We start from the raw sequence: 72,089 nt of genomic DNA, 5'->3' as shown, positions 1-72,089 counted from the left end.
ATCATAGAAATGAGATTTATACGGTACTGCCATACATATAAGACATACTGTACAGCAGGGACTAAATTTGGATTTCAGAACTGGATTCGTGTACAGGGGATATGGTTTGAACGGATTGAATGCATGTTTTAGAGTAATATGAATGGGAGACAATGTGTTTCACAATTTACTGTTTGTATGAAATAATAACATTAACAGAATTAAATCAATACATTTACTTAGCTTTTTCAAGTTTAGATTATCATTTCTTTTAATGTTTACCTTGTATATCCTGGCTGGGAACAGAGCCATGTCGTCTGCAACAAAATACTGACACTTAAAGTGGCAGTTTTTAACATTTAAACAGATGCACAAGTTTCCAATCGTCAGAGGTATTTGTTGTTGAACCCCAAGATACAGAGATGGAGGCAGGCACGTCCCTTCCACCACCCGAGAGGATCGAGGGCGGTCCTGTTTACAAGGTGAAGAAATTGTTAGCAGTTCGCAGCAGGGGCCGGTGCAGACAGTACCTGGTGGACTGGGAAGGGTACGGACAGGAGGAGAGACAGCGGGTACCTTCTCGGCATATCATGGACTCCCCCCTCATTTAGGACTTCAATAGAGAAACCCGGACAATCTGGGCCGTCAGGAGTCGGCCCTAAAGGGAGGGGTACTGTCACACCGCGATAAGGGATCTCTTGTCTTGGTTTTTCTGTCTTGTGATTTACATGTTTTATTTTGAAAAGCAATTCCTCTTTTTTCAGCTCACGGGCCCTTCCTCTTGTGTCACCAGTCTGACGTCATCCCTGACCCTTGATTGTTTCCACCTGTTTCCCATTACCCTCATGTTCCACTTAAATGGTTGGGGGTGTGGTTAAGAGGGGAGGAGTATATAGCTAGAATTCACCAAGTCAAGTGTTTCATATATATATATATATATATATATATATATATATATATATATATATATATATATATATATATATATATATATATATATATATATATATATATATATATATATATATATATATACATACATATATATATATATATATACTATATATATATATATATAATATATATATGTATATGTGTATATATATGTATATATATAAGAAATACTTGACTTTCAGTGAATTCTAGATGTATACATATATATATGTATATATATATATATATATATAATTATATATATAATTATATATATATACATATATATATATATATATATATATATAAAGAGAGAGAGAGAGAGAGAGAGAGAGAGAGAGAGAGAGAGAGAGAGAGAAAGAGAGAGAGAGAGAGAGAGAGAGAAGAGAAATACTTGAATTTCAGTGTTCATTTATTTACACATATACACACACTTATAACACTCATCTACTCATTGTTGAGTTAAGGAATTATCCATCCTTTTTGTATTCTTTGATGATGCATTGCTCTGTGGCATGCACAAAAGTGCTTTCATCAAATGCACTAGAGTCTGGAATCTTCCATCTCTCCCTAGCATGGCCCAAAACCGGTCAATCTTTGCTTCCTGAGGAAGATCTTCACTGCCAGGCAATTGGTAGTCCACTACTTCTTTCCGAAGGCTATCCAGGTCCAATCGCAGCTGCGGCTTTGAACTTACAAGCGTATTTCTTCATCTTACTTGTCGTCTGCGTCGCCATGGCTGTATCTTCCTCGTTCTTCTGCACTCTCTAAAAGTCGTAGATTTTATTGTCACATATGCATGTACAGTAGATGGCAGTATTGTGCTGTTTAAGAGTGTCACAACACTGCTGTTTACGGCAGAAAAACTGTTTTACTGTAGAGGAAAATGTGACTGCTGTTGTTGTGTGTTGTTACCGCGCTGGGAGGACGTTAATGAAACTGCCTAACAATAAACCCACATAAGAAACCAAGGACTCGCCCTCAATTATTCTACAGTGATACCGTCATTGGGCAGGCTCGCTGTTTATATTGTGTGAAAGCGGACGTGAAAACAGGCTGTCGACACGTCACTAAGGCCACGCCCCCTCCAGCGCTGCCTGAATTTCGGGAGATTTTCGGAAGAAAATTTGTCCTGATATGTTTTCGGGAGAGACGCTGAATTTCGTGAGTCTCCCGGAAAATCCGGGAGGGTTTGCAAGTATGATTTTGCTCCGTGTTTGCAGATATTGCGTTCATTTTCTTTGAGTGCGAAGCCAAAATGCGTCCAAACATCCGATTTAAACTGTGCAAAAGAATCCACTGGGTAGACTTTCCACTTTGCTCCTCTTGTGTTTTCTGCTGTCTTTTACTGGGCAGGGGATTATGGGAGATGTGGTTTGTTTCTCAGACGGCCTCAATCAGGAGTACCAGGAAAAAACTACAATGGCAAGTGTACTCTCAGTTCTCATTTACCGTCACACATCACGGCCTTATTGTAAGATTTTGTAATAGTAATACTGCCATATTTACAATATAGTTACATGCTAACTTGTTTGTGATTCATATTGCATTGTGGAGGCCAACTCATTCTTCTTTGACCGCTGATTGGTCAGTCCTGTGGAATCATTGACACGTTGTCAAAAAGGCAGCCACAGAAAGCCAATCAATGAGCTTTTGAGCAGACCAAAGAAACATCTTTCAGCAGCTTTTGTGTGTGTGTGTGCGTGCGTGCGTGCGTACGTGTGTGCGTGCATGTGTGTGTGTGGGTGTGTGAGTGTGTGTGTGCGCGCAATGAGAGAGATGTTTAATGCTGCATGGTCACATTCCTTTCCCTGTAAAATAAAATAAAAGATTATAGGATTTTAACAGTTTATAAAATGTGTTATTTTTTTAACTTCAATCCATCTTTTTTTAGTGTAAGAGTATGCAAAATGGCTATTTTGATATTAAAGTAGTTCCTTTCTCTGTCAAGGCCGCAAATGATAATGGCTAAAAAAAATTTGCTTTGCAACAAAAAAAAACTGAAAAACAATCGTAATTGAAGCGAGCTAAGAAAGTTTGTGTTTTTGTACTGTATTCTTACAAAGATCCTGTTGAATAGTAGGTTTCCTGATTGCACCCTGTCAGCGTTTGTCAACCCCAATCAATATTTTAGACACCTGATCAATCACTGTGTTGATAAGTGACCTCCGAAGGTACAGTAGCCACAGTCCTGTTGTGGATAAGACCACTCACCTGATTGAATGGTCCTTAGATTCCTGTTCCTGGGTCCACTTACTGTAAGTCGGTCAGGAATGTGGACTGTGGAGGGTAATGGACGTCAGCTGATGAAATCCAAGCGCCAACTTTTAAGGAGGTTTAATAAATCTGGGCTCTTAACAATGCAGAGAAGGGATATTTGTAGTTAATCTATGATTGTGTCATCAAAATCCAACAGGTCAAACAAGGCCTTCTTTTCAAATATTGTTTTATATGTATTTTACAGTAAACGGTCATACCCCTTTGGTTGTCATAGTTACAATCCTGGCCATGTGCTTAAGATTAGACAAGGTGCTACATGTGAATCACATTCATGCTATACAAACTGTCCATTTGGATTCATCGCCGCATTAAGGTCATCAGATGTCTTTCGACCTGCAGATAAGGACGACAGTCCCGAGATAACATTCCACACCAAAAGACAGTCTACATCATGGGTGTCAAACTCTGGCCCGCGGGCCAAATTTGGCCCGCCGTGTAATTGAATTTGGCCCTTGAGGCAATATCAAATTAACATTACAGCTGGCCCGCCGTTATTACACAGCCCCCCTTTTCGGCGCCCCGGGCTGTAACACCGCAATTTCTCACACTTGCCAATCCTCCCGAAGTTCAGTGCCCCTCCCGAAAATCTCCCGGGGCAAGCAAGCATTCTCCCGATTTTCACCCGGACAACAATATTGAGGGCGTCCCTTAAAGGCACTGCCTTTAGCATTCTCTACAACCTGTCGTCACGTCTGCATTTCCTCCATACAAACAGTGTGCAGGCCCACTCGCATAATATATACGGCTATTACACACACATAAGTGAATGCGAGGCATACTTGGTCAACAGCCATACAGGTCACACTGAGGGTGGCCGTATAAACAACTTTAACACTGTTACAAATATGCGCCACACTGTGAACTCACACCAAACAAGAATGACAAACACATTTCGGGAGAACATCTGCACTGTAACATAAGATAAACAAATACCCAGAATCCCTTGCAGCACTAACTCTTTTGGGACGCTACAATATATTTTGATATTTACCTCAGAAGGCTGCGAATAGAAAAGAGGCATTAAATTTGTATTTAAATTGTATTTGATATTCCATTGATATTTTATTATTATTATTATTATTATTATTTGAAACTCGATTTTGCATGTCACTATAAAGTTACTGTATATAAGCCTTGCTTGTTCAATGTTCAATGCAAAACTTGTCTGGGTCCCTATTAAAAGGTTAATTTGTTCAACCTTGGCCCGCGGCTTTGTTCAGTTTTAAATATCGGCCCACTCTGTATTTGAGTTTGACACTCCTGGTCTACATTGTTTGAAACTGAAAGTAAAAAAAAAAGAAATGTCTTTTACTATGAAGCCACTCTGTTGTAACACGTGGCTTGACATTGTCTTGCTGAAATAAGCAGGGGCATCCATGATAACGTTGCTTGGATGGCAAAACCTGTATGCTTGGATGGCAAAACCTGTATGCACCTTTCAGCATTAATGGTGTCTTCCCAGATGTGTATGTTACCCATGCCTTGGGAACTAATACACCCCCATACCATCACAGATGCCGGCTGTGGAGATTCCCCCCCAGTGGGTTCTCCAGACCACCAATCATGAGAGCCTGGTTCAGGTTCACAATTAAGTTTTATTTTTCCAAATAAAGTCTTTCTGTTGCTATTCAGCAATAGTAGGTTTGTCTCTGTCACACTCGCTCTCACTCCAACTCCCCTCCAGCTCCAACTCCCACTCCTCCACGTCTCTTCTTCTCAGGGGCGCCGAAAAGGGGGGGTAAAGGAGACGGATTCTAGGGGCCCATGATGGAGGGGGGCCCAGAGATGCCCCTAATGATGATGAAATTAAATGAAATTATGTGTTGGGGGCCCTGTAAAGATTATTTTCATGGGGCCCAAAATCCCTAGCGGCGCCCTTGCTTCTTCTTCTTCTTCTTCTTCTTCTTTTGTTTAATGGCGGTTGGCAAGCAACCTTTTGGTGTGCATTACAGCCACCTACTGAAATGGAGTGTGGAACTAGGTGGATTCCTACTCTATATTCATTTATTCAGCCCAGTGTTTTGTAAATATGTGTATAATGCTTTGTAACCTATGTGTTCTGAGTGCAAACCTAAAACATTTTCCACTGCTAACCTAATCTTCTCTTTTGCTAACTTACTTTCCAGTATTTCCCTTTCTCTATTGTATTTCCTACAATGTATTAAAATATGTCCCACACTTTTTATCTGATGACAATAGTCACACAGCCCTGTATTATGTTTCCCTATCAATTTCAATTAACTATTTAGATATGTATGTCATAATCTCATTCTAGTAATAATGTCTTCTTCCTTCCCTTCCTCTCATTACACCTACTCTTCTCTGGTCTTTGTAATACTCTCTACCTTTTCTTTCTTTATTCCAATCATCTTGCCACTTTTTATTGTGTTCTGTCATAATTATGTTCTTCACTTCTTCTTTACTGTGCTTAATCTCCATGTATACTTCTGTTTTAGTGGTTGCTTGTTTTGCGTATCTGTCTGCTAACTCGTTGCCCACAACTCCTACATGAGCAGGAACCCAGAGAAATGTTACCACACCTCCCGCAATTTTTATTCTGCATATTCCCTGAACTATTTCATACACTACATCTTGTCTTGTTTTTGATGCTATGTTTCTTATGCTAATCAATGCACTGCTGGAGTCCGAGCACACAACTGCTTTCCTTGCTTTATTTTCCTCTATCCAATTTACTGCCATATAAATTGCAACCAATTCCCCCGTAATAACAGATAATTTATCACTGATTCTTTTATTCAACACTATGTTTCCTTGTGGGATAACTGCTGTAGCTCCTACTTTATTATTTATAGTTTTTGATGCATCTGTATATACCATGATGTTGTCTAAAAATGTTTCCTCAATCCATTGTTCTACCTAGTAACTATTTAAATTTCTATTCTTTAATAATTGCATGTCTATCTTTGGGTTGTCATACATCCACGGTGGTATTGCATGGATTGGTACTGTAGGGTTAACTTTAACATTGTCAATTTGAGCTTTTTCACATATATCTCCTATTATCTACCCAAAACTATTTTTTTCTTCTCTTTTTGTTGGCAGTTTAGTAACACCTGGTGAGTTGGATATCCTTGCTTTGACCCTTTTAAATTTGCCCAATAAACAGCTGACAGTGGATCTCTTCTCATGTCTAAAGGGTTTTCATTCATTTCTACTTGTAATGCTGCAACTGGGGTTGATGTTGTAGCTCCACAACATAACCTAAAAGCCTGTGATTGGATCCTGTCTATTTTCCCAAGTAATGTTTTTGAAGCAGATTGGTAAATGATGCATCCATAATCAATAACAGATCAGATTAAAGTGATATATATTGGTTTCGATGTCTGCCTATTAGCCTCCCCAATCTTTACCCCTCAAAGCCCTCATTATATTTAACACATTTTTACTTTTCTCCACTATTTTGCTGATGTGGGTTGAGCAGTTATTATATTTGTCAAACCATAATCCCAAATATTTAAATACTTATACCTCTTCTATATATTCTCCATAGAGTTTAATTTGGAGCTTGTTTTGGACTTTCCTCTTTGCAAAATGTATGACTTTAGTCTTTCCAACAGAGAATCTTAATCCCGAAGCCGTTCCCCATTCTTGAACATTATTTACCACTTTTTGAATCTTCTTTTCTACATGGTTAGTGTTTCTACTTCTCTTCCACATCACTCCATCATCAGCAAACAGTGCCACTTCCACTAACCACTCCACTTCACTAAAAACTTAATTTATCATTATCGAAACTTATTATACTCCCTTGCGCGGTCCCATTGTCCACTACATATTCTCTACTATACTCATTCTCTATTTTTACTAATATTGTTCTACTTGTTAAGAAGTCTTTTATCCATCTATACATTTTCCCTCTAATCCCAGTTTAGTTTTATCAGTAACCCCTATTTCCACAACATATCATAAGCTTTCTCTATGTCAAAAAATACTGCAATTATACTTTCTTTATTTATTTGTCCTTTTCAAATTTCCTCTTCCAGCTGCACTGTTGTGTTGTTTGTGTTTCTTGCTTTTCCAAAATCCACTTTGGTAGTTTTTTATTATTTCTTTTGACTCTAAATATTATACTAGTCTTTCATTAATCATTTTTTCCATTACTTTGCCCAAATTTAAGGTCAATGCTATTGACCTAAAATTACCTGCCTCTTCCAGGTCTTTCCCTGTTTGCATATTGGAATTATTACAGCCTCTTTCCACTCAGCTGGTAATTTTTCTTCTTCATATATCCTATTATATAATTTCAAGACCATTTATTTGCCAATGCTACCTAATTTTTGATCATCTAAAACTCACCTGGTCTTTTCCTAGTGTCGTATTTTTAACCTTTTTCAATATTCGAACCATTTAATTAAAAGACAAATGTCATATCTATAGTGTTGCTAAATCCATTATCATTATCTTCCATCATTTCCCCAATATTTAAACTCATTGTTTCTTCTCTCTTTTGTTTTCCTACATTTGTCAAAATATCATTACTGTGCACTTTAACAATTTTTTTTGCTAAAAGTTCTTATCTTCTTTATTTTCTACCACACACCGTGTCCCATCTTTCATCACATGATTTTTATGTTCACTTCTGGTCCCTGACATTTTCTTGATCATTACCCACACTTGGCCTAAAGGAGTAGTTCTATTTAGTGATTCCCAAAATCCTCTCCAATAGTGTTTCTTCCTTGCCTTAATAACAAATACCTTACTGGTGCCTTTTATACTGGATCATATCTTGAAAATTATGTGTTCTTCTCAATATAATATATCTTGATTTATATCCACTTCCTTTAAGGTCTTGTCTGTAATGTCCCTGAATTGTCCCCAGTCATCATAACTATACTTCCATCTTCCCTTTTTAGTGCTTTATGTCCTATGCTCATGGCCCTGCGATGAGGTGGCGACTTTTCCAGGGTGTACCCCGCCTTCCGCCCGATTGTAGCTGAGATAGGCACCAGCGCCCCCTGCGACCCCAAAGGGAATGGATGGATGGAGGGGTTTATGTGAATGAAGATTGGGTAGTGATCACTTCCTATAGTGCTGTCTTTATTTACTTCCCACTCCACCTTTCCTGCTAACCCTTGTGACACTAGTATTAAATCTATTGATTTTTCTTTACCTGTAACTACAGCTAACCTTGTTCCCGACCCATCATTCACACACACCAGTTCTTTTTCCTCCAGAAATGCTTCCAATGTTTCCCCATTCAAGTCATCCCTTTTACCCCACATTGTGCTACGTGCATTAAAGTCACCACACCAAATGATATTGCCACTCCAGTGCTCGACTATTGTTTTTCTAGTTGATGTATATTAGTGTAATTTCTTGCATGGATTATAGAAGTTTAGCACTTTGTACCTTTCTGTATTATTCCATACTATTATACCCCTACTATTTCTAGTTCTTGTGTTAGTTTTGATATTGTATAATGCATGTCTTCTTAAAAAAAATATGGCACATCCTCCTCCTTGCCCATCATCCCTATTTTTACGTGTTGTTATATATCCTTTTATTTTAAAGTTAAATTTTGACTTCAACCATGTTTCTTGAATACATATTATATGTGGTTTACTTCTCATATTATTAATAAATGCCTTTAATTCCTGTCCGTTTGCTAATAAACTTCTGGCATTCCACTGAACAATTAACATGGCGTTGGATTGTGGTAATATGACATCCGTTTCATCTACTCTGTAGTTCACCTTGCACCTAGATAGTTATTTTACGTTTAAAAACTTTGCTGCTGCGTTGACGATTATTTTGATCTTCTCAGTCGCATTTCTTGCCTGTTCTGCACAGTTGATTACATATGCCAGGAACACAACTAGTTTGTACTTGGAAATTCCTGTATTTGTTGCCTCTTGTTTCTTATTACTTGAACTATTGTCACTTTTGTCTTGTTCTACACTTTCTTGATGTCTTACTTTATTTGCCTCTGCGTATGTGATATTTCTTTCTACTCTGATTTCCTGTACTTCTGTTGCCTGTTTCCTTATGACACAGCCCCCATACGCTGCTTTGTGATTCCCGCCACAGTTACAACTCTTGACCTGTTCATTGTCTCCACATTGTCCATATTCATGCTCCCCTCCACACCTTCCACATCTCATCTTAGCATGGCACACACTAGCTGTGTGCCCATAGCGTTGGCACTTGAAACAGCATACTGGGGGTGGAACGTAAGCTCTACGTAGGAGCTTAGAAACCCCATCATGATTCTTTCCGGGAGGACTTCCTCGACAAACTGCACCAGCACAGATTCGCTCTCCGACTTTTCTCCGTTTCAAAATGCCATCATTGTCTTCATCATCATTGTGACAGTTCCCCCTTTTATTTCTCTTTTCAAATCATCTGACTATTAGCCTCTTGGGATTCCTGTCACAACTCCTCTTGCCCCCTTTTATTCTCCCACTTTGATTTTTTTCCTATATTATCTCATTGCACAGCTTTTGCAACCGCATTGGTTTGTTGTTTTGTTCTCCATTTTTACACCTGATCAAAAGCCATCCGCCCCTGAGCACCTTCGCCATCTCCATCTCTCCAATGTCCTTTTTTAATCCCTTAGCCAGTGTCATCAAGCTAATATTGTTCATGTCTTGAGCTGCTCTAAATTTATATATGATATTGCAACTATCTTCCATAATCTTTTTCCTCTTTTTTATTCTTTCATCATCTTTGTGTACTATTTTTGAACTTGACTTTCCTTCATGCCCTCCTCTCCTTTCTTCCCTCTCTCCCCTCTAGTCCTATCCATATCCATACCTTCCTCACACATCCCGTCACTGTCCCCTTCCATCTCGATCCAGTCACAAATCGGTTTATGCTCAACCGCCAAAATGATTCAGACACTCTCACTGTCAGCCACCGCTCCTTGGTACATTTCCGCTTCCGATCCTCCAACCAACCACGTCTCTCCTCCTGGCTGCTACTTATAACCGAGCGACAGGTGATTAGATATCCAGGGCCAGGTGGGCCATCTACGCACCTGTCGCTGATTTCGAGGCCAGCCCTGGCACACCCCGCTTTGCTGCAGGCCCACAGGCCACACCCCCATCCACACCGGCTTTTAAACTTTGCGCCTATAACAATCTGGATGGTTCTTTTTCTCTCTGGTCCGGAGGACACGACGTCTTCAGTTTTCAAAACCAATTTGAAACTTGGAGTCGTCAGACCACTGAACACTTTTCCACTTTGCATCACTCCATCTTAGATGAGCTCGGGCCCAGCGATGCTGGCAGCATTTCTGGGTGTTGTTTAGTAATGGCTTTTGCTTTGCTTAGTGGAGTTCCTCTCTGCACTACAGATGTAGCGACAAACTGTAGTTACTGACAGTGGTTTTCTGAATGTTCCTGAACCTATGTGGTGATATCTCTTACACACTGATGTCGCTTTTTGATGCTCTACCGCCTGAGGGATCAAAGGTCCGTAATATCATCCCTTACGTGCAGTGATTTCTCCAGATGTTCTGAACTTTTTGATGATATTACAGACCGTAGATGGTGAAATTTGTAAATTCCTTTCAATAGCTCGTTGAGAAATGTTGTTCTTAAACTGTTCGACAATTTGCTCACACATTTGTTCACAAAGTGGTGACACTCACCCCATCGGTGTTTGTTAATGACTGAGCATTTCATGGAAGCGGCTTTTATATCCAATCATGGCACCCAACTGTTCCCAATTAGCCTGTTGACATGTGGGATGTTCCAAATATGTGTTTGGTGAGCAGTCCTCAACTTTCTCAGTATTTTTTGCCACTTGTGCCAGCTTTTTTGAAACATGTTGCAGGCATCAAATTCCAAATGAGCTAATATTTGCAAAAAACAACAAAGATTTACAGTTTTAACGTAAGTATCTTGTCTTTGCAGTCTATTCAAATCCCTTTCAATATAGGTTGAAAGGAATTTGCAAATCATTTTATTTTGTTTTTATTTACGATTTACACAATGTGCCGACTTCACTGGTTTTGGGGTTTGTAGTTTTACCTCAGTTTGTATGGTTTGTGGAGTTAGTATAGGATTAATGTGTGGAAATGACAATGAGGTGGTTGATACATATAATATTTTCTTATGTACGCTTTATTTTGTGTTTGGTTCAATCCGAGATGAGCTTTGACTTAAAGTTTAATTGTGTTTTAGATACACTAATAATAAAGCTAACATGTTCTTCATGGTGTTTTTGAAACTGCATTTTTTCCGCATACATTTCAATTAACTTGAAGTGTTTTGTCAGGACAATTATTTTGGATATGTACATTTTTAGATTGTGGTTGTTCCATTGTGGGCCAAAGTAAGTCTGTTTATAGTTATTATGTTGTATTTTTAAGTTATCACGCCATGAGTTCCTCCATGCAACCCCTGAGCTAAAATTAGTTCGACACCTCAACTTAAGAGTGTCACAACTTAAGAGTGCTTTGCGCTAAGAGCTGTCTCTTAGCTGATTTTTACACTTTATTTCGCAAAACAAATTTTGAGTTACAAGCATTAGTTGGCACTGCATATGTCACAGTGAATCGCACCTGGTCGTACTCGCTAGCTTCTAGCTACAGATACACATAACTTTGTTTTCAAACCATGTGAAGGAAGGAAGTGAGTGTGAAGGACAGTGTTGAGAAGAAGTGGATTATATTCATTGAATTAACAAAATAAATCATCAAAAATATGACATAGCGTGTGGCAGACTTGGTGAAGCAATTTGAGCATTGCACTGCTAGTCTGCACCATAATGAAGCTAAATATGGTTGCCATTGTTGTGTTATTCATGTTTCAATAGTCCTGCATATATTACCGTATTTCCTTGAATTGCCGCCGGGGCGCTAATTAATTTAAAATCTCTTCTCACCCCTGCGTTTACCAAAGGCATCCGGTAAAAGTAAGCATGCGCTAATTATTTTAAAACCTCTTCTCACTCCGACACTTAACAAAGGTATGCAGTAAAAATTTGAGTGTGATGTAAGCTTGGACCTTAAATCCTACTGAATAGCTCTTAATCTTCTTCCCTTAATGCTATTTCAAATTACCGGTATTGAAATCAGCTTCCTCCATTTTGAAAATGATGACAGGGGATGTCACTCGTGACGTCACAAGTTTGACCAGGCAGTAATACAAAGCATGCGCTAACTATTTTGGGAAGCGAGTTTAACCCGGCAGTAATTCAAAGCATGCGCATACTATATGCCCTGCGGCAATTCAAGGAAATACGGTAAGTTAAATTAATTATGTGTTGCTTGATGAATACTTGGGTCTACTGCACTACTGTGCGGTGGTTTTGGTCATGGTGATGGTTTTTGATGGATACTTGGGCCTACTGTACTGCTGCACATTGGTATTGGTCATTGTGGTGGTTTTTGATGAGTACTTGGGCCTACTGTGCTACTGCACTTTGTTGTTGGTCCTTATGGTTTTGGTAGCCACTTTTGTGTCATTTTTATTTCTCTGGTACTGCACATATTAAGTTAAGTTATTTATTTTTTTAATTATAAAGTCATTTACATTGTGTGTAATTTACAGCACCCGTGACGAAAGCATATAGGAGCTGAAAACTGCTTGGACAAATGTGGGGTTGAGAGACTGGCGGTGAAAATATTTTTTGAGCACTTCTCACGCAACACATGAGCCTTAGTTTTGTGTATAGCTTTGTATGTAGTTAAAGTTGTGTTGTTAACCTTGAAAGGAATGTTGGGAAAAAAAACGTTTGCAAATAAAGCAATTTTTGGAGAGACTCAAGTTGTAGACAAATGATGCGGATCAAAGCTTGACAAGACAGATTTAATGTTTAACTATGTTCCAAGGGAAACTCTTGCAAATGGTCCACAGAGACATTCTGCTGTACTTCAAGCTGAGTTGAATTATTGTATGCATTCAGTCATTATTTTGTATTTATTGATTTAACAATATGTGTGTCATTGTGACTACATTTTGCAGCGGTGTCCAATTCAAAACCCCAAAATACAAATAACAACGAATACGACAGCGCGTGCGTGTCCGACTGCTTTGTGTTTAGCACTGAAGAGGCCAAAAATACATCTTGATCCCTTACACACGAGAGTTTTGTTTAAGGAGCTCAGGGCAAGCTGAGCTCTTCCTGTTTTAGGAGGAAGCGTTTAAAAAGGGGAGCAAGAATGTGTCGAGTCACTGAAGACAAACACATGCAAGGAAGGACAGGAACCATTTCACTTCACCTGCGCAACAGAGAAGAAAGTAGAGTGTTAATATTGTACAGTATAGATAAGACAACAAAGGTCTTCCCTTTAAATAAGAATAAAGTTTTTTTATGTAACTGGTATTGTTATGGGGTATTTTTAATGGTGGTGATGGTGATAAAAATAAGTGATAGTAAAAATAATATGAATAATAATAATAAGGCTACATATTGTTTCTGTTATTTTGATTGATTTGTATTTTTGTTTATTGTTTTAAATCACTAACATTGATTTTTGTTGTTATTGTTGTTATTGAAGCTGTTGTTGATATTATTCATTGTTATGTCTTCCCAAATGCTTTGTAAATGTATATCATAAGTATTGCAAAACTGAGATTGGGTTGAAGTTGGGGTTGTTGATTATCATTCTGTGTGGGTTTTGTTAATACTATAAATGGTGAATAAATGAACAAAAAATTAAGACAAAATTACTATTTCAAAAAATGCTATAACTGTATAGAAGAGATGCTTGATAACTTGTTGATGACTCAATTTGATCATCATTATCTTAAAATTGGCTTCATAACTTTTATTTTTTCTACTAAATTGGGACAGCGTGGCGCAGTGGGAGAGAGTGGGAGTGGGAGAGTGGGAGAGTGGCCGTGCGCAACCCGAAGGTCCCTGGTTCAAATCCCACCTAGTACCAACCTCGTTACGTCCGTTGTGTCCTGAGCAAGACACTTCACCCTTGCTCCTGATGGGTGCTGGTTGGCGCCTTGCAAGGCAGCTCTCTCCATCAGTGTGTGAATGTGTGTGTGAATGGGTAAATGTGTAAGTAGTGTCAAAGCGCTTTGAGTACCTTGAAGGTAGAAAAGCGCTATACAAGTACAACCCATTTATCATTTATTTAACAATCTTTGTTGTTTAGTCACTCAGGAGTGTGTTTGTGTGTGTATGCGTGTGGGTGAATGTGTGTGTGTGCCTGTGTGTGTGTGAGTGACATGGAGAAAGACTTCGACTAGCTGGGGGGATAAGTCCTATGTATCAAAGTCAAGGCCCACGGGCCAGATCCGGCCTTCGAATTAATTATCTATGATATTTGATTAGTATTAGAACCAGCCCGCAGGCCACAGCCACCTGCAGCTGTTTTGCGCGCACATATACTCCATCAGTGTTGGCGGTAGTTATTTTCAAAATGGAGTCCCAGGGGTACACCCTGGACAAATCGCCACCTCATCGCAGGGCCAACACAGATAGACAGACAACATTCACACTCACATTCACACACTAGGGCCAATTTAGTGTTGCCAATCAACCTATCCCCAGGTGCATGTCTTTGGAGGTGGGAGGAAGCCGGAGTACCCGGAGGGAACCCACGCATTCACGGGGAGAACCCGCCTTCCGCCCGATTGTAGCTGAGATAGGCGCCAGCGCCCCCCGCGACCCCAAAAGGGAATAAGCGGTAGAAAATGGATGGATGGATGGAGTCCCAGGAACCCCATCAAGTCATAAAAATCGGCTCCCATAGTACATTTTTGGGTCCGACTTTTTTCTAACCGTTTTGAAAACAAATGATAAATGTATGCATTATCCTGTTATATCTTGCCGCCACCGTGACCACCGCTTCCCGAAGACAGTTGGCACTCCATTCGGCGACAGAAAGTTCTGTGAGTATGGCTTCCTGCGCTTCGTGCACTTTACTCATGGATAGGTTGGCTCTGCTAGAGAGCCGTGTCCGCCAGTTAGAGCAGTGTAAATTCGTAACTTTAGATGTAGCGGACACATCTGCTAGCTTTAGCTGTAGCAAGCTAACTAGCCCAGCTTTTAGCAGCCCTAAGTGGCCTACAAGCTACGGTGTACCGGTTGAGACGCATAATAGATTTAGCCCTTTAGTTAGTCCTGCACCTCAGTCTACCGGGCACCACACTTTAGTCATAGGGGACTCCATCACCCGAAACATAAAACTTAACAAACCAGCCACAATTAAGTGTATTCCCGGGGCCAGAGCACCTGACATTGAAGCTAATCTCAGGGAGCTAACTCGCAACAGGCCTAGTAAACACGTACAACAGGCTAACCGCACCATTAGTTATGCGAACCTAGTTGTACACATTGGCTCCAGTGACGTTAGGAGTAGACAATCAGAGATTAAAAAGAGAAACATAGCCAGGACTTGTGATCCCACTAGAAAGATGTCCAGGCATCGAGTAATTGTCCCTGACCCCTTGCCTGGGAGAGGCAATGATGAGAGATATAGCAGATTAGTCTCGCTTAGCAAGTGGCTGGCTAGCTTCTGTAGACAACAGGGACTAACGTTTATTGATAATTGGCCCTCTTTCTGGGGCAAACCTGGCTTGCTGATGAGAGACGGCCTTCACCCTAATCGGGAAGGCGCTATCATCTTGTCTCGGAACATAGATTTCTCGTTGAGCCACATTTTACTAACTGCACTAGAGCAAGCCCGATCACAGGCAATTATAGAGCCTGCTAGCCTGGGTGAGGAGTCAGTTAAGTTAGAACTAGCCAGCGCCAGGCTGGATTGTCCCTGTACACATACCAGTTTTCTTAGAATAATACACAACTCACATAATGTTTTTTCTGTTATGACTATGTCAGAGTTAGACTGAGGTGGCAAATTATGATGCGTTCAGTTTATCGCAGCACCAAGTAGACAATCTGAAAATTCCCGTCATATCAATTCCTAGATATGGTCGTAATTATTTTAAGTGCACTGCGCATAATAAACGGAATATTATAAATATTGCTACTATGGATAATTTGATCAAAAACTCCTTAAAACAGCCCACTACCTATAATATGGGCTTTCTAAACATAAGATCATTGTCTCCAAAAACGTTATTAGTTAATGAGGTCATTAGAGACAACAATCTTAACGTCATCGGTCTCAGCGAAACCTGGCTTAAACCAGACAACTTTTTTGCGCTAAATGAGGCATCGCCTCCTAACTATATGAATGCGCATATTGCCCGTCCCCTTAAAGGGGGGGGGAGGGGGTGTCTGACTAATATACAACGAAAACTTTAACCTTAGTCCTAACTTAAATAATAAATATAAATCGTTTGAGGTGCTTTCTATGAGGTCTGTCACACCGCTGCCTCTATGCCTGGCTGTTATCTATCGTTGCCCGTTGCCTTTCATTGCTTTTCAAAGCCAGAGTGGAAAAGAGTCCAGCCCCTCTCGAGAGAACTGGTTCCAGAGCCCTTGCTCTGCATCGAAGTGAGTCCGACTACATCCAGCTGGAACTTCTCCACCTCGCACACCAGCTCAGGCTCCTTCCCTCCCAGCGAGGTGATGTTCCACATCCCAAGAGCTAGCTTGTGTAGCTGAGGATCGGACCGCCAAGTGCCCTAACTTCGGCTTCCGTCCAGCTCACACTGCACCCGACTTCTATGACACCTCCCATGAGTGGTGAGTCCATTGGAGTGGGGACCCACGTTGCCTCTTCGGGTTGAGCCCGGCCGGTTCCCATGGGGACAGGCATGGCCAACAGGCGCTCGCCATCATGCCCCACCTCTGGGCCTTGCTCCAGAGGGGAGCCCCAGTGACCAGCGTACACGCAAGTGAAATCTAGGTCCTCGATTTGTACTTTTCATAAAGGTCTTTGAGCTGCTCATTGTCCAGCTCTTCACCTGTTTGTCTTGGGAGACTACCACGGGGCATAGAAGCCCCCGGACAACATAGCTCCTAGGATCATTGGGACACGCAAACTCCTCTACCACGATAAGGAGGCAGCTCAGAAAGGAGTAATCAATTATTTGTATATTTGTTCCCACCAAAAATTCCATTTAAAAAAGAAAAAAGTATCAAAAAGTGTAAAAATCATTTTGGCGTGAAGTGTAAGGGTGTTCAAAATATAATTAGTGCCCCAATTCAGCCAGAGGCGCCAAGACATTATGTCTTTTCTATGCAGATAGATACTTAAAGATATAGATGATGCCTAAAGCTGCTGTATTAGGTTTTCATTTCACATTCATAAAACATTTTACGACTGACCCCTCCACTTTTAGAGACCTTGTGGACATGTCCTCGCTCCTTCTCACCAGTCTCTTTGCTCCGTGCAGACATTTGTCTCTTTGTTGTCAACCCGCAAGTGACGGTAACAAAAACCATCTCCCGAAACACACACAATGGGCCCCTGTGAGCGTGCGAGACCCTGATGTCATGTTCCCCCCAGAGGCTGCATGGAACCTGATAAATATATATTTTGAAAAAAGGGGTGTGCTGAAAACACTATCACGGCATTTGGGTCGCCAATTTTATTTTTCCTTTTTTTCATGCAGTCCATGTTAAGCTGTTAGGATTTGGAAGTGTTCCCAAGCAGCTTAGATTCATATCTGGGTCAGCGCCGAGACATAACGAACAAACACCTGACAGGCAACGGGGTGATCTTATGAACTTGGACATAGTTTAGAGTAGTCAGTGTACAGCTTGTCTGAAAAGATGACCACACAAGACTTGTTTCCCCCTAATGAACCTCAGTTCCTCAGTGTCGGCAGCACTTGTGCAGCCACAGAAAATGACATGCCTGAAGCAGTAATGGCTGTGTGCAGAGTCTTTCTACAAAACCCAAAACCAGTGAAGTTGGCATGTTTTTTAATTCCTTTTCAACTTATAATCAATTGAATAGACTGAAAAGACAAGATATTTAATGTTTGAACTGAGAAACTAGCAAATAATCATGAACTTAGAATTTTGTGTCAGCAACACATTACAAAAAACTTGGCATAGAGGCATTTTTACCACTGGGTTACATGGCCTTTCCTTTTAACAACATTCAGTAAAATTTTGGGAACTGAGGAGACCAATTTTTGAAGCTTTTCAGGTGGAATTCCTTCCCATTCTTGCTTGATGTACAGCTTAAAATTTTCAACAGTCCGGGGTTTCCGTTGTGGTATTTTAGGCTTCATATTGCGCCACACATTTTCAAATGGGAGACAGGTCTGGACTACAGGCAGGCCAGTCTACTACCCGCACTCTTTTACTGTGAAGCCATGCTGTTGTATCATATGGCTTGGCATTGTTTTGCTGAAATAAGCAGGTCCATGATAACGTTGCTTGCATGACAACATACGTTGTTCCAAAACCTGTATTTACCTTTCAGCATTAATGGTGCCTTGACAGATGTGTAAGTTACCCATCCCTTGGGCACTAATACACCCCCATAATATCAGAGATGGGCTTCACAGTGGCAGAGGGGTTAGTGCGTCTGCCTCACAATACGAAGGTCCTGAGTAGTCTGGGGTTCAATCCCGGGCTCGGGATCTTTCTGTGTAGAGTTTACATATTCTCCTTGTGAATGCGTGGGTTCTCTCCGGGGCATGCACCTGGGGATAGGTTGATTGGCAACACTAAATTTCCCCTAGTGTGTGAATGTGAGTGTGAATGTTGTCTGTCTATCTGTGTTGGATCTGTGATGAGGTGGGGACTTGTCCAGGGTGTACACCGCCTTCCGCCCGATTGTAGCTGAGATAGGCACCAACGCCCTCCGCGACCCCAAAGGGAATAAGCTGTAGAAAATGGATGGATGGAATATCAGAGATTCAGGCTTTTGAACTTTACGCCGAGAACGATCCAGATGGTTCTTTTCCTCTTTGTCCCAGAGGACACAAAGTCCACAGTTTCCCAAAACAATTTGAAATGTGGACTCATCAGACCACAGAACACTTTTCCACTTAGCATCAGTCATTCTTGGCTTCACGGTGGCAGAGGGGTTAGTGCATCTGCCTCACAATACGAAGGTCCTGCAGTCCTGGGTTTAAATCCAGGCTCGGGATCTTTCTGTGTGGAGTTTGCATGTTCTCCCCGTGAATGCGTGGGTTCCCTCCGGGTACTCCGGCTTCCTCCCACCTCCAAAGACATGCACCTGGGGATAGATTGATTGGCAACACTAAATCGTCCCTAGTGTGTGAATGTGAGTGTGAATGTTGTCCGTCTATCTGTATTGGCCCTGCGATGAGGTGGCGACTTCTCCAGGGTGTACCCCGCCTTCCGCCCGAGATAGGCGCCAGCGCCCCCCGTGACCTCAAAAAGGGAATAAGCGGTAGAAAATGGATGAATGGATCAGTCCATCTTAGGTGAGCTCGGGCCTAACGAAGCCCGCTGAGTTTCTGGGTGTGATAATTGACTTTCGCTTTGCATAGTAGAGTTTTAACTTGAACTTATAGCTTTTTGATGCAGTACCGCCTGAGGGATCAAAGGTCCGTAATATCATTGCTTACGTGCGGTGGTTTCTCCAAATTCTCTGAACCTTTTGATGATATTACGGACCGCAAAAGGGGAAATCCTTAAATTCCTTGCTCATTGAGAAATGTTGTTCTTAAACTGTTCGACAATTTGCTCACGCATTTGTTCACAAAGTGGTGACCCTAGTCCCATCCTTGTTTGTGGATGACTGAGCTTTTCATGGAAGCTGCTTTTATACCCAATCATGGCACCCATCTGTTCCTAATTAGCCTGATCACCTGTGGGAAGTTCCCAATAAGTGTTTGATGAGCATTCCCTAACTTTCTCTGTCTTTTTGCCACTTGTTGTAACGATCTGTCACTTACTTTCTGATAGTTTTTCGTGTTTTGTACTTTATTTCCTGTTCAGTGCTCTTATTTTGTCATACTTCCTGTTTACTCCGCTGAGCACTGTTTTTGTCACACTCGCCGTTGATTGGCAGCGGTCCTCAGCTGCTGTCAATCAACATAGGTCTATTTATGTTTCACTCGAGCACTCCTCAGTGCTCGAAGTTAAAACTATGTTGGGAACATCTCCATGCAAGACTGCTTTCTGTTTATATCTTTTACTTTGATGAAATTAAAATCATCTTACCTGCTTTCTGCTCTCCTGGACTCTTGCATACTTGAGGTCACACAACTGCAGCCATGCGACATCCCAACAGTAACTTCGAGCCAGAAAATTGTGACCTCGCGAGAATCCCTGTCGGCAATCCTCAGCCGACGTTCTGGACCGCACAATTCCTGGAGGACTTGAAGGCCAGGTTTGTGCGGTCCCAGCCTACAGACGCGGACCCTCTCCCCGCGGCAACGCCACCGGCTTCGGCTCTCCGACCGGCGCGTCCCCCGCCGCCATCTTTCCTCTCGGCTCAACGGCTGGCTACGGCTCTCCGACCAGCACGTCCGCCACTTCCTGCATGCCTCGCGGCTCCCGCGGCAACGCTACCGGCTACGGCTCTCCGACCGGCGCGTCCTCCGCCGCCATCCTTCCTCTCGGCAACGCTGCCGGCTACGGCTCACCGACCGGCGCGCCCGCCTCCTCCTTCACGTCTCGCGGCTCCTGCGGCTCCGTCGCCGACTGCGGCTCTCCGACCGGCACGTCCGCCGCCGCCATCCTTCCCGTCGTCTGCTGAGCTGCTTCTCCCTGCTCCTACGCAGCTTCCAGCGGCTGCTCCCCGGCTGCTCTGTTTGCCAGCTCCCGCTCTCATTTTTGGTTCGCCGAGAGCTCCAGTGGAGCCCACAGTGAGGTCGCTTTTGTCCTCCTGCTGGGACTCGGCACGGGACGTGTCTTCGTCCCTCCTCCTGGTCCCCTCCCGCCCGTCCCTGGTTTTCGCACCGGGGGACTCCGACGAGCAGGCACGTTTTCCCGCATGTGTGAACGGTGTCTGGCAGCCACCTAGTGGAGGGGGGCCCACTATACACTGCGGTGCAGCCAGGCACACACCGCTGTCATCCCCGCCAGCGTCTCCTTCCACGGAGACATCTACGTCCCTGGCGGGCTTTCGCACAGCTCCAACGCCGGCTCCACGGCTAGCCCCAACGCCGGCTCCACGCCTAGCCCCAACGCCGGCTCCACGCCGAGCTCCAACGCCGGCTCCACGTCGAGCTCCAACGCCGGCTCCACGCCGAGCTCCAACGCCGGCGCCACGCCGAGCTCCAACGCCGGCACTACGCACGGTTCCAACGCCGCCAAGAGCAGCACCACGCCGGGCTTCGTCACCGCCGGCATCCGCTATTCCTCGGCCGGCATTTGCTGCTCCTCGCCCGGCGTCATCTGCCGCTTTCACGCCGCCGATCACATCTGCAACAATCACGCCTCCGATGACGCCTGCCGCTTCAACACCGCCGATGACGTCTGCCGCTTTCACGCCGCCGATGACGTCTGCCGCTTCCACGCCATTGATGACGTCTGCCGCTTCCACGCCGGCACCAACATCGGCTCCTCAGCCGCCTCCTGCAGAGGTATCTGTTTTGGCTGCAGTCCCCGCCACTTTGTCTGCTGTCTCCGGGCCTGCTTCAGCGCGCCCGCCTCCACGTCAGCCGCGGATGTGGCCGTGCCCTGGGCGTCCTCCTCGCGGGATGCACTCATCTCTTTTTCGGCCAATGATGTGGCTGTTCCGTGGCCGCCCGCCCCGCCAGTTCCAGCGGCGCTCTACGCGCCATCGCCACCTGACTTTCCCTCGCTGGCTGCGGGGACACGAGGTTTGGCGACCTTCCACCAAATCCTCCCTCCATCCTCCCTTACTTTGTGGACATTTTTTTCCATTTTTCTTTTCCAGGGAACATCTGGTATCTGTTCCTTGAGGGGGAGGTCCTGTAACGATCTGTCACTTACTTTCTGATAGTTTTTCGTGTTTTGTACTTTATTTCCTGTTCAGTGCTCTTATTTTGTCATACTTCCTGTTTACTCCGCTGAGCACTGTTTTTGTCACACTCGCCGTTGATTGGCAACGGTCCTCAGCTGCTGTCAATCAACATAGGTCTATTTATGTTTCACTCGAGCACTCCTCAGTGCTCGAAGTTAAAACTATGTTGGGAACATCTCCATGCAAGACTGCTTTCTGTTTATATCTTTTACTTTGATGAAATTAAAATCATCTTACCTGCTTTCTGCTCTCCTGGATTCTTGCATACTTGAGGTCACACAACTGCAGCCATGCGACATCCCAACACTTGTGCCAACATTTAAAACATGTTGCAGGCATAAAATTACAAATGAGCTAATATTTGCAAAGAATGTAGTTTTTGTTATGATCCGCTGCCCGGATCATACCATATTCTACAAACCCCGTTTCCATATGAGTTGGGAAATTGTGTTAGATGTAAATATTAACGGAATACAATGATTTGCAAATAATTTTCAACCCAAATTAAGTTGAATGCACTACAAAGACAAGATATTTGATGTTCAAACTTATAAACTTTTTTTTTTTCTGCAAATAATGATTAACTTAGAATTTCATGGCTGCAACAAATGGCAAAGTAGTTGGGAAAGGCCATATTCACCACTGTGTTTCATCACCTTTTCTTTTAACAACACTCATTAAACCTTTGGGAACTAAGGAGACACATTTTTGAAGCTTTTCAGGTGGAATTATTTCCCATTCTTGTTTGATGTACAGCTTAAGTTGTTCAACACTCCGGGGTCTCTGTTGTGGTATTTTAGGCTTCATAATGCGCCACACATTTTCAATGGGAGACAGGTCTGGACTACAGGCAAGCCAGTTTAGTACCCGCACTCTTTTACTATGAAGCCACACTGTTGTAACACGTGGCTTGTCGTTGTTTTGCTGAAATAAACAGGGGCGTCCATGATAACGCTGCTTGGACGACAACATATGTTGCTCCAAAACCTGTGAGGACCATTCAGCATCAATGGTGCCTTCACAGATGTGTAAGTTACCCATGCCTTGGGCACTAAAACACTCCCATACCATCACAGATGCTGGCTTTTCAACTTTGCACCTAGAACAGTTCTGATGGCTCTTTTCGTCTTTGTTCCAGAGGACACAACGTTCACCGTTCCCAAAAAACTATTTGAAATGTGGACTCGTCAGACCACAGAACACTTTTCCACTTTGCATCAGTCCATCTTACCTGAGCTTGGACCTTTCTGGGTGTCGTCGAGAAATGGCTTTGGCTTTGCATACTAGTTTTAACTTGCACTTACAGATGTAGCAACAAACTGTAATTACTGACTGTGGTTTTCTGAAGTGTTCCTGAGCCAATGTGGTGATATCCTTTACACAGAGATGTCGCTTTTTGATGCAGTACCGCCTGTTATATCATCGCTTACGTGCAGTGATTTCTCCAGATTCTCTGAACCTTTTGATGATATTATGGACCGTAGATGGTGAAATTCCTACATTTCTTGCAATAGCTCATTGAGAAATGTTGTTCTTAAACTGTTTGACAATTTGCTCACGCATTTGTTCACAAAGTGGTGACCGTTTCCCAATCCTTTTTTGTGAATGACTGAGCATTTCACACAAGCTGGTTTTATACCCAATCATGACACCCACCTGCTCCTAATTAGCGTGCACATCTGTGGGATGTTCCAAAAGAGTGTTTGATGAGAATTCCTCAACTTTATCAGTATATATTGCCACATTTCCGAACTTCTTTGTCATGTGTTGCTGGCATCAAATTCTAAAGTTTATGATTATCTGCGGAAAAAAAGAGAAGTGTTTATCAGTTTGAACATCAAATATGTTGTCTTTGTTGCATATTCAACTAAACATGGGTTGAAAATTATTTGCAAATCATTGTATTCCGTTTATATTTACATCCAACACAATTTCCCAACTCATATGGAAAAGGGGTTTGTAGTTTTGTTCCGTTTTTGTGTCATATTCTGTTTATGTTTGACTTCCTTAGTTCCTGTTTGTTCTGTCACCATGGTTTCATATTAGTTCCCCCTGCTACTCGCAGTTTACGCACACCTGCTACTCTTGATTACTGCCTTATTTAAGCCTGCCCCTTTTGTTCATTCCTCCTCGCATCTTAATTTTTTTACACGCAACAAGTGACAACTGCAATTCTATGTTTCTACTCGCTAGCTTTCTGGCTCTCATGCTAGTAGTTTTTGTTTTGCCTTTTGTGCACTTTTGCCAGTTTTTTCTGTTTCTTAGCCTGTTAGTTTAAATTAATCTTCATTTGTTACCTACATGCTGTGTCCATTGCCCGACTGCATCCACGGAAGAATGAATCCGGCATCAACATGCCCAGCAAGCGTTACAGTTTTCTCGTCTTTGCAGTCTATTTAATTGAGTATAGGTTGAAAAGGATTTGCAAATCATCGTATTCTGTTTTTATTTACCATTTACACATCGTGCCAAATTTACTGGTTTTAGTTTTTGTAAATAGCTACACAAGATGTACGCTGACTACTCTTTTTTTCCCTCTATTGCCTTAGAAAATTTCCCATGTTTTTCTGAGTAGATAAGGCGATGATACCAAAAAAGAGACCATGAATAAATAACATAAAACCTGCTTTTTAATGAAAAGTGTCACTTCACCCAATACCATAACTTACAGTCATGACTAAAGGAGCAAAGCGAATGCATTACTTCATAAGTCATGCGCTCCACAAATCATGTGATAGCATGACGCATGATGTGTTCATGTTTGTACTAGTTGGTGTGACTTCCTCCTGTAGATGTTTTTTTATTGTAGATTTTGGTGCAACACGAAGGTAAAAAAAAAAAAGAGAGAGAAAGTTTGTAATTGCCAAGTTTATGACTTTATTACTTGAAATACATCTTCATTGTATTTTGCTGTGAATTTACAGTTACATTCCGCCATTTTTTGTATGCATCTTTCTTTTTTTTCCAAATTTAAATTCTCAATCTGTATTGTACTGAACAGCAACAACATTTCATACTCATTTTCCCCTGCAAATATGCTTCTCCATACAGAACAGAGTGAAGAATTTCACATTTCTTATCGGCTTTGAAACATTCAATGTGTTCAAACAGTCACACATGCACGACTTATAAACAGTACAGTACAATCATATCACACAATACCACATGGAACATTTTTGCCTCAGCTGGTTTCAAATCCTGACAACATAAACACACAGCAGACTAGTTCAAATATGCACATTTCAATTCACGCTGTTACAATCTGCCACAATTTTAAAGTCAACAACACAAACAAGCCATGAGAATATAGTAGGATGTTTTCTGAAAGGTTACGCAATCACAATTTTTATAATACAATTTTGTATTTTTGTTGCACAATTTCAATGCTCAGGTTAGGCATATACGTTTACCAGAATGTTTTGATAATACAATACAGTAAAATATGTGTGAAGCAGAGGCCCACCAGATTCACAGGATGGTGCTGTTGCAAAAAAAGACTTGTTATAAACATTTCCTTTTGTCCTTCTTTCTTTGAAAGACTAGTTAAAAAGCATCCGAGGCTTTTCAAGTCAGCTCTGAAATATGCTAAATGTCCTCCCCCCAAAAAGGATTACTTTTAAGAAAACTCATTAGAATGTATTGGGAGTGCAGCCAACACTCGTTTATTGCGATTAAATAGGTTTAAACATTTCCGTGAAGTAGGAATCATTGATTATAAATCAAATATTTTAATAGGTAGGGCATAAAAAATTCAAAAACATTTTTTTAACATTATAAGAGTGATAACTGGATATAAATCACAACCTTTAGTCACTTTTACACTCTTTTAATCCAATACAGTAATGCTGCCTGAGGTTGAGATAATCAGAGACCACGATACTAAACAGCACACTCTTGGTTTGGTCTCTTTTAGTACTATTAATATTCTTAGTTCATTTAGCAATTGTTATACTTTCAAATGCTTAATTTAGGCCAAAAATATTGTTAAGCGCAAATTCATTGAGGTTATAGCTGCCCTCAGATGTCGGCTTGTCACAGTGAATAATACAGTATATGGATATTAATGTATAAAGATTCACCTCATGATATTATTACAGAATTGGCTATGCATTTGATTATTATATTGTATTTGATTATATGATACAGTATATTATATTTATTCGCACCGTATGAAAAAGTAAAAAAAGATTGCAGCTCATTAGTATAAATGACAAAAATAACATTTTTTTTAAGGTAAGATTCTAGCAACTGAGCTGTCGTTTTTTTGTACCCTCACATCTATTGTAATTTTTATGGTGCACAATTTGATGGACATCTTGCTCTGAAATCATTGGTTAAGCAGATGTTCTGGTACAAATTTTATTTAGACAAGAAAAATGATTGATAATATTTGTTTCAGATTAAAAGTTTAAAAGATACATGCATTTTTTTCTGCCAACAGGAGATAGATCAAAATATATAGACAATTGCCACATAATATTTCCAGCCTTTTCTGACACTGGTGTTGTAGAATATATGCTTTACAAAAAAAAATCGCCCAAAAATATGCGATATTGGAGGTGTGATGTGGCGATGGATGGCTGTGTATGAGAGTTAGTTTGACATTGTTGTTGTTCAGTTAAATGTTGAATGCCCTGCATAAAATAACCATTGGCTTTTTTCAGTTGTTTCTGATAGAGTTCACCAAATTCCCAGTTATTCTCATTAAATGTATACAAAATCCTACTAAATTCTCCCAAGAAAAAAAAAACAGTGATTACACAAAACAAAGATAATCTAAAACACGACTTTTTGCTGCGTCACAAGCAGCTCTCTTCTCCATTTCAAGGTCAGTAACCCTTAGCATATGTTATCTGCTCTAAAAAGATGTTTCCTAATAGGATCTATGGTATCACTTCGCTCGCACTGACCTCCTTCTGTGCTAATCTCTCGCTTGCGCACTCAAACTGTGGTTTTGATAGAGCCAGGAGGCTGTGTCGCCATCTTTTACAGCTAATTCACATTCTCTGATACATTCATATGCTGTGAAAGTTGCACAAGGCCTCTGAGAGGACACGGCACAGGACAAACTGTTTCTACTGACTATACGTTCACCTCATGTGACACCGGTCTTCAACCAGGCGAGATCCATTCTGTTGTCACGTTCTACTAATCTCATTCAGCTTCAAAGTGATATTCAGAACATCATGTGCAGGTTCTGTACATAAATAAAGTGCAAAGTGACTCAAGGAGCAGTTTTGCATTTGAGAGTCAATTGTGTAGTGCCACTGCAAATCCAGCAGATGCCGCTCTGGATGAAAAATTAAATTGTGAAATTAAAAACATTGTGACTCTTATAGTATGATTTGCTACACTGTAAAAAAAAACAAACAAACAGGATTTCACAGCATTTGACAGTTATTTTTCAAAATGTACTGCAACAGTTCAACAAATTACTGTAAAAGTTATATTTCACAGCAATTAACTGCTATTGTAAAGTAAAATACTGCAATCACAGAATTATTGTAAAGTCAAACTGATTTCACCCCTAAGGTGTTTTGCAGGCTGTTAAAATGTGAGAATGTTTAACAATAAAATTACAATTGTGACATTAGAGCAGGGGTCAGGGGCCTTTTTGGCTGAGCGAGCCATGAAAGCCAACTATTGTAAAATGTATTTCCGTGAGAGCCATATAATATTGAATACAACTAAATGCGTGCATTTTTAAGTAAGACCAACATTTTTAGAGTATAATAAGTCTCTTATTCTTTTTTGATAACATTGCTATTCTGAAGCTAACCAATTATAAATAAAGTACTTCTTACCATTAATGCGACCCTCCTGTACTCCGAAGGGATTAAAATGCAAAAGAATGTTTTATATTTTTAACGTTATTTTTAACACTATAATTTCCAACAAATTTATTAATTACTTATCGTGTTAAGAAATGTCTGCTTGGATTTATCTGAGAGCCAGATGCAGTCATCAAAAGAGCCGCATTGGGCTCGGAAGCCATAGATTCCCTTCCCCTGCATTAGACCATTTAGTGGTAATTTTGCTGTAGTTAACTGAAAATAATATCAGCGCTTTTCTGAAAATTCTTACAATGTAAGTTAATAGCTGTCTGGCAGCTCTCTTTGTCTTTCCTCTCCTGAATGAGGCAGCAATGCATTGTTTTTAATTTGTCTTTCCACAAATACTGCCTACAGCAACACGTGAGGTGAAGTAGATATCAAGCAAGTACCACCAATAAAGGTGTACATGTTAGGCAAATTTAATTAGAATTTTAATATAATTACGGCAAATTTTGGTAAATGAAATGGCATTTGTATGATTATTTTGTGACTTTGTTTTGAATATAATTGTATCTTTATTCAATCAAAAAAAAATCCCATGATCAGGTGTATCTCCAATCATCAAATGATTCCCGAGCGTGCCGCACGCTGCTGCTCACTGCTCCCCTCACCTTCCAGGGGGTGAACATGGGGATGGGTCAAATGCGGAGGGCAGATTTCACCACACCTAGTATTTGTGACCATCAGTGGAACTTAAACTTTGTCGCATTTTGAGATTCATTAAATTGGACGTTGAAAAAAGATTATTAAGCACAACACATCACGCCACTGACCTAAAGGTGACAACGTTCACTCAAAAATCACCAAAACACGAGGAAATGACTGCCATCATGCGCGTGTCCGAGGTCGTCCATCTTATCTGAAGAGGCGACTAGCCGGCTTGTAATGCAGCGTCAGTTGGCGGGAGCTGTACCCAGACACTCCCACCCCCATGAATCCCAGCAGGAACGCCAGGCGAGGCATTACAGGGCCCTCCCGGCTCTGCAGCACCGTCTGCGCCGCCTGAGTCTGGGGGAAAAAAGGGCACGGGTCACAACTCGACAATGCCACGACAACCGCCTCCAGCCGCCATCATCACCATCGATGAAGATGGCGACAAAGCCATGCTTCTCCTCCTGGTTCTGGCCACTGTAGTGTCTTTGAGGAAGTGCGTGTTGTCAAATATCGCTTTCATCCCAGCGATGGTCTTCCCATATGGGAAGATCCTCACTAGAATCTCCATTTGTTTTTATTTCTTTCGAATGAGTCATTGTGTGCGCACATTTCAGTCCTGGGCAGCTTTGTGGAGAATTCAGAACTCTCAGTCAATCCAAGATGCTCCCTAAAGTAAGATATAAATTCAAAGTCAAATTGTGGTATTTATGATAACAGGGGTGTCAAACCTTTTTCATTGTGGGCCACATGGCAGATATCGCTGCCTTCAGAGGGCCACTACATCATGTATCAATATGTATAAACGTATAATCGCCTCATAATAGAATTGCACAAAGGCCCATGTGTATTTTGGTCATTTTAACTGGTTGAAATCTTAAATAGAGGTGACAAGTAAATATTTAGGGTGTTGATTTTTTATGTTTTTTTATTATTTTTTTAACATAATTTATTTCTAAGTTTAGCACATATGCAATTGCACGCACTACATTATTAGATATCGAATAAAGATTAGCTGCTTTGTCAATGCACAATAATTATGGACCTAAAATGATGTGGCCCCTGGGCCTTGAATTTGATGCACCAGCTTGATAAAAAATAATCACATTTCGCAAATCAACCAATGATTTAGAAAAAAAGTTGCCTCCAAAATATAAAATGTGGCATTATAGAGTCAGTGAAGTTTTTTCAATTATTATTATTTTTTTTTTTATTTTGGCTTTGTTTGGCTTTGAAACAAAAAGTGATAATCACCATTGAACAGGAAATCATGCTTATATTACAAGAATAGTCTGTCTGCTAAATACAATATGAGCAATATGAATACATTCTAAGGCAAATACAGAAACCATACAATATTTATAAATATCTGTAAAACATCACCTGGTAAAAAAATGCACTATCAGCATATTAGTAAAATTAAGAATGTTTTTTTGCACACCATTGTTGTGTCATGTTTGAACAATTTGGAGCAAAATTTTAAATAGAGAATTGGGTGTTTGAGGTCAGCTATGTAAACTGCTACACTACACTATAAAAATATATATATATATATATATATATATATATATATATATATATATATATATATACATTATAGCTGCTTTTATTTATTCATTAAATACCAAAACTGTCTTGGTTTGTTTTATGTGCTGTATGTGATTGTATATCTACTTGGACGTTGGAGTCTGCACTGAAGCTTGATTATCCAAGGCACAGCGAGGCTTTCCTTTTTTTTTTTTTACTGGCTTTTGACAATTTTGGGGTACAAATTTAAAAGCATAATGTATGCCAAAATGCAATCAATCATTGTTACGCACCTGGAGGTATCTAATGTATCCAGGGGTCAGGCGAGGGATGCGGAAAAACATCCTGGTTGTTTTCTTCTCGCCCGCTGGACTCCGCCAGGCAACACCAAGAGTCTCTGGTGCAGCTCCCTTGGTGGTTTTCCAGTTTTCCGGTGTCCGAATGGCACGTTTTCCTTGCTCCTTTCTTGGAGATACACCTGCCACCGAATGAGGCCGCTCCCTATATATAGACCCTCGTCAACCATTGCATAAGCCTTTCACATGCGTGGCACTGATCGACCGTTCGTGTGGGTGTGCACTGGTGTCAGCGGAGGATTAGCCTCTGGAGATGTGCTGGATTAATGCACCTGTAAGGAGTTGGTGCAAAAGAGCCACCAATTAAATGGGATGAACAAAACAAGCAAAGTGCATGGGGGTGGGGTTGCTTCATCGGTATCATGCTTCAAAACCCTCTTGAAAAATTGGTGCACTCCAAAATACAAAATCTTGATGTCCTCATTTTTATTAATTAAAAAAACAAAACAATCAGCACAAATTGTTGCATACATTTTTTTGGGAGGTTAAAATACTCCCGAGTTGCTGATCAATTTGAATTCATCATTATTTATCGAGTTTATTTAATTGTGTTTTTTCAGTATCAAACGATTCAAGTTGGTTGAGTTGGAGTTTATTTGGAACACATATGCATACAACACGTATGCAATGCGTACATGCATACATGCGTACATATCACCATTTCCAGGTTTCTCTACTCAACATGTTTGAAAAGGAGTAGGAGGAAGCAGAGTTTATTCCTGCTACTCCAGTTCCTTTACATAGCAGTTGCTAAAACGTTTGTTCACTTCCTGTTCTCAATTTGTTCACAATATACTCTATAAATAACAGGAAAAAATAATAATAATTAGTGAAGAAAGTTATATTTCAGATGGTGAGATGAGTAAGATTATCTAGAAAATTAATGCATGGATGAAATAAATTCAGAATGTTTTTCATGGTTCTTCTTTGTACTTTGTAAACACTTTAAGTTTGAATAGTTTCTTCAAGAGGATCATCCGGATAAGCGGAAGATGATGGATGGATGGATGGATCCATCCATCCATCCATCCATCATCTTCCGCTTATCCGAGGTCGGGTCGCGGGGGCAGCAGCCTAAGCAGGGAAGCCCAGACTTCCCTATCTCCAGCCACTTCGTCTAGCTCTTCCCGGGGGATCCCGAGGCGTTCCCAGGCCAGCCGGGAGACATAGTCTTCCCAACGTGTCCTGGGTCTTCCCCGTGGCTTCCTACCAGCTGGACGTGCCCTAAACACCTCCCTAGGGAGGCGTTCGGGTGGCATCCAGACCAGATGCCCGAACCACCTCATCTGGCTCCTCTCGATGTGAAGGAGCAGCGGCTTTACTTTGAGTTCCTCCCGGATGGCAGAGCTTCTCACGCTATCTCTAAGGGAGAGCCCCGCCACCCGGCGGAGGAAACTCATTTCGGCCGCTTGTACCCGTGATCTTATCCTTTCGGTCATGACCCAAAGCTCATGACCATAGGTGAGGATGGGAACATATATCGACCGGTAAATTGAGAGCTTTGCCTTCCGGCTCAGGTCCTTCTTCACCACAACGGATCGATACAACGTCCGCATTACTGAAGACGCCGCACCGATCCGCCTGTCGATCTCACGATCCACTCTTCACCCACTTGTGAACAAGACTCCTAGGTACTTGAACTCCTCCACTTGGGGCAGGGTCTCCTCCCCAACCCGGAGATGGCACTCCACCCTTTTCCGGGCGAGAACCATGGACTCGGACTTGGAGGTGCTGATTCTCATTCCGGTCGCTGCGAACCGATCCAGTGAGAGCTGAAGATCCCGGTCAGATGAAGCCATCAGGACTACATCATCTGCAAAAAGCAAAGACCTAATCCCGTGGCCACCAAACCGGATCCCCTCAACGCCTTGGCTGCGCCTAAAAATTTCTTCAAAAGGATCATATATATGATATATGATTTATTTGCTTAATCCACTCCAAAATGTAATTCCACATACTAAAGGTATTAAGTGTTGTACTTAAGTACACGTTTTTTTTTTAATAGTTGAACCATCTTCTACTGTTTTGACACATGGTCGCTGACCTTGTATGCCGAGAAAGGATTAAATCCAATCCGGAACACATGCAAGAGTACACGTAATCTGTTCTAATTGCTTAGTTGCAAAGACATCAGTGCAGTTAAAATTTGAAGAAAATGTGTTCAAATTGTTTTTCTTAAGGAGAAGAATTCATACATTTTAATGCAAAGGTGTGGATGTGGAAATGGAGAACCATCTTAAAGAGACATGTATGGACAAAATTAGAAAAGACTGGGAAGCAGACAACGTTTTGGATGACAATGTATTATGTATACAAGAGGAGTCGTAACGGCACAGTTCCACAAGGGGCTAATTTTTCTTTATGTTTTATTATATATACATACATATACACACATATTAAAATACATATATACACATACAAACCCCGTTTCATATGAGTTGGGAAATTGTGTCAGATGTAAATACAAACGGAATACAATGATTTGCAAATCCTTTTCAACCCATATTCAATTGAATGCACTACAAAGACAAGATATTTAATGTTCAAACTCATAAACTTTATTTTTTTTTGTTGCAAATTAACTTAGAATTTCATGTCTGCAACATGTGTCAAAGTAGATATTAAAGGGCATGTTCACCACCGTGTTACATCACCTTTTCTTTTAACAACACTTAATAAACGTTTGGGAACTGAGTAAACTAATTGTTGAAGCTTTGAAAGTGAAATTCTTTTCCATTCTTGTTTTATGTAGATATTCAGTCGTTCAACAGTCCGGGGTCTCCGCTGTCGTATTATAAGCTTCATAATGCGGCACACATTTTCGATGGGAGACAGGTCTGGACTGCAGGCGGGCCAGGAAAGTACCCGGACTCTTTTTTTACGAAGCCACACTGTTGTAAAACGTGCTGAATGTGGTTTGGCCTTGTCTTGATGAAATAAGCAGGGGCATCCATGAAAAATACGCCGCGTAGATGGCAGCATATGTTGTTCCGAAACCTGTATGTACCTTTCAGCATTAATGGTGCCTTCACAGATGTGTAAATTACCAATGCCTTGGGCACTAATAAACCCCAATACAATCACATATGCTGGCTTTTGAACTTTGCGTCTGTATGGTTTGCTTCCCCTTTGGTCCGGATGACACAATGTCGAATATTTCCAAAAACAATTTGAAATGTGGACTCGTCAGACCACAGAACACTTTTCCACTTTGCATCATCTTAGATGATCTCCGGCCCAGAGAAGCCGACGGCGTTTCTGGATGTTGTTAATAAATGACTTTCGCTTTGCATAGTCGCTACATCTGTAACTTGCACTTACAGATGTAGCAACCAATTGTATTTAGTGACAGACGTATCAAAGGTCATTCAATGTTGGTTTCCGGCCATGCCGCTTACGTGTAGTGATTTTTCCAGATTCTCTGAACATTTTGATGATATTATGGACCCTTGATGTTGAAATCCCTAAATTCCTTGCAATTGCACTTTGAGAAGCGTGTTCTTAAACTGTTTGTCTATTTGCTCACTCAGTTGTGGACAAAGGGGTTTACCTCGCCCCATCCTTTCTTGTGAAAGACTGATCAATTTTTGGGAAGCTGTTTTTATACCCAATCATGGCACCCACCTGTTCCCAATTAGTCTGCACACCTGTGGGATGTTCCAAATAAGTGTTTGATGACCATTCCTCAACTTTATCATTATTTATTGCCACCTTTCCCAACTTCTTTGTCACGTGTTGCTGGCATCAAATTCTGAAGTTAATTATTATTTGCAAAAAAAAAAGTTTATCAGTTTGAACATCAAATATGTTGTCTTTGTAGCATATTCAACTGAATATGGGTTGAAAAGGATTTGCAAATCATTGTATTCCATTTATATTTACATCCAACACAATTTCCCAACTCATATGGAAACAGGGTTTGTACACACACGCACGCATGCACGCACGCACACACACACACACAGTCACACTAAACAAGAGAATGGGGTGTGACTAATCCAAAAGGGGTGTGTGGTGGGAGACTATGTGTATGAAAGATTAACTGTTGAGTATTACCAAATTGTTGGATGAGGAAAGCAGACAAGTCCAACGGTGCAAGCAGAAGAAGGTCCATGATCCAAGCGGGAGGTCCATGGGGCTGAGAGAGGCGTCAAGGAGTCCGTGTGCAAAGCGGAAGTCGAGTATGAATGGAGGCAGTCCGGAATCCAGAGGGGAACAACACGGGATCACAGGAGAACAGGGAAAGCACTGCAGGAAGACAAGAGGGGCATCGAACATGGAAACAAGGAAGTCACAGGAGGAAGAGCGAGTTCGCGGGATGGACGCCAGACACAGGGTGCTTAGACAGGTAGCTGAAGATTAAGTTCCGGCAAGGATCCTTGGGTCCACTGGTCTTTATACAGTTCGCCCTCATGAGTCCCAGGTGTGCAGATTGCCGATCGCCCACAGCCTTTCCGGCATGTGGGCGTGACGCGGCCAGCGCAAGCAGGGGCGTGTTTCGGTGCGCTGCCAACGGAGGTTCTGGAAGATCCAGCTGCCGGAAAAGAGCTGGTTCGAGCCTGTGCCGTGACAGTACCCCCCTCCTTATGGACTTGTCTGCAGAAAAACGAAATCAACAGACAGGGGAGGGTGGATGGGGAAATGGTGGTGGGTCGCCGGCCTAAGTAGATGGCGACTAGACTGCTGCTTCAGCCGGCGAGTTGGACGGCCGAGGAATGGCCACCTTCTTGGCCATTGGGAAGGCGGACGCAAGTGCTGTTGCGAGGACCAGCCTGGGTACTGATGCTATCGCGGGGACCAGCCTGGGTGCTGGTACTGTTGAGGGGACCAGCCTCGGTGTTGGTACTGGTGAGGGAACTAGCCTGGGTGCTGATGATGGTACGGGGACCAGTCTGGTTGCTGGTGCTGGTACGGGGACCAGCCTGGGAGTTGGTAATGTGGTTGGTGGGTGTGACCAGGCAAACCGAAAGACAGGTGGTAACGGGCTTGCTGGTGGTTGCGGTTTGGCCTGGTGGTGAAAGTCTAGCAGCTGTGCTACCGAATCAGCACAGCCACCAGTACTATCCCCCCCTCCGAAAGCGGATGCCAGCCCGTTCCTGTCGAACGAGGAACAGTCACTGAGGGTTTCCGTGGCCAATCAGCTGCATCTAAGCCAAACATCACCATCTGGCAATCTGATGGACGAGTCTGGGTTTGGAGGTTGCCAGTATAACGGTACATTTCGGACTGCATTGTGCCGAGTGTGAAATTTGGACAGCAGTTTGGAGTGGGCCCCTTCTTCTTCACAACATGACTGTGCACCAGTGCACAAAGCAAGGTCCATAAAGACATGGATGACAGAGTCTGGTGTGGATGAACTTGACTGGCCTGCACAGAGTCCTGACCTAAACCAGATAGAACACCTTTGGGATGAATTATAACGGAGACTGCGAGCCAGGCCTTCTCCACCAACATCAGTGTGTGACCTCGCTTTTGGAAGACTGGTCGAAAATTCTTATAAACACACTCTTCAACCTTGTGGACAGCCTTCCCAGAAGAGTTGAAGCTGTAATAGCTGCAAAAGGTGGACTCACATCATATTGAACCCTATGGGTTAGAAATGGGATGACACGTCAAGTTCATATGTGAGTCAAGGCAGGTGGCCAAATACTTTTGGCAATATAGTGTTTGTAACAAAATGTAAAGCCATATGCTCACACAAGTTCCGTAAACAATCCAAATTTGGAGCACAGCATCAGAGTTTTCAGAGCTTTCTGGTTGTTAGAGGTAAAAAGCATTTTAAATTAAAGTTGTAATTCTTGTTTTAAAGGCACAAGAAACAGGTCCAGTGTAGAGAAACTTACATTTATGAATATACAACTTAACCAATAGTATAATGATGTTGGAAGGTAAAATTCATTTTTAAATTGTTTTCTCATATATATATATATATATAAATATATATATATATAAATCCTTATAGCAAATCTTTAAAACAAAGCACACATTTTGTCATGAATATTGTCCAGGATGAAACGACAGATGCCCTGCCATAGTGGATGAGTGGATCGATATTTTGTTGCGATTTGTTTTTGACGGGTGGGAGGCACGACGTCATCATTCCGCGTCTTGCACTGGTCACACGGAGACGCGCCGTCAATTGCAAAAGGACCCCTTAGTGGGGGGAAACTACCTAAGATTCCCATGTGAAACCTAGTCCAATGCCACAGAAATATATCAACAAACTTGCATTTTCCCCCACTATTTCACTCCGGAATCTTGGCGCCCAAATGGAATTCAAGTGCTGTTGCTGAGGAGGAAAGTTTACGTCTAAACAGGTAAATACCAGACGGCTATGTTAGGTAGCTAGAAGCTAAAGTTACGCAGTTTCGTTTCGTTAGAAAGAGAAACTACGACACGCGTCCAACGTAGCTGAAAGCCACAGGTGTATCTATTTTAAATGTAAAGAAACGCGTAGTTTATTTACAGTAAGAGTACTATCAACTCTCTTATTTAAGCTTGAGTAAAAATGCATGACTTTACCGTGATTGTTTGGAGGGTAAAGGGGATCCGTGCAGGGCTGGTCAACCTTTTTTATGTGAGCGACATGAATTTTGACAGGAGCACTCCATTAAGGCCATTTGTGTACTAGTGATTTGTTGATGTGGCGTCATGTATCGTTTCGACACATTGCAAAACTACATTGGTACTGTGTCAATACTGTGTCACTAAATACTGACATTTGCTGGACATAAAAAATCCCTACAGGCAACTTATAGACCGACTCAACTGACACTAACTTTATGACCTAGTATATACAATAATATAAACCAAGTCATTGTATTTCATTTAGGATTATTTCATATCTTCATTTAAATAAAAATATTTTTTTGTTTGTTTTAGATACACTCAATAAATAATGTGAACATGTATCATAACATGGAAATCGAAGAGAACGTATTGTGAATGAGGATACTTGAGGACTGGGATTTTTTCTTTTTTTTACATGCGCTCTGAATACGCACTGTTGATTGATTGATTGATTGAAACTTTTATTAGGAGATTGCACAGTTCAGTACATATTCCGTAAAATTGACCACTAAATTATAAGACCCGAATAATGTTTTCAACTTGTTTAAGTCGGGGTCCACGTTAATCAATTCATGGCAAAAACGTAATCATTGATCGATCGAGCGGGATTTGAGCAAATGCCCCACGGAACCCAGCATAAGCGAGTACAGTCCTCCACTCTACCAACGGAGCAATCGGAGGGGTCAGCTGACAATGCTTTTTAATGTAACCAGATGGTTGTGTGGGTGGGACAATGCGGTTCAGTACAAATACATTTACCGCTACAGCCCTAATAACAGATCGAGTAGAAACTTTGAGAGAACAGGATGAAAGGACAAGGAAATGAACACAAATACTTTTTTTTCCGATATAAGATCAAAATATTCCCACACGGCAGAAATCTTTTTTTTTTGCCTGAGGCTGTTCCATGATCTCTGACGACGATAAATGACAAACAACGACAGAAGTGCGGCGATTCTGTTGGCAGCAGCATCTCGTTGACAGATGCACTTCCTTATAAACACATGTTGGCGCGCAGTCGTCAGTGCGACAGAGTTCGCGTATCGGTCACGTGACCAAAACAGCTCATGATCGGTCACGTGACTTTCTACATCGGTACGCGCACTGACACAGGGTTTCGCTCTATGAGCTCGACGCATGCGCCGATGCATCGGTGTTGCCGGACCCATCACTATTGTGTACATTTTAACACGTCGACTCAAACTACATTCACATGGTCTGCAACCTGCATGATTTACTAAATCGTAAGTATACATAAGTAAACTATTCAGATTTATAAGTCTAACATAGTGGTCGAGTTTGTGACTTTCCAACGCCACATGCAAAGTCCAAAACCTAATCGTTCTTAATATACTGTCTATACAGTCGTGGTCAAAAGTTTACATACAGTTGTAAATAACATAATGTCATGGCTATCTTGAGTTTCCAATCATTTCTAAAAAAACTATTTTGTTGTGATAGAGTGATTGAAGCACATATTTGTTGGTCACAATAACCATTCATGAAGTTTGGTTCTTTTAAGAATTGATTATGGGTCTACTGGAAATGTGACCAAATCTGCTGGGTCAAAAGTATACGTACAGCAATGTTAATATTTGGTTACATGTCCCTTGGCAAGTTTTACTGCAATTAGGCGCTCATAGTTTGCCATCCAGAAGCTTCTGGTTGAACTTTTGACCATTCCTCTTGACAAAATTGGTGCAGTTCAACTAAATTTGTTGGTTTTCTGACATGGACTTGTTTCTTCAGCATTGTCCACACGTTTAAGTAAGGACTTTGGGAAGACCATTCTAACACCTTAATTCTACCCTGATTTAGCCGTTCCTTTACCACTTTGACATGTGTTTGGGGTCATTGTCCTGTTAGAACATCCAACTGCACCCCAGACCCAACCTCCAGGCTGATGATTTCAGGTTGTCCTGAAGAATTTGGAGGTAGTCCTCCTTTTTCATTGTCCCATTTACTCTCTGTAAAGCACCAGTTAAATTGGCAGCAAAACAGGCCCAGAGCATAATACTACCACCACCATGCTTGACGGTAGGTTTGGTGTTCCTTGGATTAAAGACCTCACCTTTTCTCCTTGGAACATATTGCTGGGTATTGTGACCAAACAGCTATTTTTATGTTTCATATGACCACAAAACTTTCCTCCAGAAAGTCTTATCTTTGTCCATGTGATCAGCAGCAAACTTTAGACAAGCCTTAAGATGTCTCTTCTGGAGCAAGGACTTTCTTCTTGCATGGTTGCCTCTCAGTCCATGGCGATGCAAAACACGCTTGGCTGTGGACACTGACACCTGTGTTCCAGCAGCTTCCATCATTGCAGACCTACTTTTTGGTGGTTCTTGGTTGACTCTTGATCATCCTGACCAACTTTCTTTCAGCAGCAGGTGATCGCTTGCGTTTTTTTCCTGATCGTCTATCCATTTCTACCGCTTATTCCCTTTTGGGGTCGCTGGCGCGTATCTCAGCTACAATCGGGCGGAAGGCGGGGTACACCCTGGACAAGTCGCCATCTCATTGCAGGGCCAACACAGATAGACAGACAACATTCACACACTAGGGCCAATTTAGTGTTGCCAATCAATCTATCCCCAGGTGCATGTCTTTGGAACTGGGAGGAAGCCGGAGTACCCGGAGGGAACCCACGCATTCACGGGGAAAACATGCAAACTCCACACAGAAAGATCCCGAGCCTGGGATTGAACCCAGGACTGTAGGACCTTCGTATTGTGAGGCAGACGCACTAAGCCCTCTTCCACCGTGAGGCCTTCCTGATCGTGGCAGTGACAAAACTGTGTCATGCACTTTATACTTACAACATAGTTGCTCTTGGCGCCTTAAAATGCTTTGAAATGGCTCCAAGTAACTTTCCTGACTTGTTCAAATCAATGATTTGTTTTTTCAGATCCGTGCTGAGTTCCTTTGACTTTCCCATTGTCGTGTTTGTAACCGAGTCTAATGACTGCATCACATGAGCCCACTTAAAAACGGGATCAGAGAAGTCAACAGGTGTCGTCAATGATAATCACTCTCATGAAGTTAAGAGGCCATGCCATAAAGCTAATTCGATTTGATTGTAACTTTTCTACATTACCAAAATTGATAATGTATTTTGCTCTATGTATGCTTTTGACCCAGCAGATGTGGTCACATTTTCAGTCGACCCGTAATAAATTCATAAAAGAACCAAACTTCATCAATGTTTTTTGTGACAAAAAAGCATGTGCTCCAATCACTCTATAACAAAAAACAAGAGTTGTAGAAATTATTGGAAACTCAAGACAGCCATGACATTATGTCCTTCACAAGTGTATGTAAACCTTTGACCACGACTGTACCTAATCAATACATATGGTGTTCTTTTGAAGAACAAATACAACTTTAGGTGTAGACTTGGTTATGCCGTTAAGCTGTTTCTTCTTCTTATTTATGCTGTGTGCTGCTGCAGCCAAGATGAAGAGAAGAACCGATGCAGCTCCTTTGCTAGCTGCAAAGAGGCATCATGACAACAGCAGCTCCGATGAAGAATCCAAATTGTCGAGACAAGGTACACCTCAATTGTTTGTTTTACCAAGCACGCCTTATTCATGACTAGTTTCTGTAACACCTTTAAAGATAAAAGTCTAATCATTCTTTTTGAAACTGTTATTTTTATTACAATTTGTCAGTGATTAATGTGTGATTGTTTCCAGACTCTAGCCAAAATGACTCTCTCAGCGACCAAGAAGAGCCCAGAGTCGGATTTTCCATGCCTTCCGTATCCGTCGACACCAGGGACACCGAGTCCCCCCCCACAGAGAGCCCCAAGTTCTCCATGTACAACAGTGCGTCGATGAACATGATGGTAAAGTTAAAAACGGACACTAACACAACATTCAAGAGGTAGATTGTGTCATTTTTTTGACAAACTTCCAATATATCAAACACAGCCTAACAACAGACTGGAGACACAGGCCTCAAATTTTTACTTTTTAAGGTGGGCTCATCTTTTAGGGCACCAAGGCAAACATTATTTTCTTTCCAGGCAGGGGCTCCAAAGCATACATATATATGAAAAAAAATGGGCGTAGTGTTCCCTTATGCCGGCCAACCTGGCTGGTCTAGGGGGCATATGCCTGACCTAAATTCACCCAACACCTGAGGTAGGGCTGGGCGATATATCAATATACTCGATATATTGCGGGTTTGTCTCTGTGCGATATAGAAAATTACTATATCGTGATATTCGAGTATACGTTCTCACGCAGTTGCTTTTAACTGCGGGCAGTACACTACAGGCTCTTCTCACTCTTTCTTGTCTCTCCTTCTCACAGAGACATAAAACAAGCGCACCTTCTTACATACGTCACATACGTATCATACGTATACACCCTCGCGGAGTACAGAGGTAGCAGCATGGGTATCGTTAGCTGTGGTGCGAGTGGTAATAAGAGAGAAAGAATAACTAATTCCCAAGAAAAACAGCAGGCGGTCCATTGTCTGGCGGTGGTTTGGCTTCAAGTGGGAATATGTCGAACAGACAACCGTAATTTGTTAATTGTAAAAAAAAGCTTTGCTTCAAAAAGTAGCATTACTGCTAATATGTAGCATCATTTGAAAAGTCACCTGTTCTCTCACTCTTCATTTTTTATGAAGAGTGCTTACTCCGCATGTCAACATCTCCGTTCAGTTCCACACTAACAAAATGCTGAAGCAACCATTTCCACATCAACACTGTATGAAAAAAATGGTCAACAACAGAAAGAGATAACGTCCGCAAAAACCTACCACATAGCAAAGGACATACACTATTTGATTTCCTATTATGCGGCTCATTTTTATATGACAGTTGTTGAAATATCTTGTGTGACATCGTGCACAAAAGTGCCTTTATTTGTTTTAAACTATTGTAGTGGCGTTCTGTACAAAAAAATCCACTTTAATTTAGTGTTGTTTTGATATATCATCTTAGTGACATCTTGCACAAAAGTGAACTCATAGCTGGTTTTAAAAATGTCTCTGACAATCTTGCACTTTCTGTTTTGGAAATGACATGAATATTTGTGCCACTGCTTAAAAACTGTTTAATAATTGCAGTTTTGGTAAATTGACTTAGTTGTGATTTTCCTCTCTGCATGAAAGTTTAAAATGAGCATACATTAATGCAGTATGAACAAGAATGTTTTAATGTAAACACATAGAATCATCATACTGCTGTGATTATATGCATCAAGTGTTCATTCTTGGCTAAGGCAAAATATGGAGGTATTTATCGTGTATCGTGACATGGCCTAAAAATATCGAGATATTAAAAAAAGCCATATCGTCCAGCCCTAACCTGACGTCCTTCCAGACCCCTGATGCAACTAGTGTATCTCTGGGAAAATCTCAGAACAACTCTGCTGTTCTCGTTGTCTGTTAACCTTTGACACACTCTTCCAAAATGGCTGCGCCCACTTTGTTTATACCAATAACAGTTGAAAATGTGACAAAAAAAAGTCACGTCAAGGTGTTTTTATTAATTTATTCGGAGAAACAATTACTTTACAATTTTCCATTATAGTGATGTCACGGTATGAAAATTTCTTATCACGGTTATCATTATTATCGCGGTAATTTTAAATGTGCTCAAAATTTTCAAAACTACTTGCACTGAAATCATTTAACCAAGTTTTTTGTTTTTTTTAAACACAAACATATTTAAAATATATATATGTACCTCAAGTAGAAAGGTGAATGTGCATATGACAGCAACACAAGCATGATAAACAAAGTAATATGGCAGAAGCAACATAATATTATAAACAAATAAAAATAAATTTTAAAAAATTGCAATATGCACTCTTTTGACATAGGACGTAACGGCATAAAAAAATAGTGTTCATATATGAGGTCTAGTCTTAGACATAGGACTGGATGGTTATGGGCATTACGGCATGTCACAAGAGTGGTTTTGTCAAATTCTGCGGTTGCCGTGGTTAAATCTGAGCCTTAGAGACACGTTTTGAAATTATAAACCTTAAATTTTTTCCTGTCTTTGTAACTTGATAAATGACTTAACTTTTGCAGGCCAAGATGGGCTTTCGTATGGGTGAGGGTCTTGGGAAGTTTGGTCAGGGCCGCAAAGAGATTGTGGAAGCGTCAACCCAGAGAGGACGACGGGGTCTTGGCCTTACGCTTCAGGGCTTCCAGGGTGAGCTCAATGTGGACTGGCGAGATGAACCTGAGGTATGTACCACTAATGCGGTGAGCTTTCTGTTGAATTATTTTCATTATAAAAAGACTTCCTTTCCAATAAATCAAGTACCCCTGTTACTCTCTGCAAACGAGTAAATAAACCATGGGACATAAAACATTTTTTTTACCTCTGTGTGTGTTCAGCCCAGTGCCATAGAAAAGGTCGACTGGTTCCCAGAAAGCACCACTGAAATTCCAGATGCAGATGAGCTGAGGGACTGGATGGCAGTGGGCCCAGTAAATAGTTACTTTACAGAAATATACAGTATTGTTATTATTATTGTCCATCTGAAGCAGGTCCCCTTTTTTTTTACAGAGAAAAATGAAGATTGAGGATGAAACAGAGTTTTGCACCGAAGACCTCCTGCACACTCTTCTTAGATGCAAGGTAAGTTCACATTAGGGCAACAGCAGCACAATGCAGTCCATTTTTTCGTAAAGGTTTGTACACTTTGAGCACATTATAAAACTCTATACAGTACTGTATAGCAAAGAAACATAACAGAAATGTGATGGATCAAATTGATATTTAATCAACAAAGCCCAAACAACAACAACTAGCTGAACTGTACCTCCACCTGCGCACTCACACTGTCACTAGCCCTGTAGTGCACTCACAGTTTGAAATGATAAAACAGCCAGGTTACTACAATGATAAAGAATAATACAAACATTTACTTTACATTTTTGGTTAGTTTTCTTGGCGTTCTGCGGAAGGGTGGGGGGCAGTGTTGACAATGCTGTGTATACTTCCTAAAGCTTTCAAACCACATATAACTTGTCCGTTGCTTTCTTTGGACTCATATTGAGCTAGCAAAACTATAGCAATTTTGTAAAAAGTCTTAAGAACACTTAAAAAGCACACAACTAGCACAGTAGCTATTGAGAGCACTATGTGCTGACAGAATGAGCACCGGAGATCGATCAGCCTGCCCACAAGGGTTGCATTCGAGGAAGACAATGGGTGGATAAAACATGTTTACCTTAAAGCATATTTTTATTAGGTGTCTAGTTTGTAAATCGAAAATTTCATACAATGAGGTGTTCCGCTGTACTGCGTCTTATAGTTTGGACCATTGTACTTTACCCGGCCCTTAGCGATTGGCTCCTGAATGAAAGATGTAATAAAATGTACTGCTTCTTCAAAACAGACAGTGTTTGACGACCTTGAGGGTGAAGAAATGAGGAGAGCACGCACTCGTTCGAACCCCTACGAAACCATCCGGGGAGGCATCTTTCTCAACAGGTGCATCTCTCTCCTCAATTATTTTTAAGTGTACATTTGTTATATTGTGTGTACAACAATTAGGCATGGTGTATTTTTAAACAATAATTTTACCTATCAAAATGTTGATAAATCTAGACAAAAAAAGTTTTGTCCCATATTTATTGTATCCAGAGCCGCTATGAAAATGGCCAACATCGACCACTGCTTCAACTACATGCTCACCAACCCAAAGGTTCCAGAAGGGGTGAGTGTGCATAAGGAAATACTGCCATGTTTGTCGCACCAATTTGGCGTCAAGACGAACCCTGCTCCCTCTCTTTCCATGTAGAGTTCTTCAAACAAAGACCTCAAGAAAGAGCTGTTGTACTTTGGCGACGTGTGCGCAGGGCCTGGCGGATTTTCTGAGTATGTCCTGTGGAAGAGACGCTGGCATGCCAAAGGTTTCGGCATGACGTTGAGAGGACCCTGTGACTTCAAACTGGAGGATTTCTACGCTGCGCCCAGCGAGCTGTTTGAGCCCTACTATGGTAACGCATAATGCATGAGGAAATCCTTAATGCAATCTTTTAATCTTATGACATATTTGTGTCCCAGGTGAAGGAGGCGTGGACGGCGATGGCGACATCACACGGCCAGAAAACGTCACCGCTTTCAGAAACTTTGTGCTGGACAGCACTGAGGGAACAGGGCTGCACTTCCTCATGGCGGACGGGGTGAGCGTGCATTATTCATGGGGTCACTTCCTGGTCAGATGACTGATATGATGGTTTCCTGTGACGCCAGGGTTTCAGTGTGGAAGGCCAAGAGAACCTTCAGGAGATCTTGAGTAAACAGTTGCTGCTCTGCCAGTTCCTCACCGCTCTCTCTACACTCAGGACAGGTCAGCTGCAAGTGCTCATCAACACTCTCATAATAGGTCTGGTGCTTTGGTACCCCAATCAAAGGTTGGAAAGTGAACAAGTGAGGTTATCCAAACTGTGCTGCTCGGAGGAAACATTACTTTTATTAACTGGATGAACAATGATCCTTTTTCCCTTTCAGGTGGACATTTTGTCTGTAAGTCGTTTGACCTTTTCACCCCTTTCAGCGTGGGTTTGATCTACTTAATGTACCTTTGCTTTGACCGGGTCTCCCTATTCAAACCTGTGACCAGCCGGCCTGCCAACTCAGAGAGGTGGGTTGCTGGTGTTCTTCTTATCGTTGCTCTGAGCGTGTACTGTTGCGGTCAGAAGTTTACTCAATGTAAAACATTAATTGGGTGGGCAATAGAAATTGGAAATGGCAAATGGAATTATTGTGGACCTCACTTTTTATTTTTATTTTGCCTATTACTGTGTGAATGGGCTTCACGGTGGCAGAGGGGTTAGTGCGTCTGCCTCAAAATACGAAGGTCCCGCAGTCCTGGGTTCAAATCCAGTTTCGGATCTTTCTGTGTGGAGTTTGCATGTTCTCCCCGTGAATGCGTGGGTTCCCTCCGGGTACTCCGGCTTCCTCCCACTTCCAAAGACATGCACCTGGGGATAGGTTGATTGGCAACACTTAATTGGCCCTAGTGTGTGAATGTGAGTGTTAATGTTGTCTGTCTATCTGTGTTGGCCCTGCGATGAGGTGGCGACTTGTTCAGGGTGTACCCCGCCTTCCGCCCGATTGTAGCTGAGATAGGCGCCAGCGCCCCCCCGCGACCCCGAAAGGGAATAAGCGGTAGAAAATGGATGGATGGATGGACTGTGTGAATGCTTTGGAGCATTAAAGGTGAACAGCCTCTGGCATGTTAGAATGCTTTGGAGCATTCACACATGTAGTTTTCTACACCAAAATTCATGTGTTTATTTTTCTTCTTCTCCAGATTTTGGCGTGCTCTACCTTCCACATTTTAACATATCCCCATACCTGCATTGTTACTTCCTTTTGTTAGCATGTTTTTACGTTTTACAATGCACAGAAAAAAACAAGATGTGTGTTTTTCTCACATTGGGGTTGTGGATGATAGCCAAAATTTCATTAAAAAAAATGAATTCATCTCAGGTGAGGGGAATGATGCCAAATGTCTTTTTGCTGGCAGGTACCTGGTATGTCGAGGTTTAAAACCCGGCTCAGACGCCGTCAGAGAGTACATGTTCAAAGTCAACCTAAAACTCAAACAGCTGAAGAACACCGAGATGGATGTGTTGGATGTGGTTCCCCTGAGCATCATCAAGGAGGATGCAGACTTCTACCACTTCATGGTCAATTCCAATGAGCGGTACAGACCTGGTTGTGACTTATTTCATATCAATATTGCAAAATATTCACGTTTGGCAACTGTTCCTATAGCCTGTGTGCAGTCCAGATCAAGGCTTTGGCCAAGATCCACGCCTTTGTTTTAGACCCGTGAGTAGCTTTTCTTGTTTGTTTGTGTGTGTTTTGTGTGAAATTGAGGGTTATTGCGCCAGCAGGACGCTTGCAGAGTCCAGGCAGGCCGACATCCGCAAGGAATGTCTTAAGCTCTGGGGGGTGAGTGTGCTCTGTTATTGCTTGTTTTCATTCATTTGGTGTAGCCCCACCCCTCAATGCATTATGTGTCTGTTCTCAGGTGCCAGACATGGCCAGGGTCACTCCGGCTTCTTCAGACCCAAAGTCTAAATTCTATGAGCTGACCAAGGTCTTTGGAGTGATAAATTAACACCTTGACGTGGGGGGGCATTTTTCATTTAATTTGTGTATATGTTTTCTTTAGAACGCCAATGTGGACTCATTCAAGAGCAGCGTTGTGCCACTTAACTCCAGCACGCTTAATAAGCTGCATCATGTCATGGACTACCGCTGCATTGTGGTAGGCGGCGAGCAGATCTTCCTCCTAGCACTAGGGGTGAGTCTGCAGAAAGTATTTGCGATATGGCCTGAAATCTATATCGCAATATATATTGCAGCCACTTACGATAACGCTATATTTCACTTTATATTATTTGGTATATAAATAATAATATAACCATTTCAAAATGGGTTACAAATACTGTTTGGCTGCTAGTGTATGCAGTAACATATTGCAAAATTTCCGGTACTATTATTTTCTTAAAATGATTATTAATCTACTTGCTAATTTACTGCCCATAGCTGGTTACTTTCTGTTGTAATATGGTTCTATCTCCACTTCTCATAATTGTACCAAACACTTATTCTTCTGTTGTTTCAATACTTTTAAGTTTTTTTGGGCTATACTACAAATTTGGATATCGATCTGATATCAATTAGTTACGGGGGTAGTATTCGTCATACCAATACTAATACCAAATATTTTTTAGAATTATTAAATGATTCCATTTTTCAGCACCACTGTAATCACACAAATAAAGGAATGTGCTATAAAATGCATTACTGTTATTATTATTGTTGTAAGAATATAAATAAATATTTAAATTATTTCCTTATTCCTCTTATTTTATACATTAATAGTAAAGTCAATAGTACAAAATAAAAAAGTACTATTGTGTCTTATTTCCTGAGTTTGTATATAATATAAAAAAAACGACCAAAAACTATTTTGTAATATCAAAAACCATCAATCTAATCACTGTAGTATTGACCATATACTGATACTATACTTGGTATCGTTACTGTTGATATTTGTATTGACTGCCCACCCTTGTTTACATTCAAGAGCTTTAGCTAAGCGGTTATGTTGAGCTTTTCCTTCTCCTCTAGTCTTTAAGTGATAATGATATTTGTAAGAAATGCAGTTCATTGCTGCCATAGAGGCAAAGATTAGTGGTTTGGAAGCTGCACTGTAGAGGGACATTAGCCGCTAGCTTGCTAACAAGGACGCTACATTGTCTTTAGGATGCGGTTGTTGCCCAGCGGTTGTCAAATTTGCTGGACAGAATTAGAATGTGTCATCAGCATGTATTAATGCGATATGATGATTATTTTCAAACCTGTATCGTCAGCAAAATGTATTGCCTTTATATCATCTATCATTTATATGGCGCAAACCTACGCAAATAATTAGCAGGACTTCATTAAACAAAACTATCCGATCTCTACCATGTTTATACGTTTGTCAGGGTGGTTTAGCCTCTGTTTTGTTTACTTCAACGAAAGACTATATTCCTTTTATAAGTATAGTTAATGAACTTTAGAATATTCAGTAAAGTTGATAGCAGTAGATCCATGTGGTGTTACTGACACCTAGTGATCAGTCAGTATTTAGTTATACATAGCATCGTCGATCCATTCATTTTCTACCGCTTGTCCCTCTTGTGGTCGTCGTGACAATCTGTTAATTTCTCTCTTAAAAAAACCCAACATCATAGATTTGATTGATCATTTACTTTAGGCAAAATCTTAACAAATCAGAATCTATTAGGAAAACCCTTAGTCACATGCACCTGGGGATAGGTTGATTGGCAACACTAAATTGGCCCTAGTGTGTGAATGTTAGTGTGAATGTTGTCTGTCTATCTGTGTTGGCCCTGCGATTAGGTGGTGACTTGTCCAGGGTGTTGGCTGCCTTCCGCCCGATTGTAACTGAGATAGGCACCAGCGACCTCAAAAGGGAGAATAAGCGGTAGAAAATGGATGGATGGATATATATATATATATATATATATATATATATATATATATATATATAAATGGGTTGTACTTGTATAGCGCTTTTCTACCTTCAAGGTACTCAAAGCGCTTTGACACTACTTCCACATTTACCTATTCACACACTGATGGAGGGAGCTGCCATGCAAGGCGCTAACCAGCACCCATCAGGAGCAAGGGTGAAGTATCTTGCTCCGAACACAACGGACATGACGAGGTTGGTACTAGGTGGGGATTGAACCAGGGACCCTTGGGTTGCGCACGGCCACTCTGCCACTGCGCCACGCCGTATATATATATATATATATATATATATATATATATATATATATATATAATATATATATATATATATATATATATATATAATATATCAGGGTTTCCCTCAGCGCTTTGTTGTTTAGGCGGCTGCCTCAACAACAAAGAGCCACCGCCTAAACTAAAGTCTTACCAAGCTGCTCCGCTTAGTTCTGCCTCTGTTACTACATCTCTGCAGCCCACAGTATTGTCCCACCCTCACAACCATCTGATTGGTTTCACGCAGAGCGGTAACAGCCAATCAGCAGTGCGTATTTAGAGCGCATGTAACAGCCAATCAGCAGTTCGTATACAGAGCGCATGTAACAGCCAATCAGCAGTGCGTATTCAGAGCGCATGGAGTCAGTGCTCAGGCAGGCAGAGAGGAGAGACGGTGGATTGAGCAGAAAGGTGTTTAGCAGGTGAGCATAATGCAGCATATTCTCCCCAAATTATAATAAACACTACCAAGTTGACGTCCTCGAAACATAAGCAGCAGCTCAGCTCGCTCACAGTCCTTGAGGTGAAGGCTAATTAGCTTTTAGCGTGACGTTAGCTCATTTTGCGCTGTGTATGCGTGCGTGTGTTACGGACAGCGAAGTCTTGTCTGTCTGAGAAAAAGACAAGCATTACTGACCTACAGTTAAGAACTAAGTTATTTCACTTTACATTTTTCTGTGTTGATTGAGCTGTGTTGAAGCATCAAAAAAGGGCATTATATTAAAAGAAGAGTTTCCTGAAGCTGTCTCTGATAGTTGATATAATAATGTAAGTGCATCATAAAGCCTACAAGAACTCTATGGTGTTAAGGGATGAATAGTCTCTCCTATTGCTATTGTACAATTTTTTCAGCTATAGTTACATTAATCGTTAGTAATGTTGCAGCTTAGTTTTGAATGGGAGTGTCCCTGCTATCACATATTTATGAAAATATAACATTTACATTATAAAAATCAACTACAGGCTTCCCAAATGCTGTAATAAATGAAGAATGATGATTTGAACATATGTCAGCATGTGGCCCCACTTTTAACTCTTTTTTTCAAAAGCTTATTGCAAATGGTTACTTAAAATAGGTCATTATTTTGACTTAGTAATCCATTATTTTGTCATTATTTTGACTTGGTAAATTACTGAGTCATAATAATGTACTTAGTATCTCAGGTAACTAGGACGGTTTTGCTTTTATTTTAAGGAAAGAATATTGAGATATATATCGTACATCGCCATTCAGCAAAGGGAGCGGAAAACACTACCAAAAGTTGTGGGCTACTTCACGTGACAAAGCCGGCCTACATCACCACAGTCTATAGTCTATTGCCCCCCCAGGCTGTGGTAGCAGCGACGAGGTGGGGCGTGATGGCAATAGGCCGTGTTACACGGAGCCTTACACCCACCCACCCCTTTCCCCGGTCCCCTCCCCCTGGAGAGTCACCACCTTAACTAACACATTTTCTAGGGGAAACACTGTATATATATCTTTGAAGGTGAAAAAAAATTGCATATATTTAGAAGGTGATGACATTTCTCTTTCTGACTGTAATAAGGCTCTGGGATTATCATTAGTCAGTTTGAATGTATTATGTAACACAAAAACATTTCTTCATGCAGAAGTCTCAGATTTACACGTGGGACGGCAAAATGCCTTTACGCTGGAAGAAGCTGGAGTATTTCAAGCTGGAGCTCCCCAGAGATACCCTCTTGAGTGTCGAGATCGTCCAGGAGCTGAAGGGCGAGGTGAGTGCGACTACTTTAACAATACTTTACTATTTATAACATAACTTGGAAATGTTCCTGTTGGCCATTTTGACGTGCTTCCTTTTCACAGGGCAAAGCGCAGCGCCGAATCAATGCCGTGCATGTTATCGATGCACTTGTTCTAAATGGCACTGATGTCAGAAATCACTACTTTAAGCGACGGTATGACACACAATCTGTCATTTTTGTCATAACTACTGCTTTAAATAACTATGAAGAAGTACGAGGGCCACACTTTTCAAAATACTTTTGAAATAAATCAGAAGGGAGTTAGTTCGATCTTCTGTTGTTTGGATACTTTACATTAGATTTGGATGATACCACGAATTTAGGTATTGACCTGATACCAAGTAGTAACAGGATCATGCATTGGTCATATTAAAAGTCTTCATGTGTTCAGGGACATATTTCCTGAGTTTATAAATGTAATATACAGTCAAGAAAATAAGTATTTTGCAAGTTCTCCCACTTACAAATTATGGAGAGGTCAGAAATTTTCACGGTAGGTGCATGTCCACTGTATGAGATAACCTAAAACAAAAATTCCAGAAATCACAATATATGATTTTTTAACAATTTATTCGTGTGATACAGCTGAAAGGATGGAAAGGGCTCTGGAAAAATTACCAAGCAGCTTGGTGAAAAAAGGTCCACTGTTGGAGCAATCAGTAGAAAATGGAAGAAGCTAAACATTACGGTCAATTTCAATCGGAGTGGAGCCCCATGCAAGATATCACCTCGTGGGGTCTCAATGATGCTAAGAAAGGTGAGGAATCAGCCCAGGACTACACGGCAGGACTTGGTCAATGACCTGAAAAGAGCTGGGACCACTGTTTCCATAGTCACTGTTGGTAATACACTAAGACGTCATGCTTTGAAATCATGCATGTCACGGAAGGTTCCCCTGCTTAAACCAGCACATGTTAAGGCCCGTCTTACGTTTGCCAATGACCATTTGGAGGATCCAGAGGAGTCCTGGGAGAAAGTTTTGTGAACAGATGAAACCAAAATTGTCCTTTTTGGTCATAATTCCACTATGCGTGTTTGGAAGAAGAAGAATGATGCGTACCATCCCAAGAACACCATTCCTACTGTGAAGCATGGGGGTGGTAGCATCATGCTTCGGGGGTGTTTTTCTGCTCATGGGACAGGACGACTGTACTGTATTAAGGAGAGGACGACTGCAGTCATGTATTGTGAGATTTTGGCCAAAAACCTCCTTCCCTCAGTCAGATCATTGAAGATGAGTCGTGGCTGGATCTTCCAACATGACAATGACCCAAAGCACACAGCCAGAAAAACCAAGAAGTGGCTTCGTAAGAACCATATCAAGGTTCTGGAGTGGCCTAGCCCGTCTCCAGACCAAAATCCTATTGAAAATCTTTGGAGGGAGCTGAAAGTCTGTGTTACTCAGCGACAGCCCAGAAACCTGACTGATCTAGAGAAGATCTGTGTGGAGGAATGGGCCAAAATCCCTCCTGCAACCTGTGCAAACCTGGTAAAGAACTACGGGAAACGTTTGACCTCTGTAATTGCAAACAAAGGCTACTCTACCAAATATTAATGTTGGTGTTCAAATACTTATTTTCAGCCTTATCACACAAATAAATTGTTAAAAAATCATAGATTTTTGATTTCTGGATTTTTCTTTTTAGGTTATCTCTCATACACCTACCGTGAAAATGTCAGACCCCTCCATGATTTCTAAGTGGTAGAACTTGCAAAATAGCAGGGTGTTCAAATACTTATTTTCTTCACTCTATATATTTTTTAAAACGAAATATGTTGTTGTAATGCCCAAAAATATCGATGTAATCATAGTAATGTCGACTAGATACGCTTTTGTACTTGGTATCATTACAGTGCATGTTAGATGTAGATCCACCTATGCCGTTTGTTTACATTTTGACACCGTGAGCTACTTTTCAGGCGCGGTATAGTACCGAATTGTATTCATTAGTATCGTGGTAATACCAGTACAACCCTAGTTGTAGTCTAAATTTTCTGTGGCAAGCCGCATTGTTCGTGACAATTAATTTAAGTCCAGTTTGACGAGATCGACAGTCCTCATCCAAAACATGTCCAGTGTGTATGCTTGTCGTATTATGACAATATTCTCATCATTTGATGTTTTTTTCTTGAAATGTTACTACTTTATTTTCTAAAAAGTAGTACTTAAGTCAAAACAAATCATTGTTTTCATAGTACTACGATTTTATTCTCATTAAATCTCAACGTTATTATATTTTTTTCTGCAATCTGGCCACTTTGTAAAAACACTTAATTATGTTGGTAGTGAAAAATGCATTCTGAGCCGCGTTGAGTTGTTTCACATTGTGGCTCTTTCCAACTAGAATTCAGATGGCTGAGAAGTTTGTGAAGGCGGTGGCCAAACCTAGCAGACCCGACATGAACCCAATCAGGTAAGTTTTGCACATATGACAGATGAGCCTTGGTAAAAGATGGAAGAAATGTGGGTAAACATGAAAGAACTGTGTGATTTGGGTAATATTTTGGGGGGGCAGCATAGTAATAATGAATAATATTCAAATGCAAATAACTTATAGTCAGTGGCGAGGAAAGTAGGGATCTTTTATTGGACTTTTGTAAAGTTTAAATATTTATCTTTAAGAAAGGTAAGTTTTAAAAAAAAATAAAACTTGTAAATGTTAAGATACAGTGCATCCGGAAAGTATTCACAGTGCTTCACTTTTTCCACATTTTGTTATAACCTTATTCCACATTTGAATACATTCATTTTTGTCCTCAATAGTCTACAGACAATACCCCAAAATGACAATGTGAAATTGTGTTTTTTTTGGTTTGAAATTTATTATGAAAAAAATAGCTAAAAAAAAATTCTGATTTACATAAGTATTTTGCTCAATACTTTGTTGATGCAATGTTGGCACCAATTACAGCCTCAAATCTTTTTTAATATGATGCCACAAGCTTGGCACACCTATCTTTTGGCAGTTTAGCCCATTCCTCCTTGCCTATTCCACCACAGTGTCATCAACAAAGTATTGAGTAAAGGCTGTGAATACCTATTTACATGTCATTATGGGGTATTGTGTGTAGAATTTTGGAATAAGGCTCTAACATAACAAAAATTGAAGCGCTGTGAATACTTTCCGAATGCACAGTGAGCTCATAGGACTAGATAATACAATCCCTCAGATTAATCAGCATTTAGTGTTGAGTGCGGGGCGTGGGGGTTAGGGGCAAAAGCTTCACTGGGGTCTTCAGGTGGGCACCTTCTTCATTGGTGTTTCGTTGATAAGCCCACGACACCTCCGGAGGGCTCAATGGCGACATCAGGAGTCTCAGGTGTGCCCCCCTCTGCCTTTACCCATAGATGTCATATAGCAGCCAAGTTTAGGTCCTTTCTCTTGAACCATATCCATCTGCTACTTCATTCAGCAGCATCCGACAGCGATTTAACAGCCCGCCGGAAGGCCTGACCTCTCAATCCAATTCCTTTCAGGAGCTTGGTTGTGAACGTAGCAACGAAACCTCTGCACCCGACTTCAACTGGGCCACTCGGGCACGCCAGCCACGCTGCTCTGCCTCGGCTGCCATTTCCGCATACCTCAGATGTTTGCGCTCATATGCTTCACCAACTGCTGCCTCCCATGGTACAGTTTGTTCAACAATGAACAAAGTCTTCTGGGAGGTTGACCACAAGACCAGTCCGGCCTGAAGCTAGTTGTAATGATTTCAGGAGGGAAGATGAATTTCTGGTCCAAGTCAACCTGCATTTTCCAGTCCTGGGCAGAGTCCAGAAGGGTTGCCTCGACTCTTGCAGATGGTTTTGGTGGGAGTTGTCCTGCTCTTACAAACTGAGTGGTGATAGAGTGACTAGGGATTGGGGGAGGGAGGGCCTTGTTGTTATTTCTCCTTTCCTCCAGGGTGATCACCAGTTGTCTTAAGACCTGGTTGTGCGTCCAGGTGTAGCAGCCTTGAGACAAACTGATTTTGCAGCCAGTGAAGATGTGACATAGTGTTGCAGGGATTTGACAAAGTGCACAAGAAGGATCGTCTCCAAACCATTGGTTTAAGTTATTGGGTTTGGTAAGAACATCATAGGTGGCTCTGATGATGAAGCTGATTTGGCTCCCTTCCATTTCCCAAAGATCCTTTCATGTGAGCTTACGATGCTCCAGGTTTTCCCAGCTAGTCCACTGTCTCTTTTTGGACTGTGCCACTGCTGTTACACATCTGTCGGCCTCCTCTTGTTGTCGAACCTGATCAACCAGCAGCTTTCTCCTTTGGGCTGATGTTGCCTTGTTCCATGTGGGTCGACCAGGCCAAAGTCCAAACCCACCTCTTCCGTGCTGCACTTGTCCCACAATGTCTTCATGCCTGAGAGCAGATTTGGCTTGTTGCACGGCCTCAGATGGGATCCATTTTCTTCCGGTCGCCAGTCTGGGAGCAACCGCTCGGATCACCTCATCTTGAGACTCAGTCAGTGTCATGCTCAGCCTCACCTTGGTGCATTTAAACTCATCCGTGAGGCCAGAGATGGGCAGTTCCAGGGCACCATGACCATATAGGCCGATGTTACTGAGGCACCGTGGAAGGCCAAGCCACTTCTTGATGTATGCACTGACTGTTCTCTCCAGCTTTTTGACTTTGGACATGAGAATCTGTTAGTGGCCACATCAAACTGTAGGCACCACAGTTTCAACTTGCCAGGAAGTAAGGTCTTGTCAATGCAGACGAGGCCTTTGATGGTTTCTTCCCTCAGCTGATTGCTCTGGTCCGAGTCTTTGAGACTTGTGTTGTAAAATCGCCCTAGACTCTTGACTGGCAGGTCTGACACCAGCGGAATGGGAGTACCCTTGATGTAGAACCTCTGGTCTGTGAGTTTCCCCTTGACGATTTATATGCTCCTGGACCGGCTGGGTTTAAACTTCATCCGTGCCCATGTAATGTTGGCATGAAGCTTTCCCAGCAGATGTTTAGTGCATGCAACGGTTGAAGTCATGGTGGTCATGTTGTCCATGTAGGCACGGATGGGAGGTAGATGCTGTCCCCCTCTCAGACGTTCTCCACCCACAACCCATTTGGAAGCTCAAGTTATCACTTCCATTGCCATGATGAAGGCTAGAGGGGAGATGGTACATCCAGCAATTATTCCCACTTCCAGAGATTGCTATGATGATGTGTATTCTGTTGTTTTGACACAGAATTGCAGTTCACGGAAGTAGTTTTTCACCAGGTTTGTGATGGTATTTGGGATGTGGAAGAAGTTGAAGGCTGTCCAGATAAGCAAATGAGGGACGGATCCAAAATCATTGGCTAGGTCTAGGAATAAGACGTGCAGGTATCTTCCTTCCCTCTTGGCAGATTGGATTTGGTGCCATATCATGCTTGTATGCTCTAAGCAGCCTAAAAAACCAGGTATTCCATCTTTCTGCACTGATGTATCAATCAAGCTGTAAATAAATATAGCATTGGTATTGAATGAAAAGGCAAAATGGTTTGTTCCGCCTGAATAGCAGCAAACCTAGCATGGAGCACTTCACTCAAAACAGACGTCATAACTTCATCAAAGCACCAGGAGGTAAAAAGGTGAAAAAGTATAAAAAACAAAAAACAATACATGGCAGCAAAGGATAAAGTTAGGTACTGTACACGTTTCACTTTTGCACCTTATTGCACGGAACTGTAGTGCGTTCAAGGACTCTAGATGCTAGTTAAAAATTATGTTTATTATTGTTTATTTTTCTAAGTTGGTATTCTGGCCACTTTATACTGAATTTTTTGGCACTTTAAAAAAAATTTAAAAAATGTAACAATATATACTGATATGTTCTTGTCTAGATATTTTAATCCCATCTTTCAAAATCAAAAACCTGATTACGTTTTTAAAAAGCTAGTTGCATCCATCCATCCATCCATCTTCTTCCGCTTATCCGAGGTCGGGTCACGGGGGCAGTAGCCTAAGCAGGGAAGCCCAGACATCCCTCTCCACAGCCACTTCGTCTAGCTCCTCCCGGGGGATCCCGAGGCGTTCCCAGGCCAACCGGGAGACATAGTCTTCCCAACGTGTCCTGGGTCTTCCCCGTGGCCTCCTACCGGTTGGACGTGCCCTAAACACCTCCCTAGGGAGGCGTTCGGGTGGCATCCTGACCAGATGCCCGAACCACCTCATCTGGCTCCTCTCGATGTGGAGGAGCAGCGGCTTTACTTTGAGTTCCTCCCGGATGAAAGAGCTTCTCACCCTATCTCTAAGGGAGAACCCCGCCACACAGCGGAGGAAACTCATTTCGGCCGCTTGTACCCGTGATCATATCTTATCGGTCATGACCCAAAGCTCATGACCATAGGGGAGGATGGGAACGTAGATCGACCGGTAAATTGAGAGTTTTGCCTTCCGGCTCAGCTACTTCTTCACCGCAACGGATCGGTACAACGTCCGCATTACTGAAGACGCCGCACCGATCCGCCTGTCGAGCTCACGATCCACTCTTCCCCCACTCGTCAACAAGACTCCTAGGTACTTGAACTCCTCCACTTGGGGCAGGGTCTCCTCCCCAACTCGGAGAAGGCACTCCACCCTTTTCCTGGAGAGAACCATGGACTCAAACTTGGAGGTGCTGATTCCCATTCCGATCGCTTCACACTCTGCTGCGAACCGATCCAGTGAGAGCTGAAGATCCCGGCCAGATGAAGCCATCAGGACCACATCATCTACAAAAAGCAGAGACCTGATCCCACGGCCACCAAACCGGAACACCTCAATTTAGTGCATGTAAACATACAAAGTGTGTGTGAATGGGGCGGTGACATTTGGGTTTAGTGGGGGAGTATAGGGGGGCAGAATGTGTTTTTAAGCCTCTCCTTATAGGTATCAGGATGCGTGGTGGTCGTCTACCAATTGATGATATATTTCTTAAATGTATTGTCTGTGTCCAAACAGAGTGAAGGAGGTGTACGGACTGGAGGAAATGGAGAAGATCTTTGTCAGGTATGATGAATGGACAGTACCAAAAATAAGTATTTCTAAGCCCTGGTGGAGGTCTTACAACCTGCGTCATTCTCAATCAGACTGGAAATGAAAGTAACAAAGAGTTCAGGCGGAGCTCCACGTCTTTCTTACACTGGCCGAGACGACCGACACTTTCTCCCCACTGGCCTTTACATCATCAAGACCGTCAACGGTACGTCTCATCGCTTTGTGCGTCAACATACGTGTACTCAGCCGTCCTTGTGCCGCCATCTTTCAGATCCATGGATGGTGGCGTACAGCAAAAGCAACAAGAAAGAGTACTTCTTTAATAAGAAAGAAAACACGTCCCACTTTGAAATACCTGCCAAAGCCGCTTCCCCCTTCCAGTATGTTCCATACAAATTAAACACTTGGGATGATTGTGGTGACAAGATTACATTTTGTGTCCGTCCTCCTCAGTGTCTGCCACTCCAAGCGTCTCTTCTGGGCGTGGGAGGAAGGCGTCATAGTGCACGATTCCCAGACGCGGATGGACCCAGAGAAGCTGTCCAAAGACGATGTTCTGTCTTTCATCCACCAGAATCGCCAGCCATAAATGAAAGGTGGCGGAGCTTTCCCGTATATGACTTTTTCACACCATTCTGAGAGGACAACCACACCTTTCCCCTCCTACCAGTCCATTACTTTTTCAAGACCTTGTGGCTTCCTGGAAAAGAAACATGACAAGGTAGTAATTAGATTTGAGCAGCTGTTTGCTATGAATTGCTGTGACATTTAGTCTCTTTGTAACGTGAAGAACTGGAGGACTTCTGGGCGGCGATTGTCTCTTTTTAGTTGTTTCTTTTCTCTTTGCAAGGCTGCTTCAACTAGTAGTTCCATAATGCTGGACGTCAACTAAGGCAACAATCTGCATTTTACTACACCTCTGAAATAATTATGGGCACATGCATTTAATTCATAAGTGTAGCAGCTTTTTCCTTTTTAGAATGGTGGGACAAGCGGTAGGAAATGGATGGATGGATAATGACACCAATGTCGCCAAAGTTGCTAGTTTTTTCCTCGACTTTGTCCTTTCCCCCCCTGCCCCCCTTATGTTACTTGAACAGCGTGCTTCTAAAAATGTAATTGTTATCTTTAATAAAGGTCATGTAAATAGTGACAAGAAAAGACAACCTCTTCCCGATGGACTAGCAGCTAGCTTGTTAATAACGTAAGCAAAAAAGCCACTGACAATGTTCTAGTATGCACATTTAAGTGTATTTTGTGAAGGATTTATGTTTTTCAAATATTTTGATCTGGATTGCCTAATGAAAAATTACATTGTAAAGTATTTTGAGGAACAGCGCCCCCACCTGGTTAAAAAGTAACGTCACAATATAGCTTTTTTGTTGACGGGGTCACAACATCGTATATTTTGGAATGTTTTTCAAGTATTGATCGTGTGGTGGTTGAACTAATCGTTAAAAAAATTTGGTCCGACGAATGTACACATTGAACGTGAATTGGCACACGGGATTCACGTTACAGGAAGTGACGTTTCAAAAATAAGGGTCGCGACAGATTGGTGCGCCTTAGCCAGTTGGAGCTCTACCTGAGATCACGCGACCAGAAGCGATGTTACCAAACCAAACCAGTATGGTCCGAACGTTGACTGTTTGCGGATAAATTTAGCAAGGATACGCACTTCCAATTGGATACACAACTTATTCCATTCGCGTATTTGAACTATCCTTCGTGAATATTTCACCGGTTTCTTTTCAATTATTCCACCAGTGATTTGATCATTTGCCGCAGTCATGTTTAAAGTTATTGGACAAACTCTTTTCTCCAGTGGACTACAGCACCCGGCATTCACAACCCCCGAGGAGACGAACGTAAACAAGGTATTTAATCTTCAGCTAATGACGTCACACGTGACGCAGATCTTACCCTGCGATGCGAATGTTGGGCGATACGGATCTAGAGTCGATACTAGACGGATATTTTGTTTTACTTGCAACACCATAATATTGTGACTAGTGCAAAATACCGACAAGAATGCACATGTAAATGTTTTGTAAATATTCTTTATAACAAATGTAGGCTGACTATATTCTGAAATCCCAAAAAGAGGACACATATATGCGTGCCAAGGACGGGACTAGATGACAATTTGCCAATGATACTCGAACTTGTTTTATAAATAATATAGGTATTTCAATAAAGCATTTGTTCTCCTCTGTTGACAGTATAACAAAATAAGTCACACATATTCTTTAACATTCACAGTTTTAGAAAACGTGCAGAGGTAGCAATATTCAAAATAACCTCTTGTATATAAACATAAACAATGCCTCAAAACATCCATCTTCCATCTGTTCTAATGTAAAAAATATAAATAATGCCTCAAAACATATGAAACAAAAACAGGTTCTCAGAGAATACACCAAGGTGAAGGGTTTTTCACAATATCAGTTAAAACAACAAAAACATTTCTGAGCCAATTATTTTAGGCCCGTGTAAAAAAAATAAAAAATAATGCACAGTCAACATTTAAAACAAAAAAAGTACAAGTAGTGTATTGCGTTTCTTCTTATTTAGTCGTCTTGGCCTTCCTTATCTCCCTGGTCTTCCTCCTCACCTCCCTGGTGATAATCCCCTCTGTTTTGGTGCAGTGCACTTGAAAACTTGTTTGACGTGTCTCAGTCTAGGAATGCTTTTTTCAGCAAAGCACTGGTGCAATCCATCAACCTGTAAATGTTATGGTGTTTGACTGTGTGGAATGCTAAAACACCCTCTTTACAATGTCTTCTCTTTTTACATGTTGCACAAAGTACTCTGTCAATTTAGCAGATGAGGCCTCGCCCTACACTTTAGCAGATGAGGTCTCGCCCTACAAAGCTGTTTTGTGTTTTGTAGTGTAGATATGGGCTTGTAGATGTTTGGCCCCTTTATTTGCTACAGATACATATGTTCCTGCTTTGCACACAGTGCATTCTGCTTCCCATGTTTCACGGCCAGGACGAAAACACAGACACTTTTTCCACAAATCATCCGTGAAGTTGCATTTATGTTTTGGTGTCTCTCTTGTGTCCTGTCTGTCTCGCTCTCTCTCTCTCTCTCTCTCTCTTGTGTCCTGTCTGTCTCTCCACTCCCTCGCTTTAGCGCTCTCTGTCTTTGCCCCTTTCTCACGAATGCTGCCGAATGCGCTCGCCTCCACAATTTTTGTTTTAACCCCTTCTTAACCCTGAACGTACATTGAAAATACACGCAACCCTAATTCAAGATGCCAGAGATTTGAAGCAGTAAAAAAGCCCGCCTGGACAGACTCGCAAAAGACGACACATCCGTGGAAAACAGGACGTATGGCCAGTCTAAACAAATGCAATGGTTTATTGCGATCCGGCCGACTGGTAAAGGTGAAAGCCCGGTTGGCGCTTTATCCTGACGCGGTGTGGTCCTCTGCACTCCCAAGGGAGTAAGTACAGCAATGGTTTTGGTCGCTGTCTGGCACGGCGCCCGCATGACCGGTCGGGGGTCTTGGTTGGTGAAGCATGGCCAGAGACAGGAGCAGACCCAACAAAGCAACCAACTATCGGCTAGTGTCCAGTCCGCATGGAAGGGGACCGAGGTGTTGATACCTGCTCATTCAGCCAAGACACTGTGAAGCTTGTTCGTCCCGGCGCTCAGCGCCAACTTCGCAGCCCTGTATCTCCATCCGCATCTCCTCTTATCTCAGCTGCACATAGGTGGAAGGCAGGGTACACCCTGGACAAATGGCCACCTCATCACAGATCCAACACAGACAGACAGACAACATTCACACACTAGGGACCATTTAGTGTTGCCAATCAACCTATCCCCAGGTGCATGTCTTTAGAAGTGGAGGAAGCCGGAGTACCCGCAGGGAACCCACGCAGTCACGGGGAGAACATGCAAACTCCACACAAAGATCCAGAGCCCGGGATTGAATTCAGTACTACTCAGGACCTTCGTATTGTGAGGCAGATGCACTAACCCCTGTCCCACCGTGCTGCCCTCACTTGGAGGTCTCTTATCAAATTCTAAAAGATAACTGTCGGAATGATCAAAGTGTGGTTAAAGCTGAGAAAACAACATATCCGTCCGACTTAATTTAAAATAGTGTCAGCAAGCCACGTGTTCTTTTTAAAACTATTAGTTCTGTTATTAATCCGAATCCAGCCACTTCACTTGAGATTACAAGTGAAACTTGTGAAAGATTTATCTCCTTTTTTTAAAAACAAGGTTGCTCCTATTCGGGCAAATTTGTCTCCTTCTCCATTGAGTTTCAATGTGGCCACTCAGTGCTCGGCTGTGTTTTGTCCCTTGCCTGAGCTAACAGGAATAGTTGACAAACTAAAACCCTTGTCCTGTCCCACAAACCCAGTCCCCCCTCGCTTAAAAAAAAAAAAAGTCTGGGACTCTATTGACTTTGTTTGTTAGGGACATCATCAACAGCAGCTTGATTTCTGGCCGGGTGCCCTCTTATTTGTAAAGGTGCTGTTGTTGAGCCCCTTGATTTAAAAAAACATTAAAAAAACAGGTTTTGATCCAACAGGTTTGTCAAATTTTTGGCTCATTTCTAAATTACTTTTTGTGTCAAAAATTTTGGAGAAATGTGTTTTGGCGCAACTGCAGCTTTTTATTTTAGATGAAAATAGCACTGTAGATCCATTTCAGTCTGGATTCAAAGCTTTGCACAGTACTGAATCTGCACTTTTAAAGGTTTTTAATGACTTGCTTTTAATGTCTGATTCTGGCAGCTCTGCCATTTTAGTGCTTTTAGATCTTACAGCTGCCTTTGACACAGTCGACCAGACACTTCTTTTAGACCGCCTGGCCTGAGAGACTGTGTGGGTGTCAAGGGGACTGAGAGTGGTTCAGAGGTCCCTCTCTGTCAGGCTGGGGTATGCCACCTCTTTTTCTGCTCTGCTTTACTGTGGTGTCCCTCAGGGTTTTATTCAAGGCCCCATCCTGTTTTCTCTGTATCTCCTCCCTCTTTGAGAGTTTTTTAAGAGGCAAGGAGTGTCTTATCACTTTTATGCAGACGACGGCCCCTTGACATCCCTTCTCAACTGTCTATGCAACGTCAAGGCTTGGTTAACCCAGAATGTTTTAAAAAGGAATGAGGAAAAAAACGGAAATTTTAAATATTTGGTCCAGCCCTTACTGGCTTGGGACCAATGCAAAATGATGTGCATCTCAAAGTCACCAGCCTTGGCTTCTCTCTAGACAGTGATTTTAAACTTGACAAACAAGTCATTTGCAATTTAAAATCGTGTTTTTATCGTCTTCGTCTTTTAGCAAAGCTAAAACCATTTTTATTTTTCAGCCTTTTTGAACAAGTCGTAGATGCTTTTTTTTCAAGTGGCCTGGAGTGCTGCAATGCACTTTATGCTGGCATTAGCCAAAAAGCTCTCTCCCGGTTGCAGTTAGTGCAGAATGCTGCCGGCAGCACAACCTTTAACAGGGGCCAGGAAACGCGGGCATATAACTCCAATTCTTGAGACTTTGCACTGGATCCCTGTTCATTTTAGAATTGATTTTAAAATTATGCTGTTTGCTTTTAGAGCTTTGCATGGACTGGCACCTCATTACATCCAAATTTACTCTCCTGCGCGCGCTCTGAGGTCCGAATGCCAGCTCCAGCTTATGGTGCCCAAGACGAGACTTAAAACCAGCGGAGACTAAGCTCTGGAAAACTCTGCCCCTCCATGTTCTAACTGCTCCCACAGTGGAGTGTTTTAAGTCTTGTCTTAAGACCCACTTTTTTTCTCCTCTGGCTTTTAACACGACATGACTTGTATGGTCCTCTTGTGTTTTTAAATGTTGATTTCTATTTATTGTTTTAATTGTTTTTACCCTTTAAAATAGTTTTTAATCATATTTATATTTATATTGGTTTTACATTTAATTGTTTTTATTCAGTCATTGATGGAGCTACGGATAATATTTGAATATCGTTTTTATTATTGTTGTGCAGCACTTTGAAACATTTTTGTTGTTTAAATGTGCTGTACAAAATTAAGTGGATTGGATTGGATTTTTTTTCCCTTGGCCTCAGTCTGGACCTCCTCTCCAGGGGCCCAGGCTTAGACCGATTTTATTCCCCCAACCCCCTATCCCCCATTGTTTACCTGTATCTCACCTTTTTTGTAAGGGGCGCCGGAAGTTGGCAGACCCGTCAGCGATCCTGTTCTGTCTCCCTGTAATGTTTGTCTGCTCATGAATGGGATTGTGCTAAAAATGTTAATTTACCCTTGGTTATTAATAAAGTATTTCTGATCTGATCTGAACCTTTATTTTAAAGGGAACCATTTTAGAGCAGATGCAGATTAAAAACCATATTACCTGGACTTCTCAAATCTGGACTAGATTATCCCGCAGACCCTGAAGATAAATAACAACACAGTTTGTAGTTTGTAAAATATGGCAAAGACACTTTTAACCTTTTTAAGGCATTTAGATGCATCCAAAAAAGGGTAAATGCGTGTATTGCATTACAACATTAGAATTGAGGCCTCGGGGATTAATAAAAGTATTTCTGATTCTGAAATACTCAGGATTGCATAATTAGCTGCAGTTGCAAAATGTAATATTGTAGTTACAATATTTGTTTTATAGGAAGTCAGCGAAAATTGTCACTCGTATTGTGAAATTGAATAAACACAAGTTTAACTTTGTATTGTGTGCTGTAGGCTACTGACTATGAGATCCGCACCTACGCGCCCACCAAGTGGGTCAGCACCACCCTGACTGGGACATCTCTGGATGAAGCCATGGCGACCGGCTTCCGCAGGTTATTCAAGTACATACAAGGCAACAATGTCAACAGTATGTTTTCACCAACATCAGGATGCTTCCTTCAAATAATTGACGGTTTATTTGAGGCTCCATGGTGCGATTCCTGTGTAAGAGGTCCAGGTGGAGATGACGGCCCCTGTGACAGGCCACGTTGACCCAGGTGCCGGCCCCACGTGCGAGTCCCACTTCACAGTGTCCTTCTTCATCCCGGTGAAGCACCAGGCCAACCCCCCGGAACCGAGCGACCCGGATGTGTTTGTGGAGCACAGGAAGGAGTTCACAGTGTACGTCAGGTGAGTAACCACAACAACAACAAAAATGTGCTAAATGAGCCGCCGCCAATCGGGTATCGGACAATTTTCATAAAAAAAAAAAGTATGTAATCACCATTGTTTATTGTTAGTTCCCCATTTGACAAGCTAGCAGCTAATAATAATCACCGTCATTATGTCCCAAAAAAACTGCCTTTCTTTGTATCCTAAGTATTGTTATTAAGTAGCATTATCACCTGGATTACGAGGTTAAACATGTGACACACCAAGAGCAAGCCAGAAGCAGCTGCTAGTATCTATGCTAACCACTAAGCTTTTAAACTCCAAGAAATAAGTCATATTTAAGAAGTGTAGATGGAACGGCATTACAGCAGAAAATAAGCAGCTATTAACAGGAAGTTAACAAAATAAAAGTCTGGAGAGAAGACTCTGTGGTTGTGTCAGCATTGTTGCAGCCATGAGAGATAAGGGTACGGATCGATCTATAAATTGGAGGTGTCGACATCAGAGGTAATATAATCACATGATCGATACTAAAGTGATTACATCGATATTTTATTTCCTCAAAATCAGTTTTACTTTCGTTCACAAGTTCAGAAAATATGTCCCTAAACACAGGAGGACTTTGAGGGTAAAAAGGAGTTAAAAGAGTAGTCGATTATAGTTTTTGACTTTATTTTGTATTATTGACTTTGTTTTGCACAAACAATTGTACTTAGTGAAAGATAATACGGAATTAGTTTAAGTATTGTGTTGATATTGTTAAAGTGTCAATAGCACTCTTGATAAATACATTGAAAAATGTGCGAAATGTGTATATATGTTAATACATGTGATCGATTGGATGTGGTATCAGGCGATCTTGTTCATGGATGATCTGTATAAATCCTTGCTGGGAGCATCCCTACTTATAAACGCTTCTGTTGTGCATTTTTGGAGCAGAACATACGGGGGGTTCTCCAATGAGAACCTGAAGAAGGAGGAGCTGCTAAAGCTGGTGGAGAGCCTGAAGAGGGACGGCGTTGAGTTTGTGGACAAGCCGTACTACGTGGCGGGTTACGACAGCCCTTTTAAACTCCTCAACCGCAGGAACGAGGTGTGGATCCTCAAGCAAACAGTGGAAGCGTAAATATTCTAAGAAACAATTTTCATCCTTGAGGTTGCGGTGTCGTTCATTTGTGTAATGCACATATTTGTCCACAAGGGCACAGCGTTGTTTGCAGCTGCCTCGAAGTGCCTTCTCTTTTTTCAATACTTACATTTTGGGCATAAATACTTTTACAACTTGCTTTTATACTAACATTCATACATTATGTTGTATAACGATGCTGCTTAGGGGCTGTACTGTCAATAATGAATCATACATATGTCCTCTTCAAATGATTGATTATTAATTACATGTTTTTATGGCATCTCTGTGACAGCAGGGTTACACAAAAAGGTTTTATTATCATTTTATGCTAAATAAATATTTTGCGAGAACAGTTTGAGTTCAGAATTAATTCTGCATCGAATCATGGCTCCGAGAATCGAGTCGTTAGTTGGAAGATTTCCATCCGTATTATTAGGTCACCGCCTTTAAAAAAAAAGACCACAATATCAGAATACTTTCTTAATCAACCTCTTTTTGGAAACCAGTTGAGTAATACAATTTATTTGATAATATTTCACCGATACTATAAAATAATTGGCATATGGATAAAAAATATTAATCTATTAGTATTATTTGTATCATTATAGAATACGAACATATTTCAATAATGGCAGTAGTGTGATATTTCATTTTAAATGAAATAATCGAATAAAAATGGTAAATGTGTGTGTATACATTATATATATGTATATAAATGTGTGTATACATATATACAGATACATATGTATATACATATATATATATATATATATATATATATATATATATATATATGAATGGTAAATCACATCTGAAAACAAATCTTTGTGTTTTTATTCATCATTAGTAATATTTCAGCCATTACTCTTTACATTATGGCTTTTATTTAGTATTTTTATATTTTACATCCATATATACACATCCATATATACATATACAAACCGTACTTACAGACACACATATGTATACACACACACACACACATTTATACGTGTGTGTGTGTGTGTATATGGATGTGTGTACGATATATATATGGATGTATGTATATATATGTGTGTGTATGATGTGTATATATATATATATATATATATATATATATGTGTGTGTGTGTGTGTGTGTGTGTGTGTATATATGTAAGTATATAGACGTGTATATATACTGTATATAGATATATATATAAGAGGTGCGCGGTTTGCGGTCTCATCTGTGGAGTCCGCGGATAAACCGCGGGTCGGGTGGGTGACATGACGAAAAAATAAATTTTAATTAGATTCGGGCGAGTGGCGGTTGAACCATTCGGAAATATTTGATATACATGGTTCTAGGATCGGTATCCTTTACCATTCAAAGAGCCATTTAGGACCCGTGTCACAAAGCGAAGAAGACAATAGGAGACACAAACATTCTCTAGATTGACTGCCGGCAGTCACCCAGTTAATAAGTATTAGGATGTGCTATGAAGCCATTGGCTTTGTCGCCTTCTACAGCTTGTACGATCTGCTTGTCAGTCCAGCAACATGTTGTGTGTGGCACACACACACACGACTGCAAGGCATACTGGGTGACACAGAGTACACTAATGGTTGTGATATAAACAATTTTAACACTCTTACTAATATGCCCCACGCTGTGAAGCCACACCAAACAAGAATGACAAACACATTTCAGGAGAACATCCTCCCAGTAACACAAGTAACACAACATAAACGCAACACAACAAATATCCAGAATCCCTTGCATCCATGACACATCCTGACTATTTTATACACCCTGCTAGCAGCAACCCCCCCCCCTTATCGTGCGTCGGTAAGGTGGGCGGGGTTGGGGGCGTAAAATATATCCAGGCGTAGTCACGGATGCAAAGGATTCTGGGTATTTGTTGTGTCGCGTTTATGTTGTGTTACTGTGAGGATGTTCTCCCGAAATGTGTTTGTCATTCTTGTTTGGTGTGGCTTCACAGTGTGGCGCATATTAGTAAGAGTGTTAAAATTGTTTATATCACAACCATCAGTGTACTCTGTATCACCCAGTATGCCTTTCAATCTTGTATGTGTGATTGCGGAAGCTGCATACGACATTAGATTAGATTAGATAGTACTTTATTTATTCCGTCAGGAAAATTACAATTTTCAGCACAATCCCATTCAAGATCAGACAAACATTAAAGGGAGACAGAACAGGATCGCTGACGGGTCTGCCAGCTTCCAGCGCCCCTTACAAAAAAAAGATGAGATACAGGTATACCAGGGGGGGGGAATAGAAGATTAAAATAAAATAAAAAAATCGGTGTTAGCCTGGGCCCTGGAGATAGGGTGCAGACTGAGGGCAAGGGAAAAAAACAACTACTCATAGCCATAGTACACATCCCTCTTACAAGTGTGTAAGAGGGAAACATCAAAGAACACATAGGACATTATAGACATTAAAGCAGCAGATACAACCAGACACTTTTACATACAGCTATGAATAAAAAGTAAAAGAAACATATCCACTGTGGTGGCCTCTGCAGTGTTCCACGCCATCGTCCGCTGGGGTGGAGGCAGCATGGCCAGAGACAGGAGCAGACCCATCAAAGCAACCAAGACAGCCGACTCCACTCTCGGCCAGTGTCCAGTCCGCATGGATGAGCGATGATATGTCCAAGGAGACTGAGGTGTCCGACACCTGCTCACCCAGCCAAGACACCGCGAAGCCTCTTCGTCCCAGCGCTCTGTGCTAGCTCCGCAGCCCTGTCCCCTCATCCGCATCTCCTCCAGTCCCTCCAAACCGACTCCGGTGTGGCAGACACCCAGCAGCTGGTCTCCATGGCCAAAAGCCTCCCGGGAGGCAGATCCAGAAGTCCACAAAAAAAGCACCACAGAGGTCACGAAAGTGACACGTCTTGTCACACAGTCCCAAAGGGTCCCGGACCAAAAGGCAAAAAAATATAATAACACATGAAAACAAGAGGGAAACACAAAAGGATGAGACAAGAGCACAGCGCTCCTGCCTACAGCAGCCACTACAGCAGCGCCATCTTGAAAAAACAAACAAAAAAAAAAACATGTTGCTGGACTAACAATCGGTTTGTACATGTTGTTGAAGGTGTCAAAGGCAATGGCTTCACAGCACACCCTTATTCTTGTCATCAGGATGAACACCATTGAATATTCGCGAGAACGTTAGCGGCTCCCATTGTCTTCTTTACTCTGTGAAAGGGGTTTAAATAGCTCTTAGAGTGGTAAAGGTGGCCGACCTCTGATGTTTTTCAACGGGCGGGCGGTTGCGGTTCTGATAAAATGTTGGTTCGGGTGGACGGCGGGTGGATGACGACTTTGGTGATGCAGTTGTGGATGATATAATTGCCTATCCGCGCATCTCTAATATATATATATATATATATATATATATATATATATATATATATATATATATATATATATATATATATATATATATATATATATATATATATATTTGTGTGTGTATATATATATGTGTGTGTATAGCTGTGTATATATATATATATATATATATATATATATATATATATATATACATGTATATTGGTTTGTGTATATATATATATATGATAGTGTGTGTGTGTGTGTGTGTGTGTATATATATGTATATATATATATATATATATATATGTGTATATGTGTATATATATATATATATATATATATATATATATATATATATATATACACACACACACACACATTGCTATCCCTTTCAATACTTTATTTTAAAAAACAGCATGCTTAGACAAACTTTAATGATCCACAAGGGAAATTGTTCTGGCACAATGTCCTTTCGACTTTCCAAATAAAACAAGGCAAGTGTTACCCAAAATGTATTTATTTCTTTATTATTTTTTTTTTTTAAATGCACCATTGTCAAGCACAATAGCACAATTTTGCTTAGGGGAATTTCAAACCTGTCTACTACCTATTCCAAACACTGCAATGTTGAATGCTGAATTTCTTTCCTCTAGTGGCATGGTCGTGAGGCAGATTGACTTCAGGTTCTATTCGTCTTCAATGTAGTGGCATGTATTGCCAAGGTAGGCTTCCTTTGCTACACTTGTCCACACATCAGTAGTGAGAGCAATTTGCTCTGGGTGGCTTTTATGTCAGTCTGTACTGCTTGGAATGTCTGCTCGTACTTCCTCTCCATCAGTTTGGTAAAATGGTTCCTCGAGGGAAGAGTGTAACCAAGGTTGAGGACCTGAATCATTTGTCTAAAACCTTCATCCTTCACCATTAATAGTGGCCTCATGTCAGTTAGCAACATATTCAGGTAGCATCAGTCAATGCAGCCGCTTGATGTGGTGTGCACACCTTCCTTTGTACCAAGTCTCTAATGCTGGCTTGTGTCTTTCTGAAATTAAAGAAACCATATTATGAATGTACATAGTAGCATCATTTACATGTAACTCAGTACACACCCAGTTGATTTAATTAATCATTTCTGACGTAAAAGGCAAATACGCCAGCACATAAAAAAAATAGCTAAATTAAATAAATGGACTTTGGAGTTGCAGAATACACCAATAATAACACACAAATATAAATCATCATAACTGGTTCAGATATTTTACACGTTTCTGTTGTGAATAATAAAGGATTCATTTTAGGCTGCCTCTGAATAATAGCATGAAATATTCCAGCACTGTCATAACGTTTAGTTATACTAAAGTGTCACTCAAATCTAAATAGATTCATTTGGCTTTTTGGGGCCCGGCTACATTGATCCATTATGAAACAAACCTGAGATATTTCTGTCCCTTATGTTTATTTCCAAATTGTTAACCGTGCATTTTCGCTCTCAAATTGGAGTCAAATGTGCCGGAGACACATTATCAGCCCCATGTTGCAACAAAGGGATAAAGTTAACGTTACTCACAAAAAAGAGCTCCCGTGCTTAACTCATGAATGCCTGTTGCCACTCATAATCACACAGAAAATATAGTCGTCCACTCTCCAACACGTTACTAACACTCTGAAAGTTAGCACACAACAGTTGATGCAGCGCTGCCTTAAAAAAAATCTCGGACCTAACGGATCAATTTATCCGGACTCAGGACTTAAAGTTACGTACCGTGAGTTCTTCCCTTCATCCATGGCTCCCACATGGCTCCGCTTCAGGTGCTCCCGAAGCAATGTTGTCCTTCCGTGCCACGCGATGCCAATGCTGCACATTTTGCAGGAAACTGTCTTCTTTGAAGTCTTTAAAGTAAAGTGTTCCGACACTTTGGACGACTTAGGTCGTACACTTTTCTCCATTGAAGCATTAACCTCAAGATTTTTCTCCGCTGAACTATCGCTCCTGTTTCCCTCTGCCATTTTTCGAATGTTTCCAGGCAATGAATATGGCGTGGTCACTTGAGCTGCACATGACACATCATTGGCTGGCTTACTGCCACCTCATGAGACGTAGCCTCGGTGCCTCTCTGGCGCTGTTTTGTATTGTTTTTGTACTTATTTTGATTATTGTTTCTCAGCTGTTTGTAAATGTTGCAGTTTATACATAAAGGTTTAGGGGGGAAAAAAAAGATCCTCAGCGCATGCACATTGCATACATCAAACGAATCGATGACTAAATTAATCGCCAACTATTTTTATAATCGGTTTTAATTGATTTAAATCGATTAGTTGTTGCAGCCCTAATATCCATCCATCCATTTGTTACCGCTTATTCCCTTTGGGGTTGCGGAGGGCGCTGTACCTACTGTATCTCAGCTACAATCAGGCGGAAGGCGGCGTACACCCTGGACAAGTCATTATCTCATCGCAGGGCCAACACAGATAGACGGACAACATTCACACTCACATTCACACTCTAGGGCCAATTTAGTGTTTCCAATCAATCTATCCCCAGGTGCATATCTTTGGATGTGGGAGGAAGCTGGAGTACCCGGAGGAAACCCATGAATTCACGGGAGGACATGCAAACTCTACACAGAAAGATCCCGAGTCTG

General features: G+C 41.5%; 2 protein-coding genes across 6 annotated transcripts; both read left to right on the top strand.

Moving 5' to 3' along the window:
* Window positions 1-36,440: 36,440 nt before the first annotated feature.
* cmtr1 (cap methyltransferase 1) lies at window positions 36,441-59,088 on the top strand. Of its 2 annotated transcripts, none has more exons than XM_061886070.1 (24): window positions 36,441-36,634; window positions 40,339-40,437; window positions 40,583-40,734; window positions 42,939-43,097; window positions 43,251-43,343; window positions 43,423-43,494; window positions 44,258-44,352; window positions 44,506-44,578; window positions 44,663-44,861; window positions 44,929-45,047; window positions 45,118-45,214; window positions 45,376-45,508; window positions 46,397-46,576; window positions 46,648-46,704; window positions 46,770-46,827; window positions 46,907-46,975; window positions 47,051-47,182; window positions 50,812-50,937; window positions 51,029-51,120; window positions 53,313-53,381; window positions 57,887-57,934; window positions 58,015-58,127; window positions 58,194-58,302; window positions 58,376-59,088. In XM_061886070.1, the coding sequence occupies exons 2-24, from the start codon at window positions 40,344-40,346 to the stop codon at window positions 58,509-58,511; spliced, it is 2,475 nt and encodes an 824-aa protein (XP_061742054.1). In that variant the 5' UTR covers window positions 36,441-36,634; window positions 40,339-40,343; the 3' UTR covers window positions 58,512-59,088. The 2 variants fall into 2 exon arrangements, with proteins under 2 accessions (XP_061742054.1, XP_061742053.1); XM_061886069.1 differs by lacking the exon at window positions 36,441-36,634 and adding an exon at window positions 38,086-38,131.
* A 145-nt stretch (window positions 59,089-59,233) lies between these two features.
* On the top strand, window positions 59,234-70,520 carry hebp2 (heme binding protein 2). Of its 4 annotated transcripts, none has more exons than XM_061886075.1 (5): window positions 59,234-59,799; window positions 64,615-64,750; window positions 64,833-65,013; window positions 65,935-66,088; window positions 70,104-70,520. In XM_061886075.1, the coding sequence occupies exons 1-5, from the start codon at window positions 59,713-59,715 to the stop codon at window positions 70,125-70,127; spliced, it is 582 nt and encodes a 193-aa protein (XP_061742059.1). In that variant the 5' UTR covers window positions 59,234-59,712; the 3' UTR covers window positions 70,128-70,520. The 4 variants fall into 4 exon arrangements, with proteins under 4 accessions (XP_061742059.1, XP_061742055.1, XP_061742057.1 ...); XM_061886071.1 differs by lacking the exon at window positions 70,104-70,520 and adding an exon at window positions 68,634-69,494; XM_061886073.1 differs by lacking the exon at window positions 70,104-70,520 and having other exon boundaries at window positions 65,935-66,476.
* Window positions 70,521-72,089: the final 1,569 nt, after the last annotated feature.

The sequence above is a fragment of the Nerophis ophidion genome, linkage group LG24, assembly GCF_033978795.1.
Source record: "Nerophis ophidion isolate RoL-2023_Sa linkage group LG24, RoL_Noph_v1.0, whole genome shotgun sequence".
NCBI lineage: Eukaryota > Metazoa > Chordata > Actinopteri > Syngnathiformes > Syngnathidae > Nerophis > Nerophis ophidion.
This window is presented reverse-complemented; position numbering and strand designations above follow the sequence as displayed.

Bases quoted from the DNA above. Each gene is read 5' to 3' on its own strand.
- hebp2 (XM_061886071.1), top strand. From the start codon at position 59,713: ATGTTTAAAGTTATTGGACAAACTCTTTTCTCCAGTGGACTACAGCAC. The intron at 65,014-65,934 runs GTGAGTAACCAC...TTTTTGGAGCAG, and splicing joins GAGTTCACAGTGTACGTCAG to AACATACGGGGGGTTCTCCA. The intron at 66,089-68,633 runs GTGTGGATCCTC...TGGCCTCTGCAG, and splicing joins TCCTCAACCGCAGGAACGAG to TGTTCCACGCCATCGTCCGC.
- cmtr1 (XM_061886069.1), top strand. From the start codon at position 38,101: ATGGTCTGCAACCTGCATGATTTACTAAATC. The intron at 46,705-46,769 runs GTGAGTAGCTTT...TTGCGCCAGCAG, and splicing joins CACGCCTTTGTTTTAGACCC to GACGCTTGCAGAGTCCAGGC. The intron at 47,183-50,811 runs GTGAGTCTGCAG...TTCTTCATGCAG, and splicing joins TCTTCCTCCTAGCACTAGGG to AAGTCTCAGATTTACACGTG.